The sequence below is a fragment of the Callospermophilus lateralis genome, chromosome 18 (genome assembly GCF_048772815.1).
Source record: "Callospermophilus lateralis isolate mCalLat2 chromosome 18, mCalLat2.hap1, whole genome shotgun sequence".
NCBI classification, from domain to species: Eukaryota; Metazoa; Chordata; class Mammalia; order Rodentia; family Sciuridae; genus Callospermophilus; species Callospermophilus lateralis.
Window position 1 is genome coordinate 16,726,768 of NC_135322.1, and position 60,948 is coordinate 16,787,715.

Sequence of the window (60,948 nt, forward strand, 5' to 3'; positions counted from 1 at the left end):
CAAGCTATTCTTTAATGTTAAGACTCTTATTTTTATATAAAAAATTTAAAGGATAGAGGAGTAGGTGACAGAACACTGGTCATACTTTCTGGAGGTAAAAACTTGGTGCTGTAACTTGGATTCAAATCATCTAAGTATTTGCAAATTTCTCAGATTGAAATCAGAACAATAATTCATTTCCCCAGTGTTAGTCAAGAGCTTTTCCATCTGAATTTCCTTAGACATGGATTATGTCCTCACAGTCCATTATATTCTGAAGTCTATGTTGAGAGTCTTTGTCACCTTTCCTAACTATATTGCTCCTCTATACTGGTCCACATTGAAATTTTTCCAATAGAGATTCTTCACTTTTCTGACTTACTGAGCGACTGTAGGAACATAGTGACTGTAGTAGAAAGTGCACAAGAGAAGAAATTACAGCTGGGCATGGTAGTTTATGCTTGTCTCTTTAGTTGCCTATGCTGATAAGATGAACTGGATTCAAAGAAGCTGGCTGCAACATTAGACAAAATGGCAGAGAAATCATGCAACACAAACATGAGTTTCTCAGATTGAGGGTGGGACTGCTCTGAGTCCCTTCACATATGCTAGGCAAGTGCTCTACCATGCTGGACAGTGCTGGAAAGAGGGAGCGTGCATCCAGAATCTATTTTATAGGGGGGGACACACAAGGAGCTTCGATGGAATGTTCGTCACCAAATAAGGCAGGGGATACGGTTTTAAAAGGTGGAGTTTTGCAGTCAGCAGATGGATATCTTGGCAAGTCACGCATCTTAGGTGCTGTGTGGGATCACAGCAGAGCAAGAGGAAAAGTGCATTGATGTCACACAGCCCAATCAGGGTACAACGCCAGACCTGCCCCCTTATATAGCTCCAATGCTCATAGTTCACACCCATAGCCGGTGGATAGCTTGCAACATACCTGTAATCCCAGCAACTTGGGAGGCTAAGGCAGGAGAACTGCAAGATTGAGGCCAGCCTCAGCAATTTAGTGAGATTCTAAGCAACTTAGGAAGACCCTGTCTCAAAATTAAAAACAAAATAAGAAAAAGGCTGGGAATGTGGATCAGTGGTCAATGTACCCCTTGGATTCAATCTTCAGTGCCAAAAAAGAAAAAAATTAGAAATTATTATATTTTAATTTTTTAATGGTACTGGAGAGTGAACCTGGGAGCTCTTAACCACTGAGTCACATCCTCAGCCCTTAGTTGTTTTTTGAGATAGGGTCTCTTTAAGTTACTTAAGGCCTCACTAAGTTGCTGAGGCTGGCCTTGAACTTGTGATACTCCTGCCTCAGCCTCCCAAGCTGCTGGGATTACAGGCGTGGTTTACACCACACCTGACCTGTACCATACTTTCTAATTATTACAGCTTGATAGGGAATATTGAAATTGAATAGTCTTTTTTTTAAAATATTTATTCTTTAGTTATCTCTTTTTTTTTAATTTTAACATTTATTTTTTAGTTTTCGGCAGACACAACATCTCTGTTTGTATGTGGTGCTGAGTATCGAACCCGGGCCGCACGCATGCCAGGCGAGCGCGCTACCGCTTGAGCCAAATCCCCAGCCCCTGAAATTGAATAGTCTTAAGTTCTCCAGCCTTGATCCTATTTTTCAAAATTATTTTGAGGGCTAGAGTTTTAGTATAGTGTTAAAGTGTATGCTTAGCAAGCACAGGCCCGGGGGGTTCATCCCTAGTATTCTGCCTGCAAATTGTATTTTGGTTATTCTGGGTCCTTTGCATTTCTATATAATCTGCACACCAATTTTCTACAGAAAACCCTGCTGAAAATTTCATAGAGACTGTATTAAATTAGCATTATCAATTTGGAGCGTTGTCTTAGCCTTAATAATATTGAATCCTCCAATAATGAAAATGGAATATCTCCCCCATTTATTCAGATCTTTTATTTCTCAGCAATGTTTTTAGAACTTTTATTGTACAAGTCTTGGTTTTGTTAAATGTGTTTCCAATTATTTTATTCTTTTGATTATATTATAAATAAAATTATTTACTAAATTTCACTTTGGCTGGCTTATAGTAATGTATAGAAATACCAGTATCTGCCAGGCACAATAGTGCTTGCCTGTGATCCCAGCAACTCTGGAGACTGAGGCAGGAGAATTCCAGCCTTAGCAAATTAGTAAGACCCTAAGCAATTCAGTGAGACCCTGTCTCAAAATAAATAATAAAAAGGGTTAAAGGGTGGGGCTGTAGCTCAGTGACAGAGTGCTTGCCTAGCATGTGTGAGGCACTGGGTTTGATTCTCAGCACCACATGAAAATAAATTCAATAAAGGTCCATCAACAACTAAAAAAATGTTATAAAAAAAAAAAAAAGGTTAGATGTGAGCTCAGTGGTGGAGCACACCTATGTTCAATCCCTAGTACCAAAAAAAAAAAAGGGGAAAAAAAAAGAATACTGTTATTTTTGCATGTTTATCTTCTTTAATAAAATACCTTTTTTAATTGTGGATTTTAAACATACACCATAACGTCACCTTCAAATAAAGGTAATTGTATTTCTTCCTTTCAAATATGAATGCACCAATTTTTTAAAAAACTTATTGCACTAAAATATTTCAGTAATTTTTTTTATGAATGTATGTCCATTCTTTTCTCCACTAACAGTGGAGAAAAGAATGGACATACGTTCTGTAATGTGGTGTAATTTGAAGGAAAATTCAGTTTTCACCATTAGTTGCTGGATTTCTTTTATTTTGGTGTTTATATCTTTAAAATGTTATGTTGCCTTCATTTAGGTAGGCTAAAGTAAATTTCAAAGGGTTGTCTTCTTTGTATATTTTGTTTTTTGTTTTGCCCAGGGCTGAGAACTGAACTCAGGGCCTTGTATAAGCTAGGCAACACAGTGTAGTAGTTTGATGACACTGTCAACCAGCATTTATGGCTGCAACTGTTCTACCTTTTCTTGACTCTCCTTCAGCTTTCCTGACATTTGGGATATGGTTAATTCTGTGAACAAAGTCTTGGGATTAAGATACCTTCCATTGTTTTTTTAACAGGCACCTTATAGAGACTGCTTAATCAACTCCCATGATTGGACACATTATGTCTAACAAATCCTTTAATATGTAGATATGTGTTTATCTCCTATTGACTCTGCTTCTCTGGTTTGACTGCCATAATACCCTTTACCATGATGAAGAATGTTTGGGAGGGTACCAGGGGTTGAACTCAGGGGCACTTGACAACTGAGCCATATCCCCAGCCCTATTTTGAATTTTATTTAGAGACAGGGTCTCACTGAGTTGCTTAGTGCCTCACTGGGGTGCTTTTGAACTTGCGATACTCCTGTCTTAGCCGTCTGTAATCCCAGCAGCTTTGGAGACGGTGCCACTGTACCTGGCCTAAATAATTCTTTTTTTTCCTACTTGTATTCCTAGTGTTTTGGAAGTTTTAAGTTGAGAAATATATTAGACCATGTCAAATATCTTTTTGTGTCCACTGAGATCATCTTTTAAAACTTTTTATATGTTGAGAGCTTATACCAATCAATATGTTTTGGAGTTTGTCAAGTGCTCTTTTGGATTGGTAAAGGTTTGGGGTCTATTCATCAGAGTCTGTATATTTCTTTGATATTTTTTAAAGCATTTTTTATTTTTTGGAAGTAGTTGGAAACAATACCTTTTATTTTATGTATTTATTTTTATGTGGTGCTGAGGATCAAACCCAGGGCCTCACACATGCTAGACAAGTGCTCTACTGCTGAGCCACAATCTCAGCCCCTCTTTGATATTTTTTAATCTGCCTTTAGTACTAGCATACACTGATTCTCATAAAATGAATTTGGAAGTGTTTCCCCCTCTTCCTTTGTTTTCTGAAATAAATTATTAAGTATTGGTATTATTGTTTCTTTAAATAGTTCTTACATTTTATCTGGTTTTGAGTATCTGGTTGTGAGTATTCTTCTTGGAAAATTTTAAGTGAATAATTATTAAGTCCTTTACTTATTATAATTCTACTTTTAATTTTTTTAAGAAGCACCCAGGATCCCAAAAAACCAAACACCAAATGTTTTCTCTAATATGCAGATGCTAACTCACAATAAGCGGGGGGGGGGGGGGGGGGGGGGCACTAGAGCTGAATAGTGTTACCTTAGATTAGGTAGAGGGAGGGGAAGGGAGGGGAGAGAATGTGGGGATAGGAAAGATGATAGAATGAAACAGACATTATTATTATTATTATTACTACTTTATGTATATGTGTGACTGCATGACCAATATGATTCTACAACATGTACACTCAGAAAAATGATAAATTATATCTAATTTATGTATGATATATCAAAGTGCATAAACACATTCTACTATTGTGTATAACCAATTAAAGCAAAAAAATTTGAAAAAAAAGAAGTACCCAAGAGATAATTTTGTGTAAAGACTCTTTGCAGCAATTTTCCACATCACATATTAAGGAAGAGGGAAACTATGACCCATGTACATGGATAAAAATTAAAGGCTTTGGGCTGGGGATGTGGCTCAAGTAGTAGCGCACTTGCCTGGCATGCATGTGGCCCGGGTTCAATCTTCAGCACCACATACAAAGAAAGATGTTGTCTGCCGAAAACTAAAAAATAAATATTAAAATTCTCTCTCTCTCAAAAAAAAATAAATAAATAAATAAAAGCTCAGGGTTAATCATAAGTCATGGGTCTTTTAGGTCCTTCTGGATGTCCTACAAGGTATCTGTACTTTTCTTGAGCTGAGCATTCTCATTATTCTTCAGCTCTGATTGATAATGCTGGCTAATCCCCCAGGATTGAGAATACATGGAAAACTCAAGATTCACTCTCAATGCCATACAGCTCCTTTGTCACTGCTGACTTTGGATGAATCCTGGATAGGTTTTTGAATAGGGATTCAATGAGAACTACATTTATTAATCCTATAGTCCAGTTGATCAATCCTTTTAGCTTGATGAATTCACAGGCACTTCCAACCAACCATCTTATGTACTTACTTCCAGTTTTACTATCATTATCCATTGCTACATTCAGATCCTGGAGAGGAACACTTGCCATATTTACTCCACTCCAGCCTCACTCGCAGCACTCTCAATTTGCCATGTTCTCCCAAAATCCATCCATGGCAGCTATTGGAATTAATGCCAAATCTTTCAGTCAAAAGATAGCGAAATCTAACAAAATTCAGTTTGCACCCACATTCAATCAAGAGTGTTTGGGTAACAGTTTTGAGGTAATACATGTAAGCATGCTTACTGGGTTAGAAACAATTATGGTGTAATGTCAGGACTGTATTTGACAATCTGAGGAGTAATGAATTTGAAAATATTAACATTTCTTTGCACAAGATTGAGACAACTCTTCTTGCCAGTGGATTATTGCAATACCAGAAATTTAGAATCTGCAGTCATGAAGTCATCTTTATCAACCAATTTTTTTCTTTTCTTTTTTTATGGTGCTGGGGATTGAACCCAGGGATGCTTTACCACTGAGCTACCTATTCCTTTTTATTTTGAGAAACAGTCTTGTGAAGTTGCTAAGGCTGGCCTTGAACTTGCCTCCTGCCTCAGCCTCCCCTATCTGCCAAATTTTTATATCTGAAGAAACATGCTCCCATGCTTATTTTCACCATTTTCCTATTGAGCTTACCTTCCAAAACATCCTCAAGGGCAAATTCAATGGCAAAATTTTCCAGAATGTTGACAGCACACACAATAGTAGCTTGTCTAATACTCACTAATCTGATCTTACTGTTTTAGATCTTTGCCTCTTTTGCAAAGGGATATGATGAATTTTTCTGTAAAGGCTGCCATTTAAACATTTAATGTAATTGACATGATTGTTTCATATTTGTCATTTTGCTGTTTTTTGCATATTTCTTTTGTTCCTTTGTTCAAACTTTTGTACTTCCCCTACTCTCTGGGTACTGGGGATTGACGCCAGTACTCAGAGGGTAGGCAAGTGCTCTACCACTGAACTTCATCTCCAGTCTTTACTGCAGTATTACAAGATTTTGATTATACTACCTCTATACTAATCATGAAGTGTACATCCTCCATTTTTTTTCAGTGTTGGAGACTGAATCCAGGGTCTCACACACAGTAGGCAAATGCTCCTACTGCCAAGCTACATCCCCAGCCTACTTAGTTAGCTATTCAAGATCTCTTAATATTCTACATGATATGTAGGATGGGCTTTTATGTTTCTACAAAGAATAAACCGAAACAGCCATTGCTGTTTTAATAGAAATGTAATAAAGTCTATAGATTGCCTTGGATCGTGAAATTTCATTTCACTTACTTTGAACAATGAAGTTTTCCAATTCATGAATAGGATATGTTTCCATTTATTTATGTCTTAAATTACTTTCAGCAATATTTTGTTGTTTTCCTTGTACAAGTCTCACTTCTTCAGCGTATTTATTTATTTTTCATACTGGGGATTGATCCCAGGGGTACTTTACTATCGAGCTACATCCCCACCCCCATCTCCTTTTTTAAATTTTGGGTTAGGGTCTTACTAAGTTGCTTATGGCCTTGAACTTCTGATTCCCCCTGCCTCAGCTTTCCAAGCTGCTGGGATTAGTCTTCCCAGCTCTTTGGCTATTTTAATCCCTCAATATTTTATTTTTCAGTTATTAATGTAATCAGAATTGCTTTTGTAATTTTCCTTTTCATATTTCTGTCTTTGATTTGAAAGTATAAGCCTTTTGTAAATATTTACATTACTGAAAAGGAAGGACTTCTCTCTTTGCTGTTTTCTATATTATAATGTCTTTTGTGGGGCTGGGGTTGTAGCTCAGTGATAGAGCACTTGCCTAGCACATGTGAGGCACTGGGTTTGATCCCCAGCACCACATAAAACTAAATAAACAAAATAAAGGTATTGTGTCCATCTACAACTAAAAAAGTGAATAAATGCCTTTTTTGGTTCTTCATTCCCTGTATTACTGTCTTCATTTAGACATAATTTTTTGTTAGTGAAATATTTGAATTTCTTTTCTACTTCCTTTTGTGCATAACTGTTTTCTCTGTGGTTATGATGGAGATTACATTAAACATCATAACAAGGTAATACTCTAATTTGAATTTATGCCAGCTTAATTTTCATACAAAAAATTGCTCCTTACAAGACCATCCCCACCTCACTCCTTTCCCTTGTCACAAAATTACAGCTTTATATACTGTGTGCCCAAAATCTACACTAATATTTGCTTGAAGGCATTAGTATATTAAACAATGTATAAAACAAAACATGAACTTACAAACTGTGTATAATAATAATAATAATAATAATAATAATATAATAATAATAGCTATCAGACTAACAACTGTGATTTTCAAATATATTAGAGTTCTGGAAATAACCCAGTGTACCAGAACCGGCCACCCAAAACAAAAGGTGCTATGACTGAAGAACCAGGTGGGCAAATCCAGGATCATACAAAATGCAACTTATTAGGGACTCAGGCAGAAGCAAGATGCCCCAGGACAGGAGGAAGGGGCTTATATGCTAACCTAGCCAACCAGAATACACCTGGGCTTTCTCGGAAACTATTAATACAGCAAGTGTCAGAGACAGTCCAGGCATTAATTCCTGGTACAATATATGGTCTTATTATCTTATTTATCCTACAGGTTTTGGAATGTATGCCAGGAGCACCTGATAGGCAAGACAGTGGTTATCACCAAGATGGCTGTAGTCATGTCAAATTGGATCCTGACAATTAGCATCATAAATCATGTTATTGTCCATGATTACAATAATACTAGCTTTTATAATTACCCAGGTATTTACCTTTATTGAAATCTTTATCTCTTCATATGGTTTCAAGTTACTGTGTTGTAATATTTCATTTCTCTTTGCTAGGCTCCATTGAACACATCTTGCAAGCCAGGTCTAATAGTAATGACTTTTATCTTCCTAGATAAAGAAAAAAATTTAACCTTCAATTTTGAAAAACAGTTTTGCTGCATATAAAGATACATTATGGCAGCGAGCATGTGACAGAGGAACTCTGTTCTCTTCATAGCAGCTGGGAAGGAAAGAGCGAAAGGGGTTAGGGTCCCAATATCTTCTCTAAGGGCATACCCTTAGTGACATAACTTCCTTCCACTAGGCCCCACTTCATAAAAGTTGCACCATCTCCCCAAAGTGCTACAGACAATGACCAAACTTTCAACACATGTCCTTTGAGAGACAATTAAGATCTAAAATGTAGCACTGGATTATTGACTATTGGCCACCATTGATTTATCTTGAGAAATCTGATAATCTTGTGGAGGATGGATCCCTTATATGTAACAGGTCACCTCTCTTGCTGCTAACAGGATTCTAATTTTTACTTTGAAAATTTGATTATAATGCATTGTAATGTAGGTCTCTTTGTCATTTATTCAAGAGGGACTTCAAAAATTAAATGCCAAGAAATTTAATGGCTATTTTGTTTCTACCATCAATTTTATGTCTATATACAGTTTAGATAGCTCATTGCTTTCATTTCCTTAAGTTGGAAAGGAAAAACACATACACAAAGGAATACATGACAAGTAGTCCTAGAGTACTATGCCCAAGAAATTAAGCAGCCTGGATATTAACTCAGAATGACCACGAAGAATAAAATCCAAGAGTAAATCAGTAGTGGTGGTCACACAGTAATTCAATAAATAGTGTTCACTCTTTTCAAAGATACAAAGTAGAAAATTACCCTAATACCACAGTTAACATCACAGACTCATTTTCTTACTGTGTAGGACATAAACTAGCCACCAACTACATGTACAAAAAACATGTATAAAATACTCATAAAGAAATACAGAAAACATAGCTTAACATATCCAATGAGAAAGTTATTACTACTGGTGATCATGTGAAACTTTGAAAAGTACACAAGTTCTGGGAAACATGTCAATTTAAAATCTAATGAATAATGGTGACATAAAGTTATCTAAACATAATGGTTAAATTTTCTTCTAAAAAATCTAAAAACCAGTGACTCATGATCTCATTTGATTGTATAACTTTGTCAATTATCAAACAGACAATTTGGGTCATGTAAGATTACTAAAATAGGGCTGGAATTCTACTTATAGCTCAGTGGTAGTGTTTGCCCAGCATGTGTGAGGCACTGGGTTTGAACCTCAGTACTAAATAAAAAGTAAGTAAATAAAATAAAGGTATTGTATCCCTTTACAACTAAAAATATTTTTTAAGAAAGACCCTAAAAAAAGAAAGGTATACTAATTAACTCATTTGTTTCTTTGTTGGTGCTGGAATTTGAATCCAGGGCCTCATGCATGCTAAGTATGAGCTCTACCTCTGATCTACTCCCCTAGCCCCAAAGAGAGTCTACTGATTATTGAACTCTGGTAATTCTGAGAGGAAATAAAAAGAAAGGATCTACACAAAAACAATTGAAACCATAGTAATATACACTTGTAAACCTTAATTTAAGTTCAGTGATCAGATTATAGATGCTCCAATAGTTAAGGGTGCTAAACAAGTTTAAAAGACTAGTTTAGAGCTAGGCATGGTGGCGCACACCTGTAATCTCGGCGACTGGAGAGACTGAGGCAGGAGGATGGAGAGTTCAAAGCCAGCCTCCACAAAAGCAAGGTGCTAAGCAACTCAGTTGAGACCGTGTGTCTAAATAAAATACAAAATAGGGCTGGAGATATGGTCAAATGCCTAAGTTCAATTCCCAGTACTCACCCCCCCCCAAAAAAGAAAAAAAGGTTGGTTTAGTAATTTTCATCAAATATACCAAGGTGTTCCTTTCACTTTAATCCTGGCTGGTACTACCTAGAGATAAAAGGCTCCAAATAATAGAATAATAGAATGGTTTTATGATAGATATTTAAAGGAATCTGTTGTATCAAAACAAAATAGAAATTTAAAAATAAATCAAACAACTGATGAAAATGGAGAGGTGGTTATACATCTACAAATAAAAAGCAATAGAAACCAAAAGAAAATTTAACAAGGCAGGGTCATAAGACTTTAAAACTATGTTTTATTTAACTGGGAGCTCTAACTGTGTAGATGAAGAAAAATATATCAGATAGAGAAGCATATCTATAATAATACAAAAAGGATATTTTATTATAATACAAAAAGGATATTTTATTAATATTACAAATGATAAAATTGACAAAACAATGAAAACATAAACACCAAAAGCTATTAAGAGAAAACTTATGGACAAGAAACTCACAAAATTAATTGAAACCACTAATTATTAGATGAACATGTATTCCACAAATTTCAGAAATGGATGAAGAGACCATCATGAGTCAATAGAGAATGAGAATGTTAATATAAAAACAGAAATTTTTGGCAGTATTTAACAAAATTATAAAGGTATACTATCACTAATGATTGAAAAATTCCTTTTTGAAACACAGAATGACCATGAAGTCTGGGAACAGACTGTAAAAGGAGAGGGATATGAATCATCCTTGATTATATTTTATATCCTCAAATTTTTTTCCAGTGAAAATCACAAGGAAAAGTCCCTCGCACACTCATTTCATTCAAATAAATATTCATTTCATTAAAAAATAGTAGAATTTTTTCAAGTAATATTCTCACCCACACTAAAGGCATTCCTGCATTCCTTACATTCATAGGGTTTCTCAGCACTATGAATTCTCTGATGTTTTGTAAAAGATGAACTATGTCTAAAGGCCTTCCCGCATGCCTTGCACTCATAAGGTTTCTCTCCAGTATGAATTCTCTGATGTTCAGTAAGGGCTGAACTATGTCTAAAGGCCTTCCCACAGACCTTACATTCATAGGGTTTCTGACCACTGTGAATTCTCTGATGTTGAACAAGGGCTGAAGTAAGTCTGAAGAACTTACCACACTCCTTACATTCATAAGGTTTCTGACCACTGTGAATTCGCTCATGTCGGGTAAGTTCACTGCCTACTCCAAAAGCTTTCTCACCTTCTTTACATTTATAGGGTTTCTCACCAGTATGGATTCTATGATGCCTCATCAGGGATGAACTATTTCTGAAGACCTTTCCACATGACTTACATTCATAGGGTTTCTTACCTGTATGAATTCTCTGATGTCGAGTAAGTTCTCTACAGTCTCCAAAAGCCTTCCCACATTCCTTGCATGCATAAGGTTTCTCACCAGTGTGAGTTCTCTGATGTTCAACGAGTTGTGAACTAATTCTAAAAACCTTCTCACAGTGGATAGATTTGTATAGTTTCTCACCAGTATGAATTCTCTGATGTTCAGTAAGCTGTGAATGAAATCTAAAGTCCTTGCCACATTCCATACATTTGTAAGGTTTCTCATCAGTATGAATTTTCTGATGTCGAGTAAGTTGTGCATGCACCCTAAAGGATTTCCCACAGAATGTACATTCATAGGGCTTCTCACCATCATGAATTCTTTGAACAGGAGTAATTTCTCCAACACTTCTAAAGATCCTCCCATATTCCTTACACTTATAGAACTTCCCAATGCTATAAATTTTTTGGTAGAGACTAAGATCTTCATAGAAACTAAGTTTATTCCCATGTTCCATATATTTACAAGGCTTCACTCCAGTATGAATATTCAATTGTAGTATATGTGAATTATCCATCCCAGAGTTTTTCTGGCATCTATTACATTCATAGGTTTTCTCATCAGTATGTATTATTCTCTGATAGTGATCAAAGTTTGAGTCATAACTGAACACTTTCCCACATTCCTTATATTCATAGGGCTTTGCACCGTCATGCATTCTCTGAGGTAATGTAAGAAATTTATAATTCTTATAATTGGGCTGTTTGTCAGAGATGATTTTCATCTTACTGAAACATCTCCATCCAGGTCCTTTTACTTCAATCTTGTTTTTGCTTTGCCAGTTATTTCTGAAAATGGAGCTTTTGAAGTCAATGAGATTTCTATTTTCCGTTACTTCCAATCAGAACCACTGTTTTCAAAAACATTCTTTCTTACAGATAAAATCTCTGTCTCACACCTAGACTCCAAATCTGAAAAAAAGGGGAAAAACAAATTTTCCCCATGTCACAATAATAGAACTCATAGAAAACTGAAGAAACAAACAATATAAATCACAGTACAAATGAATGTTTAGCTGGGTTTGGTGGTAGATGCCTGTAATCCTAGTGATTAAGGAGCTGAGGCAGAAGGATCACAGTTCAAAGCCAGCCTTAGCAACTTTGCAAGGTCCTAAGCAACTTAATAAGATCCTGTCTCAAAATAAAAAATGAAAGAGGCTGAGGATGTATCTCAGTGGTAAAGCACACTTGGATTCAATTCTTGGTACCAAAAAAACTAACAAAATAAATAAGTAATAGTTAAAGTACTGTTATAAAATCTGGAGAAAGAGAATTCAGACAGTGCTAACAGTGTAATATAACATTGTGAGATTTTTGATAAGGAAACATATTAAGTCAGTGGATCTGAAATGTAGATGTGGATCATCTTTGTAAGCTTGTTGTAAGTACTGATGTTGAGGAACCAATATAGATAAAGTGAATCAAAATATACAGATGTAGAACCCATTATTACCATCTTATAGAGCTACTGTTTATGCACATCAAAATTTGACAATATACACATATCAACAAAAAAAAAAAGTGTTTATCATTAACACTTTACCATGGATAAAAAGGTGCTGCTTATAAGAACTCATTTTACTCAACTTCCTTCCTTTCTTTTAATCTCTTTTCACCTCCTAGATAAAAACACATTTCTTACCATTTACACCAACTCAAAGGACATTTCATCTCTCACAAATAATCTCTTTGTATTCCAGTTCCTTTTCATCACTCAGGTCTAAAAGTTAATTACCTTAAGATAGCTGAACCTAGAGTAAGTTCATTTTTATATCTTCATTCAAATATCTGGTTCATTGTCTTCATATTTTTCTTTTCCTATTTTTAAAAATTTTTTTTAAAAAAATATTTATTTTTTAGTTATAGTTGGACACAATACCTTTATTTATTTTTTTATGTGGTGCTGAGGATCGAACCCAGGCCCTCAAACATGCTAAGCGAGCCCTCAACCACTGAGCCACAACCCCAGCCCCCTTTAATTTTTTTTAAATATTTATTTTTTAGTTTTCGGCGGATACAACATCTTTATTGTATTTTTATGTGGTGCTGAGGATTGAACCCTCTGTCCCACGCATGCCAGGAGAGTGTGCTACCGCTTGAGCCACATCCCCAGCCCCTTTTATTTTTTTTTAGTTTTAGGGGGACACAGTATCTTTATTTTATTTTTACATGGTGCTGAGAATTGAACCCAGTGCCTCACTCATGCTAGGCGAGTGTGCTACCGCTTGAGCCACATCCCCAGCCCCGCCCTCATATTTTTCAATTGTGTGTTCAATAGTTGTTTACTTTTATTATGCCATTGATTTCTCCATTCCTTAAACTGCACAAGGACAAATGTCTTAATTTTTTAATGTGCCAATGAATAATAGGCCCCAAGAATATAGTATATGACAGTTAATTACAGGAAAAGTAAATCACTGGATGAAAGCAATTTAAATAAAAAGAAAGTATACATACAAATGTATGTCAAATGGAAAATGGCACATTATCAAATTAATTACATAGATTTGTAGGCTTCTCCACCTACACGTCTTCACCAGTATTACACACCCTCCTACACAGAGCCTTGATTGCTTTTTTTCATCTCACATGTCAACCAATACTTCTCATTGGTAACATTTTCACTATTACTCATCTATCCTTGTGAAATCTATTTTTTCCTTCATGATCTTTCCCAAATACTCATTTCCATTTTCTGATACTCAAAGTCAGCCGCTTCTGTACTCCCCCGCAAAAGTATCACCATATTTCGGATATACAAATCAGAATATACTATATTGTTAAATTTATGCAATTCTGAGAAAGTCTTGTGATTAAAAAGGAGAATATAGTGCGGGGCTGTGGCACAGTGGTCTAGTACTTGCCTAGCATGTGTGAGGCACTGGGTTCAAACTTCAGCACCACATAAATAAACAAAATAAAGGTGTCGCATCCATCTACAAATAAAAAATATATTTAAAAAAAAATAAAAGGAGAATATGATGAAAGAGTCACATGGAGAAGGTGGATTAGGTGGGCAAGATTTTAAGACATTTTGTTACAAAATATTTTTTCAGACACTCAAGTTTGTCAATGAGATAAAGCTTAAGGAAAACTGAAAGATCAAGAATAATTTCCTATAAGTGAATTACGTTATGTGTAACAATAAAAAATAATGCTAGTATCATAATTTAATGAAAGCAGTAAACCAGTACCAGTATCAATAAACCAAAAACAATTAGAAATAAAATTCTCTATTAACTATGAGTCAATGTAGAAATGCAACTGAAATAAAAAAAAATTCCTGAGAACAAGGATGTTGAAATCTTTATAAACTATAATTTATGAAAATTATATTGGTCACATAAAAAGTAAAGATTTAAATGGTATTATAAAGAAATGAATGAAAATGACCAATGTGTATATGCCACTCATAAAAATAGAAAAAAGATTTACCTGAGGAAAATATGAAAGAGGAAGTTAATAAACAGAATAAGAATGTGATAAAATCATAAAAACAGAATTAACAAATATACAAAATAAAATGTAAAAGGAACCACCACAGATTGCATTTTATGAAAGCCTTATAACACCCCACCCCATACCAATAAAGTTGAAAAATGTAGAATAATGAATTAATTTCCAGGTAATTAGATATTTAAAACTAACCCCAAAAGCTACAAAAGTTGAAAACCATTAATTCGCTAGAAAGAGAAAAATTTTTTCAGAACCTTAACTCCCATGAACAAAAAATCATAACCATGCCTACTGTCCTGGATGTAACAATAAATAAGGTAATGAGGCAGGGATCCTACAATAAAGATTTGAATTATGAGCTGGAGTAAGGTCAGTATAAGATATGCCTTGAATTGTTGTATCAGAAAGTAGAAAAGTTTAATACTTAAGGATGATGTCAAAAGGACACAGAAATCACCTGAGGGAGTTCAAGTAGATACAATTTTAAAAGTACAAGAGTCAAAAGAGGGAGAAAAAATCTTGTGTACTAAAACATGTTAAACACCACAAAAGGCTAGAAAACACACTTGTCACTAATTTAGGTGGATGGTCTGAGCCTGGGAGAGTATTGGGATAGCCAGATAGCCTGTGTCAAAGAGCAAAAAATTTAAAGATTAAAGAAGCAAGGGATGGGATTGTGGCTCAGTAGCAGAGTGCTAGCCTTGCCATATATAAGGCATGGCTTCAATCCTCAGCACGGTATAAAAATTAATAAATAGGGCTGCGGTTGTGGCTTAGCGGTAGAGCACTTGCCTCACATATGCAAAGCCCTGGGTTCAATCCTCAGCACCACATAAAAATAAATAAATAAATAAATAAAGAGGTATTGTATCCAACTGCAACTAAAAAATAAACATTTTTTTAAATTAATAAATAAAATAAAGGTATGTGTACATCTACAACTTAAAAATTTATTTTAAAAAAGAATAAAGTTAAAGTTCACAGAAATCACCACGAGGAATTATCCAAAATTCACATAACTGCATATAAAAAATTAAAAACTGGCTGGGTGCAGTGCAGTGGTGCATTCCAGACTCAGGAAGCGGAGACAGGAGGATCACAAGTTTCAGACTAGCCTCAGCAACTGAGGAAGACCCTAAGCAATTGACTGAGACCCTGTCTTAAAATAAAAAAGAAAAATGGTGGGAATGTAGCTGAGTGTTAAAGCACCCCTGGGTTAAATCCCCAGTGCCAAAAAACAAAAACAAGGGGCTAAGGTTATAGCTCAGTGGTAGAGTGCTTGCTTAACGTGTGAAGCACTGGGTTCTAGTCTCAGCAACATATAAAAATAAATAAATAAATAAAGTAAAGATATTGTTTCCATCTTAAAAAATAAAAAATACTAAGAAATAAAATACTAAATAAAAAATAAAACAAAAAACTGGAGTCTAAAGTATACTGAACCAATGAAAATCATTAAATTCATAATGAAAAGTCACAAAATTTAAAGTGCACCATTTGAGATCATTTATTAGATAAAATAATATAAAAGATATGGTGTTTCTGCCTCCTGCCTTTCCTTTTAGAATTACATTTCAAGTTTATCAACAAAGCATGAGGGCTACTGATAGGATTGCAAATTGGTTGTAACCACTCTGGAAAGCAGTATGGAAATTCCTCAGAAATCCTGGAATGGAACTATCATTACCCAGTTGTCCCACTCCTTGGTATATACCCAAAGGACTTAAAAACAGCATACTACAGTGATACACACACATGGTTTTAATCTATGGACATACAGTTATGTATGTATGTCTATATATACATAAACAGATCAAAACAGCTAAGCTATGGAACCAACAGATGCCCTTCAAGAAATGAATGGATAAAGAAAATGGAGTATATATACACAATGGAATATTACTCAGCCATAAAAAAGAATGACTATGTAACTTTTGGCAGTAAACGGGTGGATCTAGAGATATCATGTTAAGTGATATAAGCCACTCCCCTAAAACTAAAGGTTGAACGATGTTCTCTGATAGGCAGATGCTAACACAAAACAATCAGGCAGGGAATAGAAGTTCACTGGCTTAGACAAAGGGGAATGAAGAGAAGGGAGTGAGAATGGGAATAGAAAAAACAGAAGAATGAATCAGACATAACTTTCCTGTGTTCATATATGAATATACCACCAGTGAAACTCCACATCATGTACAACCATAAGAATGAGATCCTAATTAGAATTAAGTTATACTCCATGTATGTAAAATATGTTAAAATATGCTCTACTATCATGTATATCTAAAAAGAGCAAATAAAAAAATTAGGCAAAATAATGACATTTTTATAGATAGACTGAATAAAAAAATGTATTTCCAGCCTACCCGCACTACAAAAACTAATACTTAAGGAAGTTTTTCAAGCTGGCGGGACATTATCCTAGATAGAAGACTAGATATTTATGATAGATTAAAAAAACAAAGAAAAGAGTAAGAAATTAAAAACAACAAAAAACAAAACAAAACAAAAAACATGAGGGCAACCAATATATGAAAAGAAATGATAAATTTAGAAACTTGTTGATTTAAAATATTAGGTAAATCACTGACAAGAAACTGTATGTCCATAGATTAAAACCAAAGAGAACCTGTCTGATTTACAGTATCTGGATTAGCTATTCCCCAGCATCCTCTAACCCTTTATTCTTACACTTATCACTACATACATTCTCTACTTGTTTGTTTTCTTATACGTCTTAACTAGTAGTATGTCATTTTGGTTTGGGTCACCATTATAAAAAGGGATAGCTTAACAGCTGTCTTCAGTGTAGACATCAAAAAAGTGTGTGAATATCTATATTTTGTGTCAATATAGACATTTATAAATCTATAACAGTATACAGAATAGCTAGCTGTATCCAGCAGAATCTTAATTGGCTTCCCCCAAGTGTCAGACCTTTGTATACAGGGTTTTTAAAAAGCGTTTGCCAGTATCACAGGGCCTTACTTCCTCTGCTTCATAGGCCATCACTCACCTGGCCCTGTCTTCCTGTCACATCCTTGCAAATCCTTTAGAGCAACATTCTTTCTCCAATAAGTTAGAACATAATTGGCTTATAAATGCAAAACTCTGCTTACAATGAGGCAATGTAACAATGTATGTTTAAAACAAATTATAATTAGTTCAAAAAACATATATATGTATATATACACACACACATATAAATTATAGAGGGAGGTACTGGGTATTAGGCAAGCACTCTACCACTGAGCTATAGTCTTAATCCCCAAAATGATGATAAACATGGGGATGGGGTTGTGGCTCAGCAGTAGAGTGCTCGCCTAGCATGAGAGAGGCCCTGGGTTCAATTCTCAGCACCACATAAAAATAAATAAAATAAAGATATTGTGTCCAACTACAACTAAAAAAATATTTTTTAAAAAATGATGATAAACACTTCATAGAAGAGAAAGGTGAAGGAATTAGAAGAATATTTCACTTTGGGAATAACCACAGAATTACAAAACATGGAGAAACCAGACAGTTAATACAGGTCTTACATTATTTGAACCCATGCTGGTTCTTTGTCTTGAGAACCAGTTTAATGTGACAGTTAAGAATACTGTGTGTTTGGGCTGGGGCTGTAGCTCAGTGGTAGAGCACTTGCCTGCCATGTGTGAGGCACTGGGTTTAATCCTCAGCACCACATTAAAATAAATAATTAAATAATAAATAAATAATCCAGTTAAAAGAAAAAAAGAATACATTGCTGCCAGCCTGCCTGAGCAGAAAAGCTGCCTCTTTTTTTTTTTTTTAAGATGGACACAATGGGGCTGAGGATGTGGTTCAAGCGGTAGGTAGCGCACTCGCCTGGCATGCGTGCGGCCCAGGTTCGATCCTCAGCACCACATATAAAGATGTTGTGTCCGCCGAGAACTAAAAATTAAATATATTATATATATATATATATATAAAAGATGGACACAATATCTTTATTTATTTGTTTTTATGTGGTGCTGAGGATTGAACCCAGTGCAAGTGCTCTATCACTGAGCTATAACCCCAGCCCCAAAAGCTGCCTCTTGATACTAAGAGGTGGTGTAACCCTAAACATATACCTCATATTTTTTGTCATAAGCAATCTCTTCTATAAAACAGTAATACAAAAGTACTTATGTTACAGTGTTACCTTAAGAATTAAATGGGTCAACCCACCTATATGATATACCATAGTGCAGAAATGCAGTCTACTATCATATATAACTAACTAAAATAAAAAAATTAAATGAGTCAATTATTTAAAGCTTAAGGTGAGGCAAAAACTTTGTAAGCTAAGAGGAAAATAAGTAGCTTTCTGAGACATATTGATTTGGTGTCTATGTTGAAGACATAATGCTCTGTACAATGGTGACCAAGACCAAAACAAACCCTGTATTAAATGCAAAGTTCTTTAACCAAAAAGCAGCTATATTTGTGGCAGTAAATGAATATGAAGAATTCTGTTTATCAACCCAACAATATATAAATTGTAGAGATTCTTCTAATAGTCATAAAAATTGGGACATGTCATAGTGTTTGTCCAACAGAGTGGAAAAGAAAACAACATAATAAATCTACAGCAATTCTGAGATCAAATACAATATAATATCCCTATGATATGCTGTATATGTCCCATAAGTCAATTCCAGCTCCCTTAGAATCAAGGGAGATAGAAATTATATAAACTGCCTGGTATGAATATGAGGAAGATATTTAGTGGAGGATTACAGGGAGATTACATTTAGATTATATTTAGTGGAGGATTACAGGGAGAAGAAATTCAGTAGTTTTTTTAAAAAAAAATAGTCTTGAGTTCACTGAATATTAGTTTATATTCTAGAGAACATATTCTAAATTATTTTATGCAGATAAATTTACCCAGTGAGACCAAGTTGCTATAGTTCTCCATCTTCGCATCCCAATATAAATCCCTCTGAAGCAGAATCCAGGTATTCCCACTCTTCCTGAGAGAAGTTGATGACTACATCTCTGAATGTCACCAATTCCTGAAACAATAAACCCAAATATTACAGTAAAATTTAAGGAAATCTTTTCAAGAAAAAGAAATAAAAAACTGCATTATAGAAAGGGAACTAGATGTTAATCAAGTATACTGTGGATATAATCCTATGACTTAAGAAATAAGGGAAATAGTGTTTCCAAATCAGGCTATGTATGTCTTTAAATAATCCATTTAAATCCAGAGAAATCTGACACAATGTGGGATTTTGTAAGTAGCCAAACATGTCTGGGAATTAATAAAATAATCAGTTCACATATTAAATGAGATAGTGTCTATATGCCATTGCATGTTGCTAGGGGTCCACTTCATGAATCATCAATAAAGATTAAGTTTCTGTATCTTTATTCCTCTGCATGAGAAAAATATCTTAACTTAGAAAATAAATTAAAAATCCCTCACAGGAACTAAAGGTATAATAGCTTAATAGTAGAGCACTTGCCTACCATGTATAAGACCCTGGGTTCTATCTCCAGTGCTTCAAAAGATAAAACTTACATACTTCTTGAAGCCCCCAGTTCAATGCTATATGTCATGTATCATTTCATATTTTATAATTATTACTTCTGATGACAAATTATTTCATACATGCTTTTTAGTGGCTACAAAATAGACTACCTATTCAAAAGCTACTTACTTACACTTAAGCATTTAGGTGAGATGAGATATTTTCTAATTATTATTTTTTTAATATTTATTTTAGTTTTTTTTAGGTGGACACAACATCTTTATTTTAATATGATGTTGAGGATCAAACCCAGAGCCCCGCGCATTCCAGGTAAGCCCGCTACCACTTAAGTCACATCCCCAGCCAATATTTTCTAATTTTAATCTTATCATTTTGTATAACTTGGGGTCAAATCAAATCCGTCTGGAAACTCAGGTCTATGGAGAATTTTAGAGTTTGCCCATGTCATCAAATATTTGTCTGCTTTTTTCCCCATATTCAGTAATATGACAAGGAAAATCCAGGGATTCCATTCTTACTCTATAGTAGACTGAAGACATAGGGAGTGTTGAACATCATTTGGAGAACAGATGGGCACACAGAAGGGACACTGATTGATTCTAACCCTCACTAGAAAATGAAAAAGATGAGGATGTGGTATTCGTTCTCTATTATAGCTTTTGTATATTCAGAAAAAGGAAATATTCATGAAGAGAGAAATTACTCACATGATCCATGGTTAGAACTGTGAAGAACCCGTCAAGAAATTCCACTTCTGGCATAAGAGTGGGTAAAGCTCGATGGGCATGTTCCCCAGTGAAACTGGTAAAATATTATCGCACCAACAACAAAAAAATTAAGGCCTCTGGAAATGGCCTTAGGAACACACAGTAATTGAAGAAATAAATGACACTGGAGGAAAAGGGGATCCATCTCTATGTTATTAATTAGGAAGGGAAAATCTAGGAACTAGATAAAAGGATAGGTCACAATAAGGCAAGGCAATTCAGGAGAAGGAAAGCAAATAGTTTTTTTCATAAAACAAAAATATATTTGACATAGCATGCACAAGGGCCTGGGTTAGTACTCAGCACTGGAAAAAAAAAAAAACGAAAAAATGCATTTGACAGAACAAAAATAAATACAAACTGACCTTGAGATGGCTGTTAAAAAGCAATGCTCCTTTCCACTTCAGGAGCCTTCTTTCTCAAAGGAATAACATGACCAAGAAGAAAGGATTTGTGAGATCAGTCTGACTTGTGAGATCTTGGACTGGCTAAATAATACTGTCCACCACCAGACAAGCACCCATCATACACAACCCATAAACCCAGATGGAAGAGGGGAAACTAGAGAACTGCTGACTCTTCTCTGTGTCAGAATCATCAATGCCTAGAGCCTGTCCTCGGGGTTCACATCGGCTTCTAGGAGACACAGCTCAGTAAATACTGTGGTTAGGAAATGTGTAAATGCCTCCACAGGATATTCAAGGGTCCATCTCCCAGGAAAAATTCCCTCCCCTCAATATCTTCCCCAGAGCATATCTGGGAGGCCAGTGCAATTCACACCTCATGACTTAGAATGTACTTTTCTGCTTGGAACTTCCACTCTGGGCTGAAATACACGATTTCTCTTGTGATAACTATTTCTCTACAGCTAGCTGTGGGACAGAAAAAGACAACTCCGGAAACACGTTCCAAAAAAACCACGAAACCCACAACTAGAACCTGGATGGGTGGTCATTCACTCACTCCACAATGCCCTTCTATGTTATGCACCAAGCTGGGTACTGAGAATATCACAAAAAAGAAGGGACACTATGGACTCGTTGAAAACAAAAACGTCATCTGGTACACTCGGCAAGTAGGTCACAGAGTGAAACACCTACATCACCAAACATCAAGTGAAACAGGGTCACACGAGTCCAATCAGACACCAATCAGGGAGCACACCAGGGCGTCGTCACAAACACATTCAGCCCTTCCCTCTCGTACATCCACATCCTGCAGGGACGCCGTCACAAACCTTCTCGGCTGGTGCAGGTTTGTAGCTTCGGGCTCCACGGTATCCATCCGGCCTCGGGAGAGCCGGGGCCTGACCTCAGTCACCTCAACTCCCCAGGAAGTGTGCCACACCACCACACCGGAAGGGGAACCAACGCTCCTGTAAAGGTCAGGCGAGCCTAGTAGGAAGAGACCACCAAGAGACTGTCTCATGCAACAGCAAAGGGTTTATTGGGGATCCAGCATGCTGGGGCTCAGAGCTCACTTGAATAGAGCAGAGAGCCCCGAGAACAGCTTAAGCAGAGCTTATATACCTTCCTTGGAGAGGGCAGGGGGGTAAGTTCATTGACGGGTCAGGGCGAATGGGCGGTTTGCGAGCAACTGGGTGAGGGAGTACATTCTGCAGTTTGGCAGTTGGGGACAGCACATTCTGGGAACAAGATTAGCAAACAGGTCTCAAGATTTCAACAGTGTTTTGTTAAACATATAGAAAAACAGGGAGTGACAAGTACCTATTTTACTAACCTTTCACTCCAGGTTCATCCGTGGCTCTGGGCCTGTGGGAAACGGAGTCCAACGCAGGCATGTCCAAACGTTCAGGCAGAACCCACCGGCCACACAGACCGCAGGAGGCTCAGGAATCTCCCGGGAGTTCCCAGGAATTCGGAGGAGGGTTGAGGACCGCCAGTCGTCTGGAAGCCGGCGGAGAAAATAATGAAAACCCAGGCCACCGACCAAAGGAAGCCGGAAGTGCTTGCTGGGGTTAGCGCCGGAAGTACACCGGAATCCCGAGTTGCCCCCGCCCGCTGGAAAACTGGAACCCCGAACCCTAGAAGGGCTATCTTGAGTTCCGCCGTAGGGCCGAGGTCAGAAGTGGGAGCCTGGGTAGGAGGGAGTTTCGCTCTACTCCGGCCTGAAAGTGCAGAGCCCAGGGCGTGGGGCGTGCTCAGGACCGAGGGTTGCTGGAGGGTTTCGTTAGTTATTCTCCAAAACAATGCCCCAGCGCCCAGGGCGGCGTCCGACGTGCTTGTAGGCGCTCAGTTTGTGGGCAGCAACTTAGCAGGTGTCCTTTTCCAATCAGTTTCACTACAGAGTCAGAGTTCCAATTTCTGTCACCATAATTTAGTTTTCAATTGAGAATTCCTGTCTCTAGCTGATCATAGTATCTCTCATACTACTTCTTTAAAAAAGAAATTGTTTTTTAATTGTAGCTGGACACAATGTTATGGGGAGCCACTCCAGAAACCACTCTTTTAAGTCCGAATTTCAAATCAAAAAAGAGCTTTATTTACTGGGTCAGTGACTGTCACCCACAGCATAGACTCAAGCTCTATGGGAGGATAGCAGCTTCCTGGTCCATCCAAGGAGACTATAAGCACAAAAATCCCAACTCAGTGACCCACAAAAACGAGCCAATCACAGAAATTAAAACATTAATAAGTGGGACCTGTGGGCTCTAGGCAGGACTAGAATTTTCTGGTCAACAATCAAGCCATAAATAGAAGCTAAAAAAAAGCATTACCTTTGCAGTTCAGTTGACCACAGTCCTGGGTTCAAGCAGGTGCTAGACAGTGGTATCCTGAATTTGGGGGATGGGGGTTGGTGGGGGCGAGAAACCAATTCAAAGTCATGTAGACCCACAAGGGCACTCACACCAAGGTACAATTTGTGGAGTACAAAGTACAGAAAAATAATTTTTATAAGAAAACAGCTTTTATTTCATTTTCTCATAAACAACTCTTGTAACATTTTTTTTACAGGAGGCAGCAAAATGGAGTCAGGCCTGTCTGTGACAGTTCTTGCTTTATAATTGTCTTATCTCACTTATCAAAATCTTATATCCATAATCTGTATTCTTTTTTACTAATCTATAACCTATATTATACTCTTATTGATAGTATTTATCAGTTCACAGCACAACAATATTTTATTTATTTTTATATGATGCTGAAGATTGAACCCAGGGCCTTGCACTTACTTGCTAGGCACAACTTACTGCACTTACTGCTGAGCCACAACCCCAGCCCTCATACTTCTTAATGTAGTTCATATTTTATTTATATACTTGTTAATGTAGTTTATACTATATTAACGTAGTTTAAATTTCAGATGAGCATTCCATTGTGCTAATATGCCACAATTTGTTTATTCATTTTTCTCTTAATATCATTTGGTTTATTTACAGGTCTTAAACATTGTAAAGTTAACAATACTTTCATTTCTTCTGGGTAAAATCTAGAAGAAAAATTGCTGGGTAATTGATAAGTTTATGTTTAACTTTCTAAGAAACTGATAAAATTTCAGGATAATTAATTGTAAAGGAGTTGTGTTTGAGGCAACTGCTTTCTGAGTTTGGTTTGATGTCTATATAGGATTATGTGATGGATTACCTGGGTTTGTAAATGGAATGTCCTGGTGGGTCTGTGGGATTGTGGGTTTGTGACATGAGATCACAGGAAAATCAATGAGTCTATACCAACTATTTATTATGGTTTTGTTTGTACATTTCATGATGACTAAAAGTGGATCACTTTGTAATACTAATGAGTTACTGAGAAATTCATGTCTCATGTTATTTTGCTTGCAGAATTGTTTCTAGTGAGCAAGTAAAACTTGAAAGAGGTAAAATTATAATTTCTAGATCACAGGATTGTATAACTAGAAAAACCATACAAACTAAGCCAATATGTTGCAGTTGCATATTATCTATAGAACAGAAGAAAAATACTTTTGCTCCTACCACTTAAGTTAGTTGAAATTATTTTTTGTTACCACTGGATGAAATTGTGGGTGATTAATATCTTTAGACACTCTAAGTCAAGCCAGAAATAGTTCTGATCACAAGATACAACTCATAGTATCTAAAAAGTCATTTCCTAAATAAAATATATTCTGTAAAAACCAGTATTTCAAACTATTTAAAGTACTTAAAGGAAAGCTCAACATCTCTAGAAGAGAATTGTAAATTAAAACTACACTGAGATTCCGTCTCCCTCCAGTCAGAATGGCATTCATCAAGACTACAAGTAATAAAAATGTTGGCAAGGATGTGGGGAAAAAAAAGTATCCTCATATATTGCTGGTGGGACTGAAAATTGGTGAAACCCTTCTGGAAAGCAGTATGGAGATTTCTCAGAAAACTTGGAATGGAACCACCATTTGACCCAGATACCTACTCCTCAGTTTATATGCAAAGGACTTAAAAATAGTATAGTACAGTGATGTAGCCACATGAATGTTTATAGCAGCCCAATTCAAATACCTAAATTGTGGAACCAACCTAGATGCCTTTCAATAGGTGAATGGATAAAGAAACTGTGGTTTATATACACAGTTTGTAGGTAATAATTTGTAGGTAAGTGGATGGAGCTGGAAAACATCATGCTAAGTGAAGTAAACCAATCACCAAAAAACAAAGGCTGAAAGTCTTCTTTGATAAATGGATGCTGATTCATAATGTGGGTTGGTGGTGGAGAGCATGGGAGAATGGAGGAATTTGGATAGGGCAAAGTGGCAGGAGGGGAAGGGAGGGGGCATGGGAATAGGAAAGATGGTGGAATTAGATGGACATCATTACATTAGGTACATGTGTGAAGACATGAAGATCTACTTTGTATACAACCAGAGAAAATGTGTGCTCTATTTGTGTACTATAAAAAAATACAAATAAAAATGTTGGCAAGGATGGGGGGACTGCATCGCTGGTGGGACTACAAATTGGTGCAACATTGCTGATGGAACTGCAAGTGGGTGCAAACACTCTGGAAAGCAGTATGACAATTTCTCAGAAAACTTGGAATGGAACCACCATTTGACCCAGTTATCCCACTCCTCAGTATATACCCAAAGGACTTAAAATCAGCACTCCACAGTGATGCAGCACATCAATATTTATAGCAACTCAATTCACAATAGCTAAGCTATGGAACCAACTTAGGTGCCCTTCAACAGATGGATGAATAAAGAAAATGTAGTATATATACACAATGTAATATTACCCAGCCATGAAGAAAAATAAAATTATGGCATTTGTTGGTAATGGATGGAATCAGAGTATCAGACTAAGTGAAATAAGTCAATCCCCAAAAGCCAAAGGCCAGATGTTCTCTCTGATATGCGGATGCTAACACACAATAACAAGGGGGAGGGAAGAATAGAAGTACTTTGAATTAGACAAAGGGAAATGAAGGGAGGGGACATGGATGGGAATAGGAAAGACAGTAGAATGAATCAGACATAACTTTCCCATGTTCATATATGAATATATGACCAGTGTAACTCCACATCATTTTAAACCACAAGAATGGGATCCTAATTAGAATAAGTTATACTCCATGTATGTACAATATGTTAAAATACATTCTACTGTCATGTGGATCTAAAAAGAACAAATTTTTTAAAAAGGATAAATCCCCCCAAAAAAAGAAATAAGGTTCTAGGACTAATATATTCCCTTACTAGAACACAGGTATAAACTGGAAAACAATTTGGCATTATCTAATATAGTTCCCTATGACTGAGCCATCCACTCTACTTGTGTTGCAAAATATACTGTGGAATATGTAGTCTTCTTCCTATTTCCTTGCAAATGAGGCCTAAAATCTTTAGAATCTTCAGTGTCCGTGTGCGTGCTAATGAGTCAGCTGATGGCTTCCGTAGCTTCAGGATGGAGGATATTCACCTAAAAGACATTAGAGGGTTGGGACTTTCAGCCTTGGTGGTGGGGCTATGTGTGCAAGTTAAGTCCATCACCAGTGGTCACTGATAGAAAATCCCGCCTCTGTATGAAAGTTTCCATAAAAGCTCGCAAGTGACAAGTCTTGGAGTGCTTCCAGATTGCTAAATACATGGAGGTTCCTGTAGGGCACTGTTTCTGTAGAGGACATGGAAGACCTGAGTCCCTTCCCCCATTCCTATCCATATGCATCTCTTCATCTATGTAATAACCTTTATAATAAAATATTAAACGATAAACTTTTCTGAGCTTTGAATCACTCCAGAAAATTAATCAAACCTTAGAGGGAATTGTGGTAACCCTGATTTATAGCCATCAAAAGTATGGGGGCAGAGTTGTGCCTCAGTCATAGAGCACTTGCCTAGCATGCATGAGGCACTGGGTTCAATTCCTGACATCACATAAAAATAAATACAGGCTTAAAAAAAGGAGTCGAGGGTAGTTTTGGTACTTAGCTCTCAATTTGTGGGATGTATGCGGTCTAGGTAGGACTGTATTAAAGGACACTTGCTGTTACAAAAAAACTATTGCTTTTTTGGTGTGTGGGGAAACCCCATATATCTGGTATTATGGAAATATAGTACAAAAACAGTTTTGAGTTGTTTTTCCTCTACATTCTCATATGTTAAGAATGGCAATGAGATCAAAACACAGATAATTTTTAGAAATTGAGCCTGCTTCATTTGTATACATGGTATGCAAAAGATAGTTTTACTTAGTGAAAATCAATACTCAAACCACCATGACAACAAATCAGATATACAAGAGACTTGATGGAGATTTACACAAAGGAATTGATGGGTAATACTGTATTAAGGCAGTTTGTTATACTACAATAGCACCTGCAACTGTCAGGAGAAGGGTTAAGAGAGTCCCCAGAGAAGAGGGGAACTCAACTCAGGACCAGCAGGGTTCTTGGCATAGGAGATGGAAAAGAATTTAAACAGGAGCCAGACAAAGGCAATAGACAGGTTTATTTAGAAGTCATACACACTTTCAAGGGAGAATGCAGGCTATCCCAAGAGTGAGCAGCCCTGCCTTGGGCTGACAATCCAATATTTATAGAAGGGCTATATCAGGAGCCGGATTAGAGGTGGATTCAGGGTGGAGTTTTCCTTGCGCTTGTGAATTTCCCTCATTCTACAAGGGTATGTTGCTCAAGATTTACAACTGTTTTTTCTTCAACTCAATTGGTTTTGCCTCTATATTCTCATATGCTAAGAACAGCAATGAGATCAGTATACACGGATAATTTTTAGAAATTGAGCCTGCTTCATTTGTGTATGTGATATGCAAAAGATAGTTTTCTGCATCTCAGCAGCTTGTGAGCATTTCCCTTAAAATTCAGTATTTCTCTATCCTAAATCCCTATCTCATTACCATATATTGGTAGTGAAACACAACAAACTGAATGTATGTCATCAAATATGTATTTTGTTGGAATAGAATATAAACAATTTATATTCACCTGTGTCCAGATTTAATGCTACTTATAAACACATACATATCTTAGAGAAAATTCTGCTTACATAAAAAGGATATCTTTATCCTTTATAATAGTAAAAAAATTCTAACAACTACATATTTAAGAATAGAAATGTAGGTATATAAATGATTGGCTAAAAGTATTTCCATTCTCCCACTTACTACACCAAGAGGTCATTTTCTAACATAAATTTGATTATGTGAAAGAATAATTGAATGGTGTTGGACACCACTTTATATTGCTCAAAATAACAAATGGCATATGAAATTGCTTTTACTGAATTATTAGAGTTCATGAAAAAAGCAATTTTTATAGTCACATAATTTTTCTCTATGGTATAAACATCCTAATATTCAGGAGAGAAGTGAAAGTCATTAATTATGTTAGATTAAACATTTAAAAAATTATTCGATAGAGGAATATTGCTATAAAGACCTTAATACATTTCTTATATTTGCATTTTCTCAAAATATAAATTATCTAATCATCATGTGAATAAAATCTTTTTTGGAGGGGCAGTACCAGGGATGATATCTCAGGGACACTCAACCACTGAGGCACATCCCCAGCCCTATTTTGTATTTCATTTAGAGACAGGGTCTCACCGAGTTGCTTAGTGCCTCACTTTTGCTGAGGCTGGCTTTGAATTCACATCCTCCTGCCTCAGCCTCCCAAACCTCTGGGATTACAGGCATTCGCCAACGCACCTGGCTTGAATAAAATCTTTAAAAAAAATTTTTTTTGTAGTTGTAGATGGACAGAATGCCTTTATTTTATTTATTTTTATGTGGTGCTGAGGATCGAACCCAGTGCCTCACGCATGCTAGGCAAGCGCTTTGCCACCGAACTACAGCCCCAGCCCTTGAATAAAATATTACTGTTATCCAATTTTAAATATATTTCATAATGTTTCTTACCAAGAAACCTTTCTGATTATTCTCTCCAAGTATAGGTCTTCCCATATTCCATAATTTTATGACTTAACTACCAATATGAATTCTCTAAAGAGTCTCCTATACCACTTAACAATGTGCTTTCACAACAGCGAATTCTTAATGATCTCCACCCCACAACCCTCGGTTTTTTATTCTAAAGGGGACTTAACTGATAGGGTGCTTTACCACTGAGCTTCAACCTCAGCCCTTTTTATTTTTTCTTTTGAGACAGGGTCTCACTAAGTTGTCAAGGCTGGCCCGGAACTTGAAATCCAACTGCTTCAGCCTCTGGAGTTACTGAAATCACAGGTTTGTGCCACTGCACCAAGCCTAATAATCTTTAAAGTCTTTACAAAATCTAAAGGCCCTGTGTATCATTTATATTACCAATTTTTGTAGTGAACTAGAGTTACACTTTGAATGTTTTAGAAAGCAATCATCTTGCTAATGCTCTTGTGAAAATCAAATGCCTGACCCTTATCAAGTGATGCTCTTCAGCTGTGTACATATTCTTTTAGTCTCTTTTGTAAAGTTAAGAATTCATGAACCATAAAATTTACTCTCTTAAGGTACAGAAATCAGTAGTTCTTGGTATATTCACAAAGATGTATAACCATCACCACCATCAAATACTCTAGTACATTAAAAATACACACACACACACACACACACACACACATTTTAGTTGTAGGTGGACACCATACCTTTATTTTATTTATTTATATATGGTGCTGAGGATCAAACCCAGGGCCTCACACATGCTTGGTGAGTCCTGAGCCACACCCCCAACCCTACTCTAGTACGTTTTAACACCAGAATAAGAAACACTACAGACAATGGCAGTTCTTCCTTGTCACCAGCCCCTGGTTTTCTCTTTCTTTCTTTCATTCTTTCTTTCTCTATCTTTCGATAGAGATACTAGGGATTGAATCCAGTTTGTAAGGACAGACTGGCAATAGTCTGACTCATACATACCTTAGTAATGCAGTTTGAATATTAAATGCAAATTTCTCCAGAAAGAAACATCCAAGTTCTTTTAACCATTTTTTTTAAGACAAGGTCTCACTAAGTAGATGAGGTTGGCCTCAAACTTACAATCCTCCTCCCTCAGCCTCCTGAGTCACTGGAATTACAGGCCTGCACCACCACACTTTGTTCTATGTTGTGGCATGATTCATCACTTCCTTTTCTTTATATGATTGAATACTGTTCCAGTGGATGGACAGGGTCAATTCACCAGCTAATGGGCATTTAGCTGTGCATTCTTTTTTTTTTCGCCCACTGCTGGGGATTAAACCCAGGATCTTGTGCATCCTAGGCTCCTAATGTACACATTTTTGAGAGGGTCAATTTAGACTCTAAAACTGATAAGCAGTCTAGGCTTTGTAGTAGTCAAATAAATAAAACCTTGATTTTTTTGAGATCTTGAGTTCACATATAAAAATTTTTTATATACGACTCTAATTTGAAACTGGACAATGACCTGTTTCAGCCTTAGCACAACAAGATTCTATGCAACAAGTGGGACTCAGAATCTAGAACTATTGAAGATTTAGAACAGCACTTTTAGGAACTATAAACTACGAAAAACATAAATGCTAGCTGAACTGGCTGAATCACTTGCAGGTACATAAGGAAAGGGCTTGTTCTCTGGTGAGACCATCTGAAATTGAGTTACTGATAAACCCTATATTTTTGATGCAGAGATTGATTCATTCTGGACTTATGATTCATTCTGAATGTTTCAAGTTATGGGAGGCCATGTCACAGGGAATGTCTCAACAGACTCAACTCTCAACTTTCTTGGAGTTATCCCACCATTCTTGACTTGTTACATTCGGCTTTCTTTTTTTTAAAATTTGTTAGTTATTAATGGACCTTTATTTATTTATTTGTGTATGGGTGGTGCTGAGAATCGAACCCAGTGCCTCACACATGCTAGGCACGCCACAACCTTAGCCACAGCATTCAGCTTTCTATATTAAATGAAGTTTTTAAGGACAGACTGGCAACAGTCTGATACTAATTTCTTTCTTTCCTTTTTTAGTTTTAGATAGACACAATACCTTTATTTTATTCATTTTTATGTGGTGCTGAGGATTGAACCCAGTTCCTTACACATACTAGGCAAGTGCTCTACCATGGAGCTACAAACACAGCCCCCTAACTCTGCTTTTCTTGTCTTCATTGTTACACATACCTTAGTAAAGCAGTTTAATTATTAAATGCAAATTTCCCCCCAAAGAAACTGCTCTTTCCTGGGCTATTATTGGATAAATAGAATAAAATGGGTGGAAGGCTATGTGTACTCATGTGAAAACAAAACAATAAGCTTCAGGATTTTGTCCCAACTATTTCTTTAAAGTATCTTTCTGGTTATATTATATACAAATGTTTTTATCTGAAAATGCTTTTTTTCCTCCATAAACAAAAGGAATGAAAATTAAAAAATAATGAGAACAATGTAAAATTTAAAGTTATGGGGACATACTGGTTTTGTAATAACAGATAAAAAAGACAAAAGCCGCATTTGGGGAAACCTGGGGTTAGTGGGTGAGAACATTAATGATCTGTATTTTCTCAGAACTGCATTTGGAAGTTTTCCTTTTCTCCCAATACAAAGAGAAAGTAGCTTGCCTTTCAAAGACACTACAGACTTTCAGAATTTCAGCTGGCTACTTAGCCTAGCGTAAAATCAATAAGATGTTCAAGGTGGCCCCAGCTCTGGTACTTTCCATGCAGTCCTTCTGGATGCTGTTCATAGTCCTGAGGTAGATGAAATGATGTTATAGACAAAGCAAACCATTTGAAACCAATTGCCTTCAGGAAGTTTCTCTGAAGCCAAAAAACAAACTGAATTTTTGGGTGGGAGACTGTGATTGGAGGGCCATATGAGGGGCCTTCTTAATCTTTTGTTGTATAAATGGATCAAAGATGGCTCCTGATTATTAGCCAAAACTGGCTCCCAAGCAGTTTACTTCTTCACAGAAGGCTAGGACCTTTAGCTCAGAGCCCACTAGAGAGAACACAAATTCTCACAAATTAATATGTTTTATTATATCCACATAAACATTTTTCCACATTTTTTATTGGTGCATTACAGTTATACATCACATAAACACATTTTTGGCCATTTAGAGCCCATCTACTTTGCATACCCCTGAAGCACCAACATGTGTTAACAATAGTTTAGACAAATGCTATAACTATAAACAAAGAAAACACCCACTGATGCCCTTCAGAACTCTTGAGACTCCCTACTCATTGCTACATCATCACCTACATGCATAATACCCTTGTTTCCCCTAGAAGATAATATCTATTCCCTTGGGCAGTGGTCTTATGCTGCCATCTCTGTTGGGAGGGACACCCCTTTCAAGAATCTGTGAAGTGCCACTTAATAAAGCTGACTGTATATTACTGTCTCTTGTGGTCTAGTTTTTTCCTAATTTACCTCTAAGTCCTTGAACTACTATACCTGTATGGCCTGACTACTGCATGTTATGCTTAGGATTTCCAAGGGTGCTATTACAGAGAAGTCCCTTTGGAAAGTTTTCTTTAGCAGAATTATGTTCACCTCCCTCCCCAATCCTTTTCTGTCCCCTCCATTTCCCTTTTTGTCCCACTCCCTAATCCTTCTTCAAGGTTTATACCACCTCCCTTTTGCTGTGATTATAAGTTGTAAAGAGAAGCCCCACCTATGTGGTGAAGATGTTAATTGCTAACTAATCTTTCTTCAGATTTCCACCTGCTATCCTTGGTGACACCCACCCCCGCCTTTAGTCTTCAGTTCTCTGCTTCAACTATAGGAAGTAGCCCCAGGAAGTTCAGGATCATTGAGATTTTTAATTATTGGGCATGAGAATAAGGGAGACATGCCCAGAATGACAAAGACCTGGCTCAAGACATTGCCTTCTTGCCCTGTTCCTCCCTTTTCTCCCTATAAAAGCTCTTTGTACCCAGTTACTTCTGAAAAGGGAGTCCTCAAGGTCGTGTATTTTACTTCTATCCATTACCCCACACTGGGAACCATTTTTTCCTTCTCAAAAATGTTTTTATCGCCCATCTGGACTCCAAATCTGAAAGAACAGAAGAAAGAAAACAAAGTATTTTATTTCTCCTGTACCAGAAAATTAAGTGACTCAAAACTGAAAATAATGAATCAAAATTAATATAATATTATGAAATTTGAACACAGGCAACAAAATAGAGAATGAAGTTATATATAAGATGTGGAGGTTATGAGAGAACAAAAGTTAAGTCCATAGTTCTGAAATTCAGGTGTTGACCAGAATCAACTGAGAATGTTGTTGCAGGTACTGATGTAAAGCCACCAACCCAAATTAACTACATCAGCATCTAGAGGATAGGTCCCAAACATATATATTTATTTATCAACTAACTGCAGTGTTGAAGAACAAACCCAGGGTCTTTTCATGCTAAGGAAATAATCTACCCTGAGCTATATCCATGACCTCTATACCTCTATATTTTTACTATTTGTACAATATGATACATGTTGAAGGTCAAGTAGTCTTTACTCAAAATTTTTTAATTGTTTCATTTTTCTCTAGAATAAAATGCAAATAAACCCTCATGGTTAACAAGATGTATTTTTCCCATTATATCCTGTACCCTAAAATCTGGTTCAAGTTTCCAGACCATGCATTCATTTCTCATCTTCTGGAGCTTCCCAAATTTTTCATTTCACAGATGGGCTTGGTGTAGGACTGGCTCCTTCTTATCCTTCAAATTTTAAGGTCTCTTATTCAAAAAGGATAAAACAATTGACCTACTCAAAGAAGTTCATGCTTATATCTTTCTATTACAGCACCTATTTTCCTTGCTTTCATCACACATTGATTTCTCTTTATGTTGTTATTCAATAATTATTTATTATTTAAATTAATGCATTTATTTCTTTATTCCTAAAGCTTTACAAGGGCAGAAACAATAGTTTATTCATATATCACTAATCAAAAAGCTCCTAGAACAATGCAGTTGGTTACAGAACAAATTTTTCACCAAATAGATTTCAATAAGAATACAGGTAAACATTAGGAAGATAAGAAATTAACATTGAAAGAGACAGATGAATATAAAAATAAGTATTAACCAATAGTTATTTTCTTTCTTCTTCTGCCTGCTATCCTTCTCTTATCTTACTATAGTAATTGAGTATATTCTTTCCTATAATATTTTTATTTAGATGAGAATAAACATGTATCCAAATTAGCATAACTAAGGTCAAACATTGGCCTCTTTCCATGATTTTTTTTTTTTTGCTGTTATGCTAAAACTAATGCATTTTATTGACTAGTTTTGTTCTTTAAATACTATTGGTTACCAAAGGAACAGTTTGCACTAATTTCAAATTAAGCTTTCAAAAATTTACTAGTTGCAGAAGAGACATTCTTAGGTACAACACAAAATATTTTTATTGTAATCTTCAGAAAATCATAAGAGTTAACTTTAAAAGTGTTCAGATCAGCCAGCCACAGTGGCACATGCCTGTAAATCCAGTGACTCAGGAGGCTGAGGCAGGAGTATTGCAAGTAACACCTTCTCTCAAAATAACAAATAAAAGGGGCTGAGGATGTAGTTCAATGGTTAAGTACTCTTGGATTCAATCTCAAACAAACAAAGCCAAAGTGCTCAGGTCAAATAACATTATCTCAACAACACAATGTAGTCAAGTTGAAAATCAAAACAAAACTATAAACACTTTGTAAACTACAAAAGAATATGAACATTTTGGGTTTGGCTGGAAGTCGACTTCTTTTCATGATTATTCAATATCTTCTAGTACATATTTAGGGTAGTTGCCATAAATATCAACAAGGTGAATCCATTTACTCAAATTTCAAGGGAAAACAGTTTTTTTAAATAAATGTAGTATTTAATTTTGTCAGATGGCAACTTGAAATTTTTGTAGAAGTGATTACTAATACTAATGTAGTGCCACTGTGACTGGCTGACTTGAGCACTTTAAAATTAAATTTAAAAGCAGTTTTAAAGTAGCTTTACTTTTCTCTCTCACTTAAAAAATACCTAATGCACATTGTTCCTTTAACTAACTAACTGGGTTATTTGAAAAAAGAGGTTAGCTTTCATTACATTCAGGAACATGATATAAATTCTGAGCCATCATTCTTTTATCTCAATGACTTCAACAGTAGTTACTATAGAACCTCTGACACACAACATCAATCTCCCTAGATCTTTTTTTAAAAAAATTTTAGTTGTAGTTGGACACAATGCCTTTATTTTATTTATTTTTATGTGATGCTGAGGATCAAACCCAGTGCCTCACACATGCTAGGCAAGCGCTCTACCACTGAGCCACAACCCCAACCCCAATCTCCCTAGATCTTTACAGCCTTTGTATAGTTGAAGAGCAATTGGTCTTTGTATCCCCATGAAATATTAACATCACAGATATACTGTGTGTCTCTGTGTGTTCTATATGAATATGTGCTTTATACATAAAGAATAATTTTCTTGCATCTCCCCAAGCATCAATTTTGGCTCTTCTATGAACCATGTCACCCATTGAGAATATATGGATTAGGTAAAATGTTCTTAAACCAGACACTAAAAATACAACCCACAAAAGAAATAAATTCATAAATTGAACTTTATCAATTTTAAATTCTTCTCTTAAAAGACAATGTGAAGAAGCCAGGCCTGGTGGTACATGCCTATAATCCCAGCAACTCAGGAAGCTGAGACAAGAGGACTGCCAATTTGAGACCAGCCTCAGCAACATAGCGAGGCATAAGCAAGTTAGCAAGACTCTATCTCAAAATAAAAAATAAAATGGACTGGGAATGTGGCCTGGTGGTAAAGCACCCCCAGGTTCAAAAAAAATTAAAAAGACAACGTGAAGGGGCTAGGGATGTGGCTCAAGTGGTAACGTGCTCACCTGGCATGCGCAGGGTGCTGGGTTCGATCCTCAGCACCACATAAAAATAAAGATGTTGTGTCCACCAAAAACTGAAAAATAAATATTAAAAAATTCTCTCTTTTAAAAAAAAGACAATGTGAAGAGAATGAAAAGAAAAGTTAGACTGAGACAGAAGAGTTGCAAATCATACATCTGACAAAGAACTTAAATCCAGAAAATATAAAGAACTCTTCAACTTCCACAGTTAAAAACAAACAAACAAACCATAACACAAAAATGGGAAAAAATAGTTGTATATTTCAATAGTAGAGTGCTTCCTTAGCATGTGCAAGGTTGCAGATTCCATAGCAAACGGGTGGGAATGAGTAAAATACTTCAATAGACACTTCATGAAAGATAATAAAAGGATGACAAATTATCAGATGTCCAGCATCATTAGCAATTAGAGAAGTTCAGATTAAAACCATGATAAGATGCTTAAATGAAAATACCAAGAACTGGTTAGCTTACAAAGGAACTAAAACTTATAAATTACTGATGAGAATGGTTGGGGATGTATCTCAGTGGTAAAGCATCAGCTTATCATGCCTGAGGCTCAAGGTTCCATCCCCAGTATTACCCTGCCCCAAAATAAAAAGTGTTGGTGAGAATGTAAATAGAACAGTCACTTTAGAAAATTATTTGGCATTTTCTTATAATGTTAACTGTAAGCTTATGAATAAACAGCTCAGCAGTATCATTCTTATGTGTCTGCCCTAGAAAAATGAAAACTTAAATTTACACAAAACTATACATTAATACTCAAACCGGGACATACAATCAATCAACAAGTACATGAAAAAATGCTCACCATCTCTAGCAGTCAGAGAAATGCAAATCAAAACCACCCTAAGATACCATCTCACTCCAGTAAGATTGGCAGCCATTATGAAGTCGAACAATAACAAGTGCTGGCGAGGATGTGGGGAAAAGGGTACTCTTATACATTGCTGGTGGGACTGCAAAATGGTGAGGCCAATATGGAAAGCAGTATGGAGATTCCTGGGAAAGCTGGGAATGGAACCACCATTTGACCCAGCTATTGCCCTTCTCGGACTATTCCCTGAAGACCTCAAAAGAGCGTACTACAGGGATACTGCCACATCGATGTTCATAGCAGCACAATTCACAATAGCTAGACTGTGGAACCAACCCCAATGCCCCTCAATAGATGAATGGATAAAAAAAATGTGGCATTTATACACAATGGAGTACTACGCAGCACTAAGAAATGACAAAATCATGGAATTTGCAGGGAAATGGATGGCACTAGAGCAGATTATGCTAAGTGAAGCTAGCCAATCCCTAAAAAACAAATGCCAAATGTCTTCTTTGATATAATGAGAGCAACCAAGAACAGAGCAGGGAGGAAGAGCAGGAGGAAAAGATTAACATTAAGCAGAGTCATGAAGTGGGAGGGAAAGGGAGAGAAAAGGGAAATTGCTTGGAAATGAAAGGAGACCCTCATTGTTATGCAAAATTACATATAAGAGTTTGTGATGGGAATGGGAAAAAAATAAGAAGAGAAATGAATTACAGTAGATGGGGTAGAGAGAGAAGATGGGAGGGGAGGGGAGGGGGGTTAGTAGAGGATAGGAAAGGTAGCAGAATTCAACAGTTACTATTATGGTATTATGTAAAAATGTGGATGTGTAACCGATGTGATTCTGAAATCTTTGTAATGTTTTGAATAAAAAAAAAAAAAAATACTCAAACCGAATACTCAGATTCAAATTCAAAAAAACCTAAGTTCCTTAACAGGTGTATAGAAAAGCAAACTATAGTGCATCAAAAAATGAATAAAAAGGAATGAACTACAACTACTTGAATGAATTCTATTTTTTTTTTTTTTACTTATAGATGAACACAATACCTTTATTTTATTTACTTTGTACTTGGTGCCGGGGATCGAACCCAGTACCTCACGCATGCTGGGCAAGCACTCTACCACTGAGCCACAGCCCCGGCCCCATACTTGGATGAAATTTAAAGGTATTAAGCAGAATGAAAAGAGGCAGTTTCAAATGATTAAATATTATATAATTACCTTTATATAACATCCCCCAAAAGACAAAATTAAGGGATAATAAACAGATCAGTGGTTGCCAGGGGTTAGGATTCTGGAGAGTTTTTGACTATAAAGAATCATGCATGCAAGGGAGCTTTTTGAGGTGCCTCGCATGTATAAGTCAAGTGCTCTACCACTGAGCCACAACCCCAGCCCCTAGCACTGACCTTTTTTTGAAGTGCCTCATAGGTGATCATCTGTATTAAGATAAAGTTGAATATCTTCTTCCCAGTCCCTTGCTGCCAGGAACCTATTGGAGTGATGATGAACACGAACTTTGTACTTTTTATGAGACACATAAGGCCACAGGAGTTGCTGATGAAGAATGGAAGGGTTATGTGATCTGAATTAGTGGCAGTAACAAAAAACATGAAGCAGAGTGTCTTAACCTTTGGCTTTGTCCATGTCCTACTGAGTAAGAAGCACTCCTGTTACAGACCAAGGAGAACTAGAGAAAGAAAGCATAAATCTGTTTGGAGTTGCATCGTTGATGCCAATCTGAGCATTCTCAACTTGATTTCTGGGGGGGAAAAAAGAGAGAAAAAAGAACATTCCCAAACTGATTAACACTACTGTGTCTCATGGGCTAGTGCCCAAAAGATCTAGCAGAATCTATAACTTTCAAATCTCCCAGAAGAAGATAATGTCCACCAATATGTTATCAGAAAGCCCTCTTAAACAAACCAGGTTAAAATAGTGTTTTGTTATTCCAAATGTCTTGCATCACAAACACTGATATATTTCTCTGAAGAAAAAGCCTAAGAAAAATAAAGGCCAGGCATGGTAGTACATGCCTGTAATCCTGCTGCTTAGGAGACTGAGATACGGGGATCATAAATTTGAGGCCAGCTTCAGCAACTTAGCAAGACCCTGTCTCAAAATAAAACATAATTTTAGAGGCTAGGGATGTAGCACAATGGTTGAGAACCCTGCAGTATTGGGCTCAATCCTTATACTGCAAAAAAACAAAGAATAAAAGAAAAGAAAAATAAGGTGGAGGCTAAAGCATATGCTTTTGGACAACAGAAGAAAAATGACAGGAACAGATTGTGAAAAGATGCAGGTTGTCTTCTCTCAGAGCTTCTACTTAGTCCAGTCAAAATTAAGAAATTTTGAAAAGTAACAAAAAAATTGGACCTGAAAAAAAAATTAAGAATTAGTCTTAAAGGCTGGCGATATAGCTCAGTTGGTAGAGTGCTTGCCTCACGTGCACAAAGCCCTGGGTTCAATTCCCAGCATGACACACACAAAAAAGCAGTCTTAAATAGCCTTTCCTTGAACTTTGAAAAAATGCTTAAGATTCTACATAAATTAAATGCCATCTGAATGACTTTTGTTTGGCTCCTAACACCTGCTTTAACACTCTGATTTTTATATATTAATGATGTTTGGAGTTTTCTTCAGAAAAGAATGGTTAAAAGTCCCCAAGAGATGTCTCACAGACACGAGCATGTTCTAAATGTTACTTTCATATCTTTGACATATTGTTTTAAATTTGCTTCTAATTCATTCCTCTTTTGCAATACCCACCCAAAAGCTATTTAATTTTCTTGTTCTATTAGTTTCATTTATATATAATATTACAAAAGTAAAAGCTTATAAGCCATAAAGCTTATTACATAAAATCTATTTACTGGAGCTCTCAACTCTTCTTTATAATTTGGTCATAATCTGAAAATGCTTGCCATGATCAGAATCTCTCTTCCCTATGTTAGAAATATCAGGATGCCACAGATATCAGACACATCCTCAAAAGTTACTCAATAAGGCAAACTTTTCTTCTGTGGAAGAGTGTACTACCGAACAAAGTCTGGCAAGCAAGCATGCTAGGGTGAGGAGTCCACCTGTTTTTAATTCCTAAAGCAACCACTGCCCCTTGCTCTGAAAGGAGGAGCTCGGGATTACAATGCAATTGGCTAATTTTAAACTTTGGGAGGACAAAGGAAAACACTATAATCAAAATGGCTATCACTGGATCTTATATCCCAATTAAAGCTAAATATTATATTTTGAAAATGAACCACCAGACTTTCTACTTCTCACACTTATGAATTCCCAACATGTTATCTAACTTCTCTAAGAGCCCTTTTATCACATTCTCTTACTTTTACTCCCTTATATATTTGATCTTTGCTGAATGATTAGCATCTCTTTTTAATTCTGGTGTCCCTTCACATACTAGAACAAGTTCTGGCATATACGGGAAGGAATAAATATGAAAGTAAACATAACTCAAGGATATTCTTCACAGAATAGTTTTTGGAACCCATAAATATCTAGGGGTAGAGAAAATGTTAAATAATAGTGGGTAGTTATTATTCATAATAACCTTAATTCATATTAAAAGTTAAGGAATGACAATTGTGAATTACCAAGTGAGAGAAGCAGGTTAAAAAATTACTGGGTAGAGTGTTCGCGTAATGTGAGGCCCTGGGTTTGATCCTCAGCACCACATAAAAATAAATAAATAAAAATAAAGATATTGTATCCATCTACAACTAAAAAAATATTTTTAAAAATTATTGGGAGGTTTTTATTATGTACATATAATAATATATGTGGTTAAGCTCTCTCTGCTTCCTGTGCCATGTTCCCAGCTGCTTTCCTCCACCAACCCTTCTCCCATGATGTTCTGCCTCACCTCAAGCCTTGAAGAAATGGAGCCAGTAGTCTGTGGACTGAGATCTCTGAAACCAGAAGCATCAAATAAAAATAGTAATGTGGTTAAGCTTTCAGTATGTTAATCTTTTTTTGAAATATATTTTTAGTTGTTGACAGACCTTTATTTTATTTATTTATATGTAGTGCTGAGAATCGAACCCAGTGCCTCACACATGCTAGGCAAGCACTCCACCACTAAGCCACAATCTCAGCCTCCCAGTATGTTAATCTTAACTCTGAACATTACTAATTCTGTGCCTTAGCAAGTATATTATTTGCATTACCAATGCTTTGTCAATAAAATGAGAAAAGTAATAGTACCTAGTACTCAAAGAGTTGTCAAGATTATGTGAGGAGAAAAAAAGAAAAAATAACAATAACAAATTACTTCTATGATGTACCTAAAAAACACCTAATAAATATTATATATTTTATTGATGATAGACTATTTCACATCATGTAATCCATTACTACTAAAGAAAATTTCCTTATGTCCTTACCATTTTGGGACAGAAAATTTTAGCTTCTTAGGTCTGCTCTTCCTTATAAAGCTAATATAGGGCATAGCCAGCAAGCGTAGCCTTCATTAACATTATCCACAATGATTTTTCAGAAAGACAAGGAAGAAAAAGAGAATTCTGCTCATAAACAAATATAGGTCAAATAATCTAATAACAAACATAATTAAAAGATCAATTTTGTTCACTGTCCATCATACTTTTATGCACATTTATAACTACTAACATTTAATTCTGTTATCATAAATTATAAACTTATCCTTGACCATGTGATTTATATAATGAGGTCTCCCAAGACAACTGGTCTTGAGAGAATAGTGCTGTTTTATGAAAGGTTACTTCAATCTGTTCAAAATACTGCTACTACTACTAACAAATATAATTCTCAGTAGCTGCCTTACTTAGCTAACTACCTATTCTGTTTTCCTGATAATTATGAGTAAATTCCAATAGGTACTCAGAAGGGTTATGAAATCAATTAAGTATCACTGGCACTTCCTTTTTCTCCCTACCTGCAGGGAAGATAGCAAAACCAGAGACTGGGATGAATTCTTTCCAATCTGAGAAGTAGAGAAGTCTTTTCTCATTAAATAACTAATTCATGTAAATTTTCTAAAAAAAAAAAAAATTCTTTTTTTTTTTTAGAAAATTTACATGGGGGCTGGGGATGTTGCTCAAGCGGTAGTGCGCTTGCCTGGCATGCGTGCGGCCCGGGTTCGATCCTCAGCACCACATACAAACAAAGATGTTATGTCCGCCAATAACTAAAAAATAAATACTAAAAAAAATTCTCTCTCTCTCTCTCTCACTCTCTCTTAAAAAAAAAGAAAATTTACATGAATTAGTTATGTAAAATCTGAAAGAAAAAAATCTGGAAGAATATATATACCACAATATCAATAATGAACGCTTCTAGATGCTAACACTATAATTACTTATGTATCCTGTGTGTGGTGCAAGAGATTGAACCCAGGGGCATTCTACCACTGAGTTACATCCCTAGCCCTAATTTATTTTTAATTTGAGACAGGGTCTCATTAAATTTCTGAGACTGGTCTGGAACTTGAGATCTTTCTGCCTCATCTTTCAGAGTTGCTGGGATTACAGGAGTGCACCATTGACTGACTGGTACTTACATATTTTTAGTTTTATAAATCAACTTAGGTTATTGAGTTTTTTCCAACAAGACTGCATTAATCCCATCATCAGGGACACAAAATAAAACCTACAAATATTTAAAGCATTTTTCTGAAAAGTTGAGAAGGAAAGCTCGTCTAATTATTACAAAAACCTAAAGAAACAGGCTAGCAAAATGACAGGGAACAGTACTAAAACCAAATGACTGAAATAATAAGCCCACCAAGTCTTGTACATTCTTTTACCATATTTCACCAATATAATGACATTTTCAATATTAAGATTTTTCCTGTGAAGTTGGGCCCAGTTGTGCATCCGTGTAATTCCAAGGGCTCTGGAGGCTGAGGCAGGAGGATCACAAATTCCAGGCAACCTGGACAACTTTGTGAGAACCTGTTTAACAACAACAACAACAACACCAAAAAAAGAAACTAGAAAAACTAGGGCTGGGGATGTAGCTCAGCAGTAGAGCAACCCTAGGTTCAATATCCAGTATGAAGAGGGGAGTTGATTTGGTTCTCTGAAGTCTGGGACTGGAATCTGTTTCTGCGTTCACAGCTGTTTTCTGTAGACAGCGCTATGAAAAAGCTGTGGATAGGCAAATTGCCCCCACAAAGCTTCTAAAAAGGGATTACCAGGGGGAACGAATTGTAGTTTTGGAACCTCAACATCTTGTCTTCCCAGGACTCCGCACTGGGGACAACTCCAGTCCTAAACTCTCCGTACCAAACACAAGGCTCCTTTTTAAAATTCTAGGTTTCAAATATCCAACCTCCCCTTTGGTAACCATTTGACCGCATGCTCCGCAGTGAGGCTCTAAAGTGAAATGGCAGTGAAAGAAATCCCAGTGAAAGAAATCCCAGTGCAACAAATTCCTTGGAATTTGGGTGGGCTCCACTGCATGCCAACGGTGTACTAAGCCCTGAACAATGGATACCGAATGCACTCATTCTGTTTGAAAGCAACAGAGGCCATACCCTGGAGTCTTCCAGTCGCCTGGGGCCCTGGTTCACATCCGCAGGTCTTGAACTGCCAGATGAATCTCTAGTTTCCTAAAAGTTGAAAACAAAACTACAGGTCAGTTTTGATCACAGTTTCTGGTCGGTCACAACAGCCAGGCACAGAATCACTAGGATCACAGAATGACATACCTCACAATCGCCGCTAACTAGGGTCACACGTGCGGCCCCGCCCACGAGTCCCGCGAGCCCAATCAGCAGTCGGGTCCCTCCGCACCGCGCACACATGACCGCGACCACAAACACTCGCCACAGCAGCTGGCTCCGGCTTCTGCCTCCACGCTCCCACCCACATCCCGGGAACTCGGAGCCTCCTGCTGCGAATTCCTCTCGCACCCGGACCTGGGTCACCTCAACTCACCACACAGAAAATAATGACCTCAAGTCCAGAAGAAAATGAAGCAGGGGTCGCATTTCATTGGCAGACCTGGGGACTTGGGGTAAACCTAGTCTACGCTGGAGCGGAGCAGAGGTTGATAAGACCGCGCAGCAACTAACGGGCCGCCCCGGAGACTCCTGGGAGCGCAAACCCACGGCGCGAATGCGCAGGCGCAGACAACAGGCTCGGCCGGGAGTGAGGCTGGTGGGTCTTAGGGGTTCGGAGGAGGCCGAGGAAGGAGCTTTGAAGTCCTGCCGGGAGAGCAGACTAAGGGAGAGGAGAGATCGGGGAGGGGAGATCGGGGAGGAAACCCGGAGTCCGATCCCAGCCTAGCAGTTTAGGGGAGGGAACCAGGACCGCAGTATTCGAACGCTCAGATCTGTAAGAGCAGGGCCTCGGGCGTGGTTCGTGGGCGTGACCCTGAGGATGACCGTCAAGTGACCTGGAGCTAGCCTTGCGAAGAGGGATTTTGCCTGTTTGACAACCCAGAGGAATTCTGTCGCGCAAATCGTGTCCCTGCGCATAGCGGGTGCTGCGAGTGTGTATATATTTTGGGGGGTGTTCCCCTGTACACAACCTGCTGCCTTTTGGGTGCGTGCCACTCTTTGGGATGTACCCTCCGATTGTGTGAAAGGTAGACTTAGCTGTGTAGCTGCATGAGGTTTCCCCTGCGTGTGTGTAGTTTTAGATTAGGTGTGAGTAGTATTCGAGACGGCATGTGGAGAGTTGAAAGTGATTTGTGAATGTGATTGTGACTTTACCTGTAATTGCATAATGTGCTTTATGTGGCTATGAATGACATGTGGGGGGGCTATGGATTGATGGTTTTCGGAAGAATCTTTAATTGAAGATCACTATGTGTGTATGACCTACCGTTTGTTTCTGATGGTTTTGTGACTATGGTAACCTAAATATTAAATGATTGAAGAATTCTGTAAGAGCACATCTAGTTGATTGTGTTATATTTGATTATCTGAATAGTAGCCATGAAGCCTACTTCCAGAATTTTAACTAAATAGTAATTTTGCAAATACAATAGAAATATAAGTAGTAAAAAGCAATAATAAGATTTTCATAATTCCCAGGAGGTTAGATTCCTGTCCTATAAGCACCATAATAACCAAAATCAATGTGTCGAATAGTGTTTCATGGAAAGCATGTAGGAAAAAATAATTTTTACCCATAACTACCACTTTTAACACATATATTAGTGAATTTTCCTTCTCATGGGTTCAATCAAGGCTGATAGCGTCTTCAGGCATTCTAAGATAATAAAAGTCTTTGATAACACTTCTAATTACAAGGCCAGTCTCATTTTAGTACTTAAAATAATTGAATTTTTTTCCTTCTGTTTTTACTGAGGATGAATCCATGGTTATTCTACCACTAAGCTATCTCCCCAGCCTTTTTATTTTTTATTTGGGGTCTTGCCCAGGCTGGCCTCAAACTTGCAATCCTCCTGATTCAGCCCCCAAGTGGCTGGGATTACAGGTGTGCCCCACTGTGCCCAGATAAAATAATTATTTTGGTAACTAAAATATTCACTGCAGCAGTCAACATTTCAAACTTTGCTTAGCAAAATAATATTCCTTCTGTCTGGAACTCTACAGAGTACAAAGTGTGCTTAAACAGTTACTTTTCTATTTCCCATACATGTACTACAAAATGTATTTTCCAATACTTAATCTTTAAATTATTAATAAATTAACAGAATACTTAATTTCAGCAACTGTGCTTTTTAAGTAATGTGCTTCATGTAAAGCAATAAAAAGTTGAGTAGAAAAATATAATGTTCAGACTTAGTCACATAGGGAAATTGATTGTGTGATAAAGATCACATTTACCATCAGTTGAAATTATATAGATTATATAGTATGTGGTATTGCTAAATAAAACTTATAGGAGAAAAAAATATTCTCAAGGCAAAGACACTGTAATAGTCATGACAAACCAAGAAAACTTGTTTACAACTTAAAATAGATAAAGGGTTAATTTCCTAAATTAGAGAAAAAGAAGAAGATACAGGCTGGGGGTACAGCTCAGTGGTAGAGCACTTGCCTAGCATGCATAAAGCTCTATGTTCAATCCCCAGCACCATAAAAAACAAAAACAGTAAAACCTAAAAACCCATGATAAATAAGTAAATAAAATAAAACGTAAGGAAATTCATTATAGAAAGAAATAAGGAATGGCTTTTAACTTATTAAAATAAGCTTATTCTCATCTAAAGTAAGTGTATACTTTAGAACTACCAATAGGCAAATAAAAAGTTCTGAACTTGTTTGTCAGGGCATGGGAAGATAGTCTCATGCACTGTTGGTAACAGTATAAATGGATAGTCCATGAAAAACAATTTGGAAACATACAAACCTGTGCTCCATTGGAGATGGGAGGTAGAGTCACAGGGTGTAAAACAATATTCCTTTCCAAGCTTAACAGGCTTTACAGGTTCCCAGAATCCATTCTTCTTCAGCAAGAGACTAGGGTTCTAGAGTTGGGGAAGAGCTGAATTTGTCCCATGTTCCCACTAACCTCTAGCCTGTATTTCTGAGGTGTATGCAGTGGGCAAGTGATGAAACTGTGAAAAATAATATAGCTTTACCTAGTTATTCTGGAAGATCTAAGTCAAATATGTACTCACATGGCTCCTTATATATCTCTAGTTTTGCCTCAATAGGACTCTTTCCTTACCAAAAGAAGAGTTCAAAGAGAAGTTTCATCTCCTACAAATCTCAAAGCTATGTCTAAGGTGAGATATTTCCTCTCTTTTCTTTTCCCCAGGAAATATGAACATTTATTTAGCAATGTTGCTTAAACTTCCTGGATGTTGAGATTTGCTTTCATGAAATGTCTTCAGTCAGGACCCAGATTAGGGTGAGGCAAGCAAATGGCGTGAGGTACGATTTTTAAGACATACTGTTAGTGCTATGCCTTCCTAAATTTTGCACCTTCAGTGTTTCACCTACCTTATCCTATTTGCAACCCTGTTTCCAAATTCTCCCTTCCAGCCAGATAAACTGAAGCCTTCCCCAAGTGTGATTGGATATATCATTCATCATCTCCTTTCTCAGTCTTCTCACTAACATACTGCTGTAACAGAAAGCTATTGTCTTGATTTAATGGAAATATATTACTTGGAATGAATCTACCTTCTCTTGACCCTACTTCTACACCCAAGTTGTAAGTAGTCAAGGAGCAGACAGAAAAACCTTGCTTATCTCCACTAATCAAGATTTTTGCAATGATATGGTGGGAGGTAGAATGGGTAGTTCATATTATTACTTTGTGGAAGGATGTCGTGTTTTGTGAGGTTTTTCAGTATGGAGATTTGATATGAACTTGTATAGAAAACTGAGGTTTTTTTTAAACTTTATTTTACCTATTTATATGGTGCTGAGAATTGAACCCAGTACCTCACACATGCTAGGAAAGTACTCTACCACTGAGCCACAACCTCAGTGAAAACTCAGGTTTTGTATTCCTCTTCTCCTGTCTTCCTATTTTACCCATGTCTGCCAATAGTTTCTACAAATTGTGGCCTGCCATGAAAAATCTTTCCAGTATTCCAGTGCTGTTATTGACTTATTCTTTTTAGTTTCTTCTCATTTTTTTATGTTTGTACAGGGGAAGGAAATGCATATGCTAGTCCACTCCTGAAATATCTACACTTAAATCAAAAGTGGTACTCTGTCCTATTTTTCTTTTTCTTACAGAAAACTCCTCATCTACCAACCTTTAAAATACTGGTTTTCCCCAGATGCTAATTGGTTTTCTTCTCTTTACAGCCTTTTCCTCTGTACACGTCAGATTCATTGTGAAGGCTACACATTCTTGATTTCAGTGGGTCTCACTTTGACCTCTTAAGTGTCTGAACCATATATTCAACATCCAATAGTTATCACCCCCTATATGTTACTTATACACTTTAAGTATCTTTATGAGGTTTACCTTATAATCTCCTTTTGCTCAGCCTATTCTCTCTTTTTCCCATTTCTATTTACTAGTCCTAGCACCTACACACTTACCTATTCAGATAATCTGATAGCCCTGCCTTTCTTTTTTCCACTCTAAAGCCAATTTGTGACCAGTTCTGTTGAATTTCATCATCTAGTAACCACCTATCTTCTCTCAGTTCATTACTATGATCTTAACCTATGAGGCATTTCTAAGTGGTTTCTTGTCTTTCTTACCTAACACACCATAAGCATCTTTGCCAGTCATTGAAAGTGTTATCTCAAAAGTAAAAATTTTATCATATAACATGTATTTACTTATGTTTTTCATGTTCTTTATACTCCTTAAAGCAGAGACTCAAAATGGGGCTTGCATCATAGTGGAATGTACAAGACATTATACTGGAAGAGAAGAAAATATTAACAGTATATCTTTGAGAGCAGTTATCATTAACAATATGGATTGCCATTAATGCCTATTTGTTATTTTATAAGTAACTATGTAACTATGAATATTTTGGGAATATATTCACTACATTTTTAATACCACTGCTATAAAGGAAAAAAAGTTCAGTATTATTCCATAATAAAACTCCTACCTTCTTCCATATCTTTTCCTTTTCAGAGCTCAAAAATTTGTTTCCTAACATACTATACCTTTTGCTATTTCCTGAATTTACTAACTGGTTTTCTTCTCCCCATGAATTTTTAAAAGCAGATGCCCTGTATTCCTACAAAACAAATTTATTGTGAGTACAAAGCTTTTATGTCCTCAGTGAAGCTTCAGAGTACAAAATGAAAATTTTCTTTGCTTTATGACACTTTCCCTTGTATGTATTTCTGTCATTGCATATGTAATACCTATTGAGTGCATGTATGCCTCTCTCTTAGCCTGTACTTTCTCATGAGCAGAATCAGGATTGTATTCATTTTGATCCACCAGATAGCCAGTCATATTCAGGTCAAATAATGTGATCTCTTTATATAGATACATACATACATACATACATACATGTATATAGATATGTACACACATGTAATATATATACATATTAGCATGAGACAATAATATTGATAAATATATCTTCAGAGAGAAATTTTTATAATATAAAATAATTTTAAAAACTGTCTGATCACTGAACATTTTTAGAACTAGGTTTCCAATATCTAGTTCTCACCCATTTCCGATCACTTCAGGATGAACTAGAGTATGCCCTTACAGGGATCAGTGTCATTCAAGGATGTGACTGTGGACTTCACCCAGGAGGAATGGCAGCAACTGGATCCTGCTCAGAAGGCCCTATACAGGGATGTGATGTTGGAAAACTATTGCCACTTCATTTCTGTGGGTAAGGGACCCTCCTTGAATCTTTCAATATCATATACTTCCAAGAATTCTTAAAACAGGTGGGGATGAATGGAAAAACCCATACTTAGATGCAGAAGACCTTGGGTTGGATCCAAGCACCACAGGAAAAACATCCTGAAATATAAAGAACTTTGATTACAGGTATCAAAAATGATAAATTTCTTTTTGTTAGCAGAAATGTTGCTGAGTGCAAGATATTAACTTAACAAGATGTTAGCATGTCCCTCATCTGCCACTTTGATAATGCTATATCTTTCTTTTCCTTCAATATTTTGGAGTCCAGTTTAGACCAAGTCTCCTTTTTCATTTTCAGGATTTCACATAACTAAGCCTGATATGATCCGCAAGTTGGAACAAGGAGAAGAACTATGGTCAGAGAGAATTTTTGCAAGTCAGAGCTACCTAGGTGAGTCTATACAGCTAAAAGTCCAGTGGACATCAAAACTCAGGTAGTTGATACCTTTGCATGTTTTTAGGGACCTACTTTTAAAAATTGTGGTAAAATATATATAACAGAAAATTTACCATCTTAAATATTTCTAAGCATATACTTCAGCAGTGTTAAGTGCATTCACATTTTTATGCAGTCATCACTACCATCCATTTCCAGAACTCTACATCTTGAAAAACTGAAACTCTGTACCCTTTAAATAATAACTTCCCATTACTAGAACTCTTAGCCCCTAGCCACCACCATTCTTCTTTCTGACTCTGTGAATTCGACTACTGTGGGTGCCTCTTATAAATAGAATAATTTAGCATTTTTCCTTTTTTGTGAATGGCTTATTTTACTTATGTCCTCAAAGCTCTTCCATGTTGTAACATGTCAGGATTTCCTTCCTTTTTAAGGCTGATTAATATTCCATTCTTGGGCTGGGATTGTGGCTCAGTGGTAGATCGCTTGCTTGGCAGATGGAAGGCTTTGAGTTCAATCCTCAGTACCACATAAAAATAAATAAATAAATTAAATAAAGGTATTGTGTTCAACTACAATTAAAAAAATAAACATTAAAAAATTCCATCGTTTACATATACTGTGTTTTGCTTATTCACTCATTCATGAATGAGTTGTGTTGCTATTATGAATAATGCTGCTATGTATAAGCATATGTATCATCATGAGTTTCTAGTTTTAATTCTTTTGTGTATGTTCCCAAAAATAGAATTGCTGGATACTAACAGGACTCTATGCTTAATTTTTGAGGTGTTACCATTCTGTTTTCCATATCAGCTGCATCATTTTACATTCCTACCATAGTGTGCAAGGGTTCCTATTTCTTCACATTTTCACCAACAATTATTTTCTAGGGATGTGTGTGTGTGTGTGTGTGTGTGTGTGTGTGTGTTTTACTAGGAATTAAACCCAGGGGTACTTTACCACTGAGTTTCATTCCCAGCTATTTTTATATATTGCTTCACATTATTTTACTGGGTTTGTTTATTTTTTATTTTTATTTTTTGCCACACTGGGGATTGAACCCAGGGTGGTCCACCACTAAGTTACTTTCATCCCCAACCCTTTTTATTTATATTTTTATTTTGAGACAGGGTCTCACTAATTTGCCAAGGCTGGCCTCAAACTGCTGGGATTATAGGCATGCACCTGTATGCCTGCCCCCCACCTCCTTTTTTTTTTTTTTTTTTGAGATAGGTCTTGCTAATTTGCCCAGGATGGCCTCAAACTTAGAATCCTGCCATGTCAGCCTCCCATGTAGCTAAGATTAGGTGTACACCGCTATGCCCAGATCAATTTTTTTATGATAACCATCTAATTAGGGATCTATTTCTAAAGACCTGAGATCTGGGCTGGGGTTGTGGCTCAATGGTAGAGTGCTTGCCTAGCACATGTGAGGCACTGGGTTCAATCTTTAGCACCACATAAAAATAAATAAAGGCATGTGTCCACCTATAGCTAAAAAAAAAAAGACCTGAGATCTGTGAAGTGTCCATATGTGGCTGACTGTCATACCTCTAAAAATCTAAATTTTAGTTTTCAATATCATTTCTCATGTAAATGTTTTTCTTGTTTGCCTTCTGTTTATAGAAATATTGGCTCACTGTTAACTTACCAAGAATCCATTCCAAGATTTGTAGGTATTTCATACAAAGTGACCTTCAGTAATTTCTTTGAGTTGTGCAAAAATAGCAACCCATATTCTCACATCCCATTAAGTTCTGTCAGGTCTCTTCCAGATCAGTCCCTCCCCAGGATAATCACAGTTGATTTCCACCAGCAGAGATTCGTTTTGTCTTTTATAGACCTTTGTCATATGGGCTCAATGTCTGAGAAATTTACACGTGTTTGCATTTATACATAGTTTCTTACTTTAATTGTGGGATAGTATTCAATTGTACAAATATACCAGTTTGTTTCTCTATGCTCTATTAATAGACATTTGGGGTCTTTCTAGTTTGGATACATTATGAATAAAGCTGCTGTAAACATTCTTATAAAAATCTTTTTGTGGACATAGGTGTTTATTTCTCCTCAGTAAACACCTAACAGTGATTCTGTTGATTCATAAATCAGGTATATGTTAATTGCCAGTTTTTTAAAGTTACTGTGCCATCTTAGACTTTTGCCAGCAATGTATAAGAACTTTGTCCCACATTCTCTTCTACATTACTTCCTGATAGTATATCTTTCCAATTTAACTTAGATTTCTCTTATAAATTATATGTTGAAAAAAATTTTAGGTGCTTTTTATGTTACAGGTGTTCGCTCAAGTGTTGATTTTTTATTGGGTAGTATATATTTTTCATTGAATAATAGGAATTTTTTACATATTTTAGATAGGAATTTTTGTTTAGTGTACACATTGCAAATATTTCCCCTATTCTTTAGTGTGCCTATTCATTTTCTTAAGTATTTAGCATTTTAACCTACCCAGGATCCCAAAGAAGAAAAAGAGAAAAATATTATATTAGCTGATAATTTATAATCTTACTTATTTTACCAGTATTGTACTGTGTGATAGTCACTGTTCAAGGCACTGTGGGTACAGCTAAATTTTCTTGCCTCATAAAGCACTTATTCTGCTGGGGGAGCCATGCCAGAAACACCATAAAGAGGTAGATGTAGAATAGTATGGTATGTAATGTGAAAAGTGGAAAGGAGGGAAAAGTGAGGCAGAGGAAGAGAATGTGGTGAGGAGGTTGTGAAATTTATTTTACAAGGCAGGGAGTTAATTTTTAAAAAAAGAAAATATGAATGAGGACCTAAGGGAAGAGAGGAAGTGAACCTAGCAGAGTTTAGGAAGGGAACTTTAATGCAGGTCCCTTTTATGCAGAACAGTAGGTGAAAAGCACTGAGGGTAGTTCTGTTTGTCATCTGTGACTGGAGCAGAGTGAATGGCGGGGGAAGAGGAGAAAAGAGAGAAGAGGCCTGAAGGTTAAGAGGCCTGAGGCACCTGTGTCCTTGGAGGGCACTGTGAGGGTTTTGACTTTTATTATGGCTAAAGTGGAAGCCACTGGAAGGTTTTCAACAAGGCATTCATGATCTAATATCAGTTTGTTTGTCTGTTTTTTACAATACTGGGAATTAAACTCAAGGACAATTTACCACTGAACTACATCCCCAACCCTTTAAAAACAATTTTTTTTGAGACAGGGTCTCCTCACTAAGTTGACAAGACTGGACTTAAACTTGAAGTCATCCTGTATAGCTGGGATTATGGACCTGAACAAATGTGCCCAGCTCAACTTCAGTTGGAATTTATTAAAATTGTGTTCCTTGGTGTAGTATAGTAGCTGAAAGTGGCATGATTGAGAATTGACTTGAGAGGAAGATAGATATAGATCTAGGAAGGTCAGGTAGGAGGCCAGTCAATGCATTGATCCTGACAAGGGAAGATGGTGGCTTGGCCCAAGGTGTACCTATTCATTTTTAAGGTATCTTTATGAACAGAAGTATTTAATTTTGAGGAAGTCCAGTTTAGCCATTTTTTCTTTTATAATTAGTTCTTTGATCTCACAAATATCTGTCCAAGTTATTATGGTAGTTCCCTATATTTTCTTCTGAGAATGTTGTGTATATTTTTGTTTTCATGATTAATTTTATGATCTACCTCATGTTAAATTTCACTTATGATATGAGGTGAGTCCTAAAAGGTATTTTCCTCCATATGGATCTCAATTAGTTCCATCACTATTTGTTAAATTGAATCAAATTGTTCTGGTGATCATATAGAAAATTATTTGATCATATTTGTGTCACTCCATTTTTTAACTCTCTATTATTTCCTTTGATATATTTAAGTCATATTTCCAATACTACCTGTTCTGTGATTACTGTGATTTTATAATGAGTCTTGAGGACAGTTAATTTAGTCCTCCAAGTTTATTCCCTTTTAAATTGTTTTGGCATTCTAGGTCATTTTCTTCTCAAATACATATTACAATCAATTTCTTTATTTCTTTAAGTAAATGTCCCAGGATTTGAGAGAACTAAAATCTTAGCATTATTGAGTCTTCTGGTTTGTAACCATACTTTATCTTTCCATTTTAGTAGCTTTCCAAATTCCTATAAGGAGTGTTTTATTATTTTTATTATTGTAAATTATTAATTAAGTTTATATTTTTAATATTTTTTATGATATTGTAAATAGTAGGATTTTTTGTGTGCTCTGACGACTGAATTCTAGGGTCTTTTGCATGCACCACTGAGGTATACTCCTAGCCCAAGGCAGGATTTTTAAATTTACTTGCTGATTTATATAAACACAATTTTCATATATTGACTTTTCATATTTATGGTTGTGTTAGGTTTATTGTTTATTGTTGCTGTTTATTATAGTAATATGCCTTAACCAAGGTTTCAGTTACTTACAGGGTCATCTACAGTCCAAAAACTATTAAATGGAAAATTCCAGAAATAAGTAATCCATGAGTTTTAATATGCACACTGCTCTGAGTAGCATGATGAAATCTCATAGTGTCTCATTCTGTCCCACCTGGGATGTACATCATCTCTTTGTCTAGCAACTCACTAATCACTTAGTTGCCTCTTGGTTGTCAGATCAACTGTCATAATATCAGTATCTCAATACTGTGTTCAAGTGATTCTTGGGTAGTAGCCTAACTATATCACAATGCCTAAGTTATTCTTCTCATCATATGGGCTTTGTATCATCTCCTATTATCACAAGAAAGGTGAGTATACAATATAATAAATATTTTAAGAGAGGGAACAAGCCTAAATAAATAGAGGTGATAGAATTTGCAGACTAGGTTGTTAAAACACCATCATAAGTTACCTCATTGTCTCTGGACACAGTGGCACACATCTTAATTACAGAGCATGAGTATTTTATATTGACTTACCTGTGTAAAGTAGGATGGTTAAAAAAAGGGGGAAAGATAGTCGGGCATGTGGTGCAGACCTGTAATCTCAGCTACTCAAGAGGCTAGGGCAGAAGGATCACAAGTTTGAGGACATTCTTGGCAGTTTAGTGAGAACCTGTCTCAAAATTTAAAACTAAATAAATAAAAGACTAGAGTTGGGTGGCACATTCCTATAATCTCAGCAACTCAGGAACCTTGAGTCACAAGATTAAGGCCAGCCTTGGCAACTTAGTACAACCCTATCTCAAAATTTAAAAAATAAAAAAGTTTGGAGATATAGCTCAGTGGTAGAGTGCTTGACTAGCATGTGCAAAGCCCTGCTGTTCAGTTCCTAATATTACCAAAAAAAGAGAGAAATAAAGACAAGTCTAGAAAGGTAGCAGCAATAAGGCATCAAAAATGGAGTCAGACTCTGCTACACATATAAATGCTTAGTAAAAGAAAATGTAGTGACTATGTATCAGACAGCAAATTTCAGCACATGGAATATTATAGCAATAAAGAGGGACATAGTATCAAAATTTTTTTAGATGTTGATGAACCTTTATTTTATTCATTTAGTTATATGTGGTTCTGAGAATCAAACTCAGTGCCTCACACATGCTAGGCAAGTGTTCTACCACAGAGTCACAACCCCAGTCCACATAATATCAAAACTTATAACAGTCTTCTGGCCTTTCCTTGGAGTGATGGTATACACTTGTAATCCCAGAGATTTGGGAGGCAGAGGCAGGAGGATTGCAAGTTTCAGATCAGCCTCAGTAATTTAGTGAGACTCTGTATTAAAATGAAAATAATGTTTTATTTGTTTATTTTTTAATATTTATTTTTTATTTTTAGGTGGACACAATATCTTTTTTTTATATGGTTTTGAGGATCAAACCCAGCGCCACGCACATGCCAGGCGAGCATGCTACCGCTTGAGCCACATCCCCAGCCCGAAAATAATGTTTTAAAAAGTGTCTGGTTTGAAACTCAGTGGTTAAGTGCCCCTGGGGTTAAATCTCCAGTTCAAACAAAAAGTTATAACAGTCTTTAACAGAGCTTCAAAATATATCAACATTCACCTTTTATCATAGTCACTCTCCATTGGAGTCTTTTTAGTGTTGTTAGTTTTTTTCCTTTAATGCTGGGGATTGAACCCAAGGCCTCATACATGGTAGGCAAGTGCTCTCCTATATTTCTGGCCCTTTTTATTTTGTATTTAGGTTCAGGCTGGCCTCCTCAGCATTCTGATCCTCCTGGAGGATCTGAGTCTCCTGAGTCTCTGGGATTACAGGAATGGATCAACATACCTAGCTAAAGTCCTTTATTTTGCCTCTCCTTACTATAGCTTGTAACATACTAGGTATTTAATAGTTACCTTATTCATTATCTTATGGTGCCATGCAGTGAATTCATTCAGAAATCATTTAATGTTAAGTTCCTTTTAGATATATCTGCTGAAATAACATTCCCTCACCTCGTATAACAACATGTTAATGTGTACTCAGAATATCTCAGATAGTCAATTGACTATATAATTATTGACTAATAAAAGCACATATTTTTGGCTGGGAAAGCAAAATTATCAAATTGAGCATTTAAATGGAACAGTCATGTTAAAATATCAGGTTTTTAAAAGATTTCTTGAAATGGATGGTCTAGACCCTACTTTTATGCCAATTTCAGACAAATTAGATGCTGAAAAGTAGAAAGACCATGTGAAGGCCTTGGGGAAAATATGGATAGTAGCATATCTTGGAGCTATTTGAGGTTCTGAGGAAGACAATTTAACTTCAATTACCAAATAGCCTAGTTTTACGTGTTTAAGAAGTACACATAAGTGGAATTATACCATATATGTACTTTATTGCATAAATCTTACACTCTGAAAAATGAGAATCATCCCTGTTGGCCATTACATATTATAGGTTTCCTTTTTCTTGCTGAGGTATAATTCCATTGTGTGTGTATACAAAATACATTATTATCTGTTTACATTTTGATGGATATTTGAACTTTTTTTCCAGTATAGTGCTATTATAAATAAAAATGTGTCATAGGTAAGCTGAATCTACCCTTGAAATTGCTCCCCCAAATGTATAATAATACTATTATATAGTATATAATAATACTATTATATAGTCAAGAACTTATAGAAAAAATATAGTTAAGCCAGATGTACTGCTGCACACCTAGAATCCCAGCTAATTGAGAGGCTGATGCAGGAGGATCACAAGTTCAAGGCTAGCCTGGGCAATTAGTGAAACCTTGTCTCAAAATTAAAATTAAAACAGGCTAGTGATGTGGCTCAGTGTTAAAGTACCTCTGGGTTCAATCCCAAGTAACCAAAAAACAATTATATTTAAGGTCAACTGGTACCCTACATATTCATTGAAGAATCTATTCCTTCACACCCCTACAGAGAATAACAAAGCTGATGTATGTTTCTACATTGGGAGGAAAACTTGAATCCTTTTCCTCTAAAACTGAAAAACAGTAATTCAACATATTGAAAAGAGAAGAGGTTAAATTGATGGTCAGGAGAATTTTATTACTGACCATTTCTGGGAGAATAAATTGATGGTGGCAACAATCATAATACAATAATGATTATATTCATGTTGCAAGTATAATTTGTCATCTTGTTAACTTTATAATTCTTCATGGAAATATGTTTTCTTGATTCTTTACTTCAAGAGAAAATAAATCATAGTCATATGGATAGTGAGGGCCAAGACTGTAAATCAGTGTTTCTGTACATTAGGAAATGAGTTTGAGAAAGTTCATTTGCTATGGATTGAATAAGTGGAAATGAGGAAGAAATGAGTGGAAGCATTTTACAATATTTATATAAGAAATGAGGAAATAAATATGTAGGTTTTCATCTCTGCCTAAATAATTTTCCTTGTTACACTACTTACTATTTGGTTCCCTTGCTAGGCTCATTTCATTATCTCGTAATTTTCCCATTTAAGAACAATTACTCTTTCACAATTCTTATCTACTGTTCACCTCTGTTTGTGCTTATTATACCATCTCCATGCAGCTGACAATTGCAGCATAACAAAGATATAATTGTTCTTTCTTTATGCCAGTTTTTCCTCATTTCGGTGGCACAGCAGGGTTTTTGTTTATGTTTTCTCTACCAGGAGGTTATTTATTCTAGCCTTTTTTAGACCACAGTAGCAAGTCGATAGTTTCATATGAGTTGTTCATATATACATGCAATCCACAGTATGTATAAAAAGACTTACAATGTTGTTAATTGTATTCTCTTCTAGAAGATGGGAAAGCTGAAGATGTTTTAGTGAAGTTCAAAGAATTCCAAGACAAGCAATCTAGATCAGTTGTGTTTATCAATCACAAAAAACTTATTAAGGAAAGAAGTAATATTTATGGGAAAACCCTTACTCCAGGCAAGAACCGCATGATTTCAAAAACAATGTTATGTGAATATAATAAACCTGATGGAAAAGTTTTGAAAAATATTTCAGAATTAGTTATTAGGAATATAAACCCTGCAAGAGAGAAGTTTGGTGAGAGTAATGGTTGGGAGAAGTCAGTCCTCAACACTAAGCATGAGAAAATTCAACCATCAATAAATTTCCATAAACAAACAAAAAAGGATGTTGATGGTAAACAGGAAGTTACTCAACATCAGAAGGTTCAAACTCCAGAGCAGCCATTTGAATGTAATGAACGTGACAAATCCTTCCTTATGAAAGGAATGTTATTTACACAGACTAAAGCTCACAGAGGAGAAAGAACCTTTGAATTCAATAAAGATGGAATTGCCTTCCTAGAAAGGTCAGATCTTGGTATCCATCCACATAATCTTATAGAAAAGAAGTCCTCTGCATACAACAAATATGGGAATGGGAAATTCCTGTGCAGAAAGTCTGTTTTTATTATGCATCAGAGATCTCAAATAGAAGAGAAACCCTTTCAATGTCCTTACTGTGGGAATGGCTTCAGAAGGAAGTCATACCTCATTGAACATCAACGAATTCACACAGGTGAGAAACCCTATGTTTGCAGTCAATGTGGAAAGGCCTTTCGCCAGAAGACAGCCCTCACTCTTCATGAAAAAACACATATAGAGGGGAAACCCTATCTTTGTATTGATTGTGGGAAATCCTTCCGCCAGAAGGCAACCCTCACTAGACATCACAAAACACATACAGGGGAGAAGGCCTATGAGTGTACTCAGTGTGGAAGTGCCTTTAGAAAGAAGTCATACCTCATTGATCATCAGAGAACTCACACAGGGGAGAAACCATATCAATGTAATGAGTGTGGGAAGGCATTTATCCAGAAGACAACCCTCACAGTACATCAGAGAACTCACACAGGAGAGAAACCCTATATTTGTAACGAATGTGGGAAATCCTTTTGTCAAAAGACTACCCTCACTCTCCATCAGAGAATTCATACAGGGGAAAAACCCTATATTTGTAATGAATGTGGGAAGTCCTTCCGCCAGAAGGCAATCCTTACTGTTCATCACAGAATACATACGGGAGAAAAATCCAATGGATGTCCTCAATGTGGGAAAGCCTTTAGTAGAAAATCAAACCTCATTCGCCATCAAAAAACACACACGGGAGAGAAACCATATGAATGTAAAGAATGTGGGAAATTCTTCAGTTGTAAGTCAAACCTCATTGTCCACCAGAAAACTCATAAAGTAGAAACTATGAGAATTCAGTAAGTGATGTGACTTTTTTAATAAAAGCTTTTCAAGTCATAGCAACCCTGTACCTAATGTTGCTTGCAAGTGTAATAATATTTAGTAATTTAAGATAATATGCCATGTATTTACTGTTTGGTAGCCTGTAAAACACATATACACACACAATATTGTTGGAAATTTAAACAAAAATCTTTGAAAATAAAAGCAAAAATTTTTATTCAATTCACTGGACCAAAACGTCCTCTTTAAATTGCTATGAATATTTAAAATTATTTTCAATTTCGATACAAAGTAGTTTCAATACTTTTTATGAACTAATAATAAACAGTTGGCCAGCTGGCAGTGGCCCATGAATACACTGTGAATAGAAGTCATTTGGAATAATGGAGGTATGCTGGGCATTGTGGCACATACCTGTAATCCCAGCAACTTGGGAGGCAGAGGCAAGGGGACTACAAGTTTGATGCTGGCCTCAGCAGCTTAGCAAGGCCCAAAGAAACTCGGTGAGACCCTGTCTCAAAATAAAAAAAAAAATAAAGACTGGGGATATAGCTCAGTAGCAAGGTGCCCCTGGGTTCAATCCCCAGTAACAAAAAAAAAAAAAAAAAAAAAAAAAACAAGAGAGAAAGGAGGTGAGAACTTTTATTTTTTCTTGCAAAAAATGGAATAAAAATTAGTTACCTCCTCAAAGTTAACCACAACTTTGACCTCTAACATTATAAATTTGTTTTTCCATATTATAAACCTTTATATTAATTGGATTATGTACCGTGTATTCATTCAGAATTGGCTTGTTTCATTCATTATTGTCTCTCAGTGTAATCATTAGTGCATGTGACAGAAGTTCATTTCTTTTTATTCTATATAGAATTCCATTAATATGAGTATATCACAATTTATCCATTTTCCTATTGATTGCTTCTTACATTTTTTACAGCTTAGGGTCATAATAAATAATGCTTCTGAGAACACATTAGTCTTTTTGTGTACATATGTGCACTTCTCTTATGTATATAGTTAGGAAGTGGAACTTCTGGGTCTTAGGGAATTTGTATGCTCGGTCACCTTTGGTAAATAACTGCCAAACAACTCAGAATTTTAACAGCATGAGATAATTTACTCTAAAGGGAAACTACTATGTATATTATCAACATGGTGGTGGTTCAAACCACAGAATTCATGCTAGGGGAAAACTAAATCAATGCTGGAAAAACTGGGAACATGAATATAATGCATGTAGAAAGGCTTTTAGCAACAGCTCTAATTTTAATACAATGCCAGACAAATATAATAAACACAGGGCTAACTTTTAGCCATAGTTAATGACTTATTTGAAATTTTGAAAAGTTATACTAGAGGATATGGGATTGTGGCTCAATGGTAGAAGACTTGCCTACCACGTGTGGGTTTGATCCTTAGTGTCACATAAAAATAAAATAAATAGGGACTGGGTGTGGCTCAGTGGTAGAGCACTCACCTAACGTGTGAGGCACTGGGTTCATTCCCCAGCACCACATAAAAAATGAATGAATAAATAAAGTTATTTACAAAAATAGATAAAATATACAACTAAAAAAAATTAAAAGAAGTTATACTAGAGAAAGATACTCAACATTTTCCTTTCTCAACATCAGAATTCTAACTAGAAAAAATCTTATGAGAATATGAAAGTTGGAAAGTAGGTGGACTTTATATTACATGTCAT

General features: G+C 36.3%; 2 protein-coding genes, 1 long non-coding RNA gene and 1 pseudogene across 15 annotated transcripts; 1 reads left to right on the forward strand and 3 right to left on the reverse strand.

Annotated features, from left to right (window-relative positions):
- Positions 1–4,666: 4,666 nt before the first annotated feature.
- LOC143383192 (L-lactate dehydrogenase B chain-like) lies at positions 4,667–5,645 on the reverse strand (annotated as a pseudogene).
- Positions 5,646–10,557: 4,912 nt separating this feature from the next.
- On the reverse strand, positions 10,558–20,795 carry Znf529 (zinc finger protein 529). Its single transcript, XM_076837541.1, is given in 5 exon segments — positions 10,558–11,906; positions 11,909–11,980; positions 19,424–19,481; positions 19,483–19,551; positions 20,742–20,795. Coding segments are annotated over 5 exon segments (1,602 nt in total).
- Positions 20,796–32,250: 11,455 nt separating this feature from the next.
- LOC143383329 (uncharacterized) lies at positions 32,251–44,054 on the reverse strand. 3 transcript variants are annotated; one of them, XR_013089127.1, is made up of 5 exons: positions 43,883–44,054; positions 43,480–43,554; positions 40,828–40,873; positions 38,354–38,436; positions 32,251–33,251 (listed from the first exon to the last, which is right to left on the reverse strand). It is a non-coding gene; the product is annotated as an uncharacterized LOC143383329 (long non-coding RNA). The 3 variants fall into 3 exon arrangements; XR_013089126.1 differs by lacking the exon at positions 40,828–40,873; XR_013089125.1 differs by lacking the exon at positions 40,828–40,873 and having other exon boundaries at positions 38,354–38,706.
- Positions 43,721–59,433, forward strand: Znf382 (zinc finger protein 382). Of its 11 annotated transcripts, XM_076837700.2 has the most exons (6): positions 43,776–44,491; positions 46,564–46,649; positions 46,909–47,080; positions 49,076–49,202; positions 49,536–49,628; positions 57,832–59,433. In XM_076837700.2, exons 4-6 carry the CDS (start codon positions 49,169–49,171, stop codon positions 59,259–59,261), a joined length of 1,557 nt encoding a protein of 518 aa, XP_076693815.1. In that variant the 5' UTR covers positions 43,776–44,491; positions 46,564–46,649; positions 46,909–47,080; positions 49,076–49,168; the 3' UTR covers positions 59,262–59,433. The 11 variants fall into 11 exon arrangements, with proteins under 11 accessions (XP_076693811.1, XP_076693815.1, XP_076693806.1 ...); XM_076837696.2 differs by lacking the exon at positions 46,909–47,080 and having other exon boundaries at positions 43,721–44,095; XM_076837691.2 differs by lacking the exon at positions 46,909–47,080 and having other exon boundaries at positions 49,051–49,202.
- Positions 59,434–60,948: the final 1,515 nt, after the last annotated feature.

Excerpts from the sequence above, each read along its gene's own strand:
- Znf382 (XM_076837691.2), top strand. The coding sequence starts at position 49,064 with ATGCCCTTACAGGGATCAGTGTCATTCAAGGATGTGACTGTGGACTTC. Across the intron at positions 49,203-49,535 it reads TTGCCACTTCATTTCTGTGG|GATTTCACATAACTAAGCCT; the intron begins GTAAGGGACCCT and ends TTTCATTTTCAG. Across the intron at positions 49,629-57,831 it reads TGCAAGTCAGAGCTACCTAG|AAGATGGGAAAGCTGAAGAT; the intron begins GTGAGTCTATAC and ends ATTCTCTTCTAG.